The 63,605-nt window shown below is 65.7% G+C and overlaps 3 protein-coding genes and 1 long non-coding RNA gene across 10 annotated transcripts; 1 reads left to right on the top strand and 3 right to left on the bottom strand.

Annotated features, from left to right (window-relative positions):
- Positions 1-3,008: 3,008 nt before the first annotated feature.
- On the bottom strand, positions 3,009-5,514 carry LOC135173837 (uncharacterized). The gene is made up of 5 exons (XR_010301448.1): positions 5,425-5,514; positions 4,744-4,776; positions 4,221-4,341; positions 3,580-3,601; positions 3,009-3,216 (listed from the first exon to the last, which is right to left on the bottom strand). It is a non-coding gene; the product is annotated as an uncharacterized LOC135173837 (long non-coding RNA).
- A 10,447-nt stretch (positions 5,515-15,961) lies between these two features.
- NEUROD4 (neuronal differentiation 4) lies at positions 15,962-19,605 on the top strand. The gene is given in 3 exon segments (XM_064140974.1): positions 15,962-16,028; positions 18,509-19,288; positions 19,290-19,605. Coding segments are annotated over 2 exon segments (1,002 nt in total). The 5' UTR covers positions 15,962-16,028; positions 18,509-18,517; the 3' UTR covers positions 19,521-19,605.
- A 14,645-nt stretch (positions 19,606-34,250) lies between these two features.
- Positions 34,251-41,685, bottom strand: ENDOU (endonuclease, poly(U) specific). Of its 2 annotated transcripts, none has more exons than XM_064140973.1 (9): positions 41,596-41,685; positions 39,186-39,320; positions 38,829-38,867; positions 37,916-38,121; positions 37,137-37,336; positions 36,544-36,657; positions 35,461-35,567; positions 34,904-35,046; positions 34,251-34,661 (listed from the first exon to the last, which is right to left on the bottom strand). In XM_064140973.1, exons 2-9 carry the CDS (start codon positions 39,258-39,260, stop codon positions 34,547-34,549), a joined length of 999 nt encoding a protein of 332 aa, XP_063997043.1. In that variant the 5' UTR covers positions 39,261-39,320; positions 41,596-41,685; the 3' UTR covers positions 34,251-34,546. The 2 variants fall into 2 exon arrangements, with proteins under 2 accessions (XP_063997043.1, XP_063997042.1); XM_064140972.1 differs by having other exon boundaries at positions 37,916-38,087; positions 41,596-41,679.
- A 3,982-nt stretch (positions 41,686-45,667) lies between these two features.
- RAPGEF3 (Rap guanine nucleotide exchange factor 3) lies at positions 45,668-57,988 on the bottom strand. 6 transcript variants are annotated; one of them, XM_064140965.1, is made up of 27 exons: positions 57,529-57,983; positions 54,863-54,916; positions 54,369-54,475; positions 54,129-54,250; positions 53,654-53,840; positions 53,161-53,245; positions 52,833-52,923; positions 52,521-52,597; positions 52,065-52,211; positions 51,820-51,929; positions 51,550-51,638; positions 50,944-51,022; positions 50,187-50,337; positions 49,954-50,042; positions 49,640-49,679; positions 49,452-49,536; positions 49,210-49,356; positions 48,715-48,812; positions 48,151-48,297; positions 47,887-48,068; positions 47,713-47,803; positions 47,317-47,367; positions 47,101-47,188; positions 46,933-46,997; positions 46,601-46,655; positions 46,349-46,420; positions 45,668-45,976 (listed from the first exon to the last, which is right to left on the bottom strand). In XM_064140965.1, exons 1-27 carry the CDS (start codon positions 57,832-57,834, stop codon positions 45,858-45,860), a joined length of 2,934 nt encoding a protein of 977 aa, XP_063997035.1. In that variant the 5' UTR covers positions 57,835-57,983; the 3' UTR covers positions 45,668-45,857. The 6 variants fall into 6 exon arrangements, with proteins under 6 accessions (XP_063997035.1, XP_063997037.1, XP_063997036.1 ...); XM_064140967.1 differs by having other exon boundaries at positions 52,833-52,893; XM_064140966.1 differs by having other exon boundaries at positions 48,172-48,297; positions 57,529-57,982.
- Between the last annotated feature and the right edge of the window lie 5,617 nt (positions 57,989-63,605).

The following is a 63,605-nucleotide window of genomic DNA, read 5'->3' as shown; positions in this document are numbered from 1 at the left end:
CCCACTTCCCTCAGGTCCCCTCGGCTCCAGTGCGTGTCCGTGTCCCCCCCGCGGTGCTCGGTGTCCCCCCCCGCAGTGCTCGGTGTCCCCGCCGGTGCTCGGTGTCCCCCCCACGGCGCTCGGTATCCTCCGCCCGGTGCTCGGTGTCCCCCCACGGCGTTCGGTGTCCTCCCCCCCCCTACCTGCTCGGCCGCCTCCGGGTCCAGATGCGGCTCCAGCAGCGGCACCGTGAACTGGATCTTGCGAGGGCTGTTGGGCTCCATGGCGGCTCCGCTGGCTCCGGTGGCGGCTCCCGGCGGCTCCCGGCCCTGCCCGGGCCGGCCCCGCCCCGCCCTGGACACGCCCCGGCCCCGCCCAGTCCCGGCCCCGCCCTAGTCCCCGTGTCACACCCTCCCCACCGCGCCCCGGTCCTGGTCCTCCTCGCGGTCCCCTCCCGCGGTGCGGAGAGGTGAAAGAGGTTGGGGTGGACACAGGGACAGACAGACGGACACGGGGATGGGCACTGGGGTGAGGAGAGGGCACAGGGACAGACAGACGGACACGGGGATGGGCTCTGGGGTGGGTGAGAGGGCACAGGGACAGACACGGACACAGGGATGGGCATTGGGGTGGGTGAGAGGGCACAGGGACAGACAGACGGACACGGGGATGGGCTCTGGGGTGAGGAGAGGGCACAGGGACAGACAGACGGACACAGGGATGGGCTCTAGGGTGGGTGAGAGGGCACAGGGACAGATGGACACAGGGATGGGCACTGGGGTGAGGAGAGAGCACAGGGACAGATGGACACAGGGATGGGCACTGGGTGAGGAGAGGGCACAGGGACAGACAGACGGACGCAGGGACAGACAGACAGGCAGAGGGACAGACGCAGGGGCCCAAGGGCAGCCCGCGGGGGACAGAGAGGGGGACGCAGGGACAGACACACGGACAGGCCCCACCGGGACAGACGGACACGGGGAGGGGGGCACACCCGTGGGGGCAGAGCAGAGGGACAGAGGGACACAGGGGAGTGGCTGCGGGGACAGACCCCCACGGCTCGTGCCCCGCGGGCGGCAGCTGCGTGGGCGCTGGGCAGGAGCTGGCACCGATTTGCCCCCACGGGGGGGGCACAGGGGAGCGGAGCCCAGCGGCTGGGGGGGGCTGTGCCCACCCCGGGACGTGGCCTTGTGGCACTTTGTCTGTCCTGACCGGGCCGCGGGGGTGGTCCGGGGGGGGGGGGGGATGGGCGATGCTCTGAAGGGGGGGTGGGGGTCTGAGGGGGGGGTCCCAGCAGGGTTTGGCCCAGGGGAGGTGGAGGGGGGTGGAGGGGGGGTACATGAATTGGTTGTGCCCAGGTCGGTGCCCAGGATGGGCAGACAAAGGGACAAGGGTGGGCGTGGCGGGGGGGCGCTGTAGGGGGCGCCCCCACCTATGGCAGGAGCTCAACCCCCCCCAAAGGTTTCCTTCCTCCCCTCCACCCCCCCCCAGCTCCTCGGGTTTGGGGTAGGGAGGGGAGACCCCCAGGGGGGATGGAGAGAGGGGGAGGGGTACGGAGGGGACCCCCGCAGCCGCCGCAGTGTCCATCACTTATTCATGCGGGGGCTGCGGGGGGGCCCAGGCGCTGCCGCCGGGATCCGGCAGAGGGAATTCGCTAAAGTAGGTCAGGACGGGGGGGGGGCAGCGGCGGAGCCTGCCGGGGCCTGGGCGGGGCTGGGGGGGGTGGGGCGGGGGTGTGTCTCCGGGGGGGGTGGTCGTGGGGGAAGAACACGACCCTGAGGCCGGGGGGGGGCTGGGGAATGAGGAGTACCAGGGGGCGAAATAGCAGCGGGAGCGACCCCCCCCACTATCATCCCTATGATCCCAATCCCGCCCCCGCCCCTCCTCGACCCCCCCCGATCCACTTGGTGACCCCCCCCGCCCCCCCCCCTTGTCCCTGCTCCCAGGGTCTAATCCTGCCCCGTCCTGGTCTCTCCCTGCAGGGATCTTCCTTCGCCACCCCTTTGCCCTCGGGGGGGGCCAGGTCTGCCCACCCGAACCCCTCCTGGGGCGGCTGAACCATGCTGCGGGGGGGAGTGGGCAGGGGGTCCCCCCCCCGAGGGCCCCCCCTCCCGATGGCCTTCGCAGCAAAACCCTTCCCAGCTTCGCTCCAGGACCCTCCACGCCCGGACCCAGGTTGGCATCGCTTGGCCGTGCCCCCTGCCCTGCGGCGCTGTGCCCCCGGCCCCCCCTGCTGCCTTTGTGGCTCCTGGACCACCCCCGCGGGGCAGGGTCAGGCCCTGTGTGCCCCCCCCCCCCATTCCCCCTCCCCATTCCCACTCCCATTCCCAAGCTGCAGGAAGGGAGCTGCTGCTGAGCAAGATTGGTGCGGAGCAGGGACCTGGGAACGTTTTGGGGTGGGGGCGTGGGGGGAGTCGAGAGTCACTGCGACCCCTCCCAGCCCCCCCACCCTGCCCAGGCTGAAGAGAGATTTAACTCAGGGCTGAAAAGATCCCTGAGGATTGATGCTGCGCTCCCGGGAGCGGCGCCGGGGCCAGGACCGGGGCCAGGACCAGTCCCGGGAGCGGCGTCGGGGCCAGGACCGGGGCCAGGACCAGTCCCGGGAGCGGCGCTGGGGGCACCCTTTGGGCTTTGTGCACAGGACAGGCTCAAAGGCAGAGCTGGGCAGAGCTGGGCAGAGCTGGGCAGAGCTGCGCCCTGGCAGCTGCTGGGCTGCAGGAGGGGCTGGGAAGCACTGGGAGGGTCTCCAGGGCACGGAAGGTGCCAGCTGAGCCCCAGCAGCTGCAGGGTGCCAGCAGCGCTGGGAGGCGTTGGGGAGGACTCCAGGGGTCGAAGCGCCCCTGGGGGGGCATCCTGGCACCAGCAGCCAGCAGATGCAGGGCTCAGATGGCACCAGTGCCCCACCTCGGGCACCTGACCGAGCCGGGGGGGGCTGGGTTCATCTCCAGGCGCTTCCTGCCCCTGGCAGCAGGAGCAGAGCGCAGCGGGCACCGGCTGGAGGCAAGGGCAAGGCAGGCAGCGATTGGCATTGCTTTATTGGTGCCTTGGGGCAGCAGAGGCAGGCAGGAGGTGGCAGAGGAGCAGTGGCAGGAGGTGGCAGAGGAGCAGTGGCAGAAGCTGAAGCTCAGCCCCAGCCGCGGAGGGGGTCCAGGAGCCGCTGGGAGCCTGCGTGGTGCCAGGGATGCTGCCAGGGAGGAGGAGCAGGAGGAGGCCACATCCTGGTGCCCGGAGCCAGCCCTGCCAGGGAGCCCAAGGAGCAACATGGGAGGGGGCAGCTGACCCTGGCGGCTCTGCTGCCCCCTGGCCCTGCCAGCCCAGCGCTGGCACCAGCTGAGCTGCTGTGAGGCAGGGGCAGGGGCTGGGGTGGGCACGACAGGGGCCGGGGGGGGTGGGTGGCAGAGGAGAGGTTGGGTGGGCTGAGGGGGAGCTGTGGGTGCTGAGTGCTCAGGGCAGAGGCAGAGCAGGGGCTGGGCACAGACCTGGCAGCCGTGGGAGAGCCCTCAGGGTGCCAGGAGGGCATCCCCCCGCCTTGCCCCCTGCACCCAGCCCTGGCAGTGCCAGGCCACCTCATGCCCACCCCCAGGGCAGGGAGAGACTCACTGTGCTGGCTGCTCGCTGTCACCTGCGGGAGAGAGACCACGGCAGGGCTGGCGGCTGGCACGGTGCCACCAGCAGCGCCCAGGCAGTGCCAGCTCCCACCCCCACTGCACCCCCGCAGCAGCCAGCCCAGGGCTCAGCCTTCGCTGCTGGCAGAGCTGTGCAGCTCCTTCCTCATCCTCACAGCCTCCTCTGGGCTCTCCCCAGCACTTCCCTGCCCCTCTGCCCAGGGGGTGCCCAGAGCTGCCCCCAGGCCTCCAGCTATGCCCTCCCTGGGCAGGGCAGAGGGCAGCAGAACCTCCCTTGGCCCTGCTGCTTGCGCCCCCCCTCCCCGCCCCGGGCGCCCTCACCAGGGCTGGTTGCTGGTTCCTGGGCACTTCCTTGTGCCCAGCAGTGCCATTCCTGCTGCCCCCCCATGCTGCTGCAGGGGGCAGGGGAGGCTGTGCCCACCCCAGGGGCAGGATCCTGCCCTTGCCCGGGTCGAAGCTGGGCGAGTTTCTCCCTGCCCTGCTCACCCAATGGTGTTGGCACTCAGTGCCCACCAGCAGTGCCCACAGCCCAGCTGACAGCTCCCATGCCCCACTGATGCCACCCAGCGTGGCTAGGAGCCGGTGGTGGGCATGGGGCTGGCACCTGCTGCTCACCCAATGATATTGGCGCTCGCTGCCCTCAGCAGCTGGTCCAAAGCATCCACCAGCAGTGCCCACAGCCCAGTGTTCACCCTGGGCACTACAGCCACACCTGCCAGGGAGGGGACGAGGGGGGCTGTGCCACCCAGCCCCCCGAGGGGTCAGAGCGGCTGCTGCCCACCCTCACCGCGGTGCCACCCACCCAAGGCACTGCTCCTTGCTGTTGTGACCCCTCGGGGGCATCTCGGCCAAGGTCACCTCCTCTGTGCCCACCCCCAGGGGCTGCCCGCGGGGGTGAAAGGAGCTGCCTGGGGGGAGGGTCCGGACCCCAGGGGGTCCCAAGCAGCCCTGGAGGGAGGAGGAGGAGGCTGAAGGAGGATCCTGGCCCCCCCCTCACCACCCCGGGGCAGCCTCAGCAGCAGCAGAACCCAAAGGCTTTGATGTCTCCTGGGGGGTTCAGGGTGTGGGGAGGGGTCCCCAAAGCGCTGCCTTGCAGCCCCCCCCAGCCCCCCCCAGCCCCCCGAGACCCCCAACTCACGCGGGGGTGCAGGAGGGGTCCCGTTGGAAGGAGCTGCAGGAGGCAGAGAGGCAGCAGCAGCCCTCAGGGGCAGCGACCACACAGAGCCCCCCCGGGGCTGGCAGCTGCAGGGCACTGCCCCCTGCCCCCAGGGGCACCCACAGCACCCAGAGCAGCCCAGGGGCACCCAGCCCAGACCCAGGGGCACCCAGAGCAGCCCAGGGGCACCCAGCCCAGACCCAGGGGCACCCGGAGCAGCCCAGGGGCACCCAACCCAGACCCAGGAGCACCCAGCCCAGACCCAGGGGCACCCAGAGCAGCCCAGGGGCACCCAGCCCAGACCCAGGGGCACCCAGAGCAGCCCAGGGGCAGCCAGCCCAGACCCAGGGGCACCCAGAGCAGCCCAGGGGCACCCAACCCAGACCCAGGGGCACCCAGAGCAGCCCAGGTGCACCCAACCCAGACCCAGGGGCACCCAGAGCAGCCCAGGGGCACCCAACCCAGACCCAGGGGCACCCAGAGCAGCCCAGGGGCACCCAGACCAGCTCTAGGAGCACCCAACCCAGACCCAGGGGCACCCAAAGCAGCCCAGCAGGACCCCAAGCAGCCCCCCCGGGGGCAGCCAGCCCCACGCTGCAGCCCCCCCAGAGCTGCAGGCAGCCCCCGCAGGGCGCTGCCCGCCCCGGGCCGTGCCAGGCTCACCAGCAGCTGCCAGGCTGCAGAGCAGCAGTGCCAGCAGCAGCACAGCCCTGAGCTGCCTCATGGCAGAGGCCTCCGAGCACAGTCTCGGGCAGGAGCCCCCCGGGGTGGGCTGGGGCCGGGGGCTGCTGCTTATGAAGGCAGCGAGGGCCGGGGGGGGGCCGGGGGGGTGGGGACTTTCCAGGGCTGGGAACGTTGCGGTGCCAGGGCAGGTAGCCAGGGGCAGGGCTGGCACCGATTGGCATAGCAGCCCCTCGGGGCTGGAGCTGCTGCCACTGCCATCCCCACAGCACCCAGAGCAGCCCCAAGGGCACCCAAGGGCAGCCTGGGAGCACCCAGAGCAGCTCCAGCAGCACCCAGAGCAGCTCCAGAGCACCCAGAGCAGCACCAAAAGATCCAAGGGCACCCAAAGCAACCTGAGACCAAAAGCAGCCCCAGAAGCATCCAAAACAGCTCCAGGAGCACCCAAAGCAGCCCCAAGGGCCCAAGGACAGCCTGGGAGCACCCAAAGCAGCTCCAACAGCACCCAAAAGAGCTCCAGGAGCACCCAAACTGTCTCCAAGGGCACCCAGGGGAACCCAAAGCAACCTGAGAGCACCCAAAGCAAGTCCTGAGCTCCCAAACTGGGCCCAAAGCACCCAAACAATCTCCAGGGCACCCAAAGCAGCCTCAGGAGCACCCAAAAGACCTCCCAGAGCACCCAAAGCAGCTCCAAGGACACCCAAACCATCCCCTGCAGCACCCAAAAGCCCCAGGAGCACCCAAACCATTTCCAGGGCATCCAAAGCAGCTCCAAGGACACCCAAACCAACCCCTGCAGCACCCAAAGCAGTCCCAGGAGCACCCAAAGCAACTCCAAGGTCATCCAAGGGCAACCAAAGCAACCTGAGGGAGTCCAAACCAGGTCCTGAGCACCCAAAGCAGCTCCAGGAGCACCCAAACTGGCCCCAGAGCACCTAAAGCAGCCCAGGGGCACCCAAACCATCCCCAGGGGCACCCAAAATATCCCCAGGGGCACCCAGAGCAGCTGCCCTGGTGGAACCTTCCCACCTCAGGTGTGGGCATTGCCCTCAGCCGCCTGCTGGGCACCCCCTTGGTGCCCTCATGCCCAGCTCCAGTCCTGCCCCTGGCACAGGTCCCAGCACCCCACCCAGAGCCCCCTGAGCCCTGGGAGAGAGCCACCATGCTCCATGCCCCCTCCCTGGGGCCCTCGTGGTGCCCACCCTGCTTGCCCCAGCAGGGCACTCTGCTGCCAGTGAGGCTGGCACCAGCCCAGTGCGTTGGCACAGGAGTGGCTGGGCAGGAAGGGATGGGCACAGCAGCCCCAGGGCTTCCCCCTGGCGAGCAACCAAGGCTGGCATCAGCCTGGATTAGCCTCTTCTGTGGGTGCCAGGGGGGCACAGTGCCAAGGTGCCAGGTTTGAGCTGCCCAAGGCTGCCCGAGGTGCTGGAGATGCCAACCCTGGCGTGGCAGAGGTCTCTGGCTGAGGCTGCTCCCCCTGCCCACCTCCCCCCAGCATCTCTGAGGTCCCTCTGCAGCTCCTGGGCAGCCTTGGCACTGTCCGAGGAGAACCCATGCCAGGGGTGCCCCTGGGGCTGCTTTGGGTGCTCTGGGGGCAGTTTTGGGTGCCCCTGGGGCTGGGTTGGGTCCCCCCAAGCTGCTTTGGGTGCCCTTGGAGCTGCTTTGGGTGCTCAGGACCTGGTTTAGGCTCTCTCAGGTTGCTTTGGGTGCCCTTGGATTCCTTGGGGACAGTTTGGATGCTCCTGGGGTTGCTCTGGGTGCTCCCAGGCTGCCCTTGGGTGCCCTTGGTGCTGCTCTGGGTGCTGCTGGAGCTGCTCTGGGTGCTCCCAGGCTGCCCTTGGGTGCCCTTGGTGCTGCTCTGGGTGCTGCTGGAGCTGTTCTGGGTGCTCCCAGGCTGCCCTTGGGTGCCCTTGGGGCTGCTCTGGGTGCTGCTGGAGCTGTTCTGGGTGCTCCCAGGCTGCCCTTGGGTGCCCTTGGGGCTGCTCTGGGTGCTGCTGGAGCTGCTCTGGGTGCTCCCAGGCTGCCCTTGGGTGCCCTTGGTGCTGCTCTGGGTGCTGTGGGGATGGCAGTGGCAGCAGCTCCAGCCCCGAGGGGCTGCTGTGCCAATCGGTGCCAGCCCTGCCCCTGGCTACCTGCCCTGGCACCGCAACGTTCCCAGCCCTGGAAAGTCCCCCCCCCCCCGGCCCCCCCCCCGGCCCTCGCTGCCTTCATAAGCAGCAGCCCCGGCCCCAGCCCACCCCGGGGGGCTCCTGCCCGAGACTGTGCTCGGAGGCCTCTGCCATGAGGCAGCTCAGGGCTGTGCTGCTGCTGGCACTGCTGCTCTGCAGCCTGGCAGCTGCTGGTGAGCCTGGCACGGCCCGGGGCGGGCAGCGCCCTGCGGGGGCTGCCTGCAGCTCTGGGGGGGCTGCAGCGTGGGGCTGGCTGCCCCGGGGGGCTGCTTGGGGTCCTGCTGGGCTGCTCTGGGTGCCCCTGGGTCTGGGTCGGGTGCTCCTAGAGCTGGGCTGGGTGCCCCTGGGCTGGTCTGGGTGCCCCTGGGTCAGGGTTGGGTGCCCCTGGGCTGGTCTGGGTGCCCCTGGGCTGGTCTGGGTGCCCCTGGTCTGGGTTGGGTGCCCCTGGGTCTGGGCTGGTTGTCCCTGGGCTGCTCTGGGTGCCCCTGGGTCTGGGTTGGGTGCCCCTGGGCTGGTCTGGGTGCCCCTGGGTCTGGGCTGGGTGCCCCTGGGCTGGTCTGGGTGCCCCTGGGCTGCTTTGGATGCCCCTGGGTCTGGGTTGGGTGCCCCTGGGCTGGTCTGGGTGCCCCTGGGTCTGGGCTGGGTGCCCCTGGGTCTGGGCTGGGTGCCCCTGGGCTGCTCTGGGTGCCCCTGGGCTGGGCTGGGTGCCCCTGGGCTGCTCTGGGTGCTGTGGGTGTCCCTGGGGGCAGGGGCAGTGCCCTGCAGCTGCCAGCCCCGGGGGGGCTCTGTGTGGTCGCTGCCCCTGAGGGCTGCTGCTGCCTCTCTGCCTCCTACAGCTCCTTCCAACGGGACCCCTCCTGCACCCCCGCGTGAGTTGGGGGTCCCGGGGGGCTGTGGGGGGCTGTGGGGGGCTGCAAGGCAGCGCTTTGGGGACCCCTCCCCACGCCCTGAGCCCCCCAGGAGACATCAAAGCCTTTGGGTTCTGCTGCTGCTGAGGCTGCCCCGGGGTGGTGAGGGGGGGCCCAGGATCCTCCTTCAGCCTCCTCCTCCTCCCCCCAGGGCTGCTTGGGACCCCCTGGGGTCCGGACCCTCCCCCCAGGCAGCTCCTTTCACCCCCGCGGGCAGCCCCTGGGGGTGGGCACAGAGGAGGTGACCTTGGCCGAGATGCCCCCGAGGGGTCACAACAGCAAGGGGCAGTGCCTTGGGTGGGTGGCACCGCGGTGGGGGTGGGCAGCAGCCGCTCTGACCCCTCGGGGGGCTGGGTGGCACAGCCCCCCTCGGCCACTTCCTGCCAGGTTTCGAGGCCGAAGCCAGAGCTGCCAAGGGCCTGGTGACTCAGCTGGCGGACTCCTTGGAGAGGCTGGTGAAGGCTGTGGGTGCCAGCGTCCTTGGGTGAGCAGCAGGTGCCAGCCCCATGCCCAGCCCGGCCCCTGCCCACCTCACCCCCCTGGCAGAGGGGCAGGGAAGTGCTGGGGAGAGCCCAGAGGAGGCTGTGAGGATGAGGAAGTAGCTGCACAGCTCTGCCAGCAGCGAAGGCTGAGCCCTGGGCTGGCTGCTGCGGGGGTGCAGTGGGGGTGGGAGCTGGCACTGCCTGGGCGCTGCTGGTGGCACCGTGCCAGCCGCCAGCCCTGCCGTGGTCTCTCTCCCGCAGGTGACAGCGAGCAGCCAGCACAGTGAGTCCTTCCCTGCCCTGGGGGTGGGCATGAGGTGGCCTGGCACTGCCAGGGCTGGGTGCAGGGGGCAAGGGGGGGGATGCCCTCCTGGCACGCTGAGGGCTCTCCCACGGCTGCCAGGTCTGTGCCCAGCCCCTGCTCTGCCTCTGCCCTGAGCACTCAGCACCCACAGCTCCCCCTCTGCCCACTCAACCCCTCCTCTGCCACCCACCCACACCCCCTCCTCACCACCCCCTCCCAGCCCCTGCCGTGCCCACTCCAGCCCCTGCCTATTTCCCTTCCCCCTCCCCGAGCTGGAGGCCACCAGCCCTTGGCACCCAAGGGGTGCCCTTGCCACCCAAGGGGTGCCCTTGCCCTTGCCCATGGGCACCCTGCAGTGGCCCCTTCCACCCACGGTCTCCCCGCCCCCAGCTGTGGCCCCCCCGGGCACAGCTCTCCGGTGCCAGCTCCCTGCCCCTCCCCGCAGGCCCGGGGGGGCTGCTCTGGGGCTGCGCTGTTGGCTTTGGAGCTTTGACGCCCTCGGAGCTGCCTGGGGGGCGGGGGGCGGGGGGGCCGGGGGGCGCCAGGTTGCCTTGGCGATGAGGATGATGCTGGCAGCTCCGTGGGAAGCAGGAGATGGTCTGGGGGGGGCTGTGCAAGGAGCGGGGGGGGAGAGAAGCTTCTTCTCCTCTGGGAGTTTTGGGATGCTCCAGAGGAACACAGCTCCTGCAGGGGCTCCCCAGGTGGTGCCAGCCCCGGGGGGGGGGGCAACAGTTAGGGTCGACGCCCCCCCGGAGGGGCAGATCCTGGCGGCCTCTGCCCTGCCCCGGTGCTGCTCGTGGCACTTCCCACGGGAAGGGGTCGGGGCCGGAGCTGGGCACTGCCCGCGCTGGAGCTGGGCACTGCCCGCGCTGGAGCTGGGCACTGCCCGCGCTGGAGCAGCAGTCCTCAGCTCGGGAATTCTCCATCCCAGCTCGGGAACTTCCCCTCCGCGCTCAGGCTTTTCCCACCGGGATGGAGGAGCTCCCCCCCCCAGGGGGAAGGATTTTCCCTCTCAGGGCTTCCCCCCCCCGCCAAATTGGGCAATTTCCCCACCTCAGTTAAGGCTTTTCCCTCTGAAGTGAGGATGATTTCCCCCCCCCCAGCACTCCCCCCCCTAAATGAAGGACTTCTGCTACCGAATTAACTTCCCCCAAATCCAGGATTCCCCCCCCTAAGTGAAGGATTTTCCCCCCCATATGAAGGACTTTTACACCCCCCCCCCCCGCGTTGAGGCTCACCCCCCCAGCGGAGGATTCTCTGCCCCCGTTCAGCCTCTCCCTCCCCTCACTGATTTCTCCTAACCCACCCCCCCAGGGAAGCTTTTCCCTCACTAAGTTAACATTTCCCCCCCCCGGCCCCTCCCAGGGCTGCTCTCAGCTCTCAGCGCCTGGCACGGGCAGAAGCTTCCTCCCAGCGTCAAAGTCCTTCCTCCTCCTCCTCTCCCGTTCCTCAGCCAGAAGCTGCCTCAGCTCCTCACCACCTCCTCCCTCCTGGCACCTCTGGGTAGCTTTGCCCAGGCCAAAAAGCATCTTCTTGGCACCTCCTGGGCTGGAGGCGGGTGGGCGGTGGCAGCTGGCACTGCCAAGTCCACCTCAGAGCTGGCACAGGGGGCGGCAAAGTGGCTGTTGGTGCCCCCCGGCAGCGGCCACGGCCGCGGGCAGCGGAATCAGCTCCGGAACACCACTGGGGGTGGTTCCAGGTCCCTCCCCCACTTACTCCAGTCCAGAACCTCCTGGCAGGGAGCTGGGCAGAGGGAGGTGCCCCCAGGCAGCTGGCACAAGCTCCTCCTGCCAGCTCCTCGCCCCACGCCCCCGAGGTGGGCTCTGGGGAGGGGTTTGGTGATGGATCTGAGGTGTGGGGAGAACCTTGGGGGGAAAGCTCAACCCTGGTGGCTCCATCCTGCTCCTTGGGCTCCCTGGCAGGGCTGGCTCCGGGCACCAGGATGTGGCCTCTTCCTGCTCCTCCTCCCTGGCAGCATCCCTGGCACCACGCGGCTCCCAGCGGCTCCTGGACCCCCTCCGCGGCTGGGGCTGAGCTTCAGCTCCTGCCACTGCTCCTCTGCCACCTCCTGCCACTGCTCCTCTGCCACCTCCTGCCTGCCTCTGCTGCCCCAAGGCACCAATAAAGCAATGCCAATCGCTGCCTGTCTTGCCCTTGCCTTCAGCCGGTACCCGCCGCGGGCAGAGCCCTGCCCACCTCTGGGGGCACAGGATGGGGACCAGAGGTAACACTGGGGGAGGTCGCTGAGGGACACCCTGGGCACCTGTGCCACATCCAGCAGCCTCTGCCCTCTGGGGGCTCTCAGCTCTCTCCTATTTCCCTTCACTCCTCACTGATCTGGAGGCCACCAACCCTCAGAGGCTTCTCCCCACCAAGGGGTGCCCTTGCCGGTGCCAATGGGCCACCCTGCACTGGCTCCTTCACCCAGCTGTGGTGCACCCTTGGCCACCTCTCCAGCTCCCAAGCTGTTGGGTGGCTCTGCGGAGGGTTTTAGTGATGGATCTGTGGGAGAACCCTGGGGGGTGGGAAAGCTCAGTCCTGGTGCTCAGCACCAAAGGGAGGTCCCCAGAAAACCCCTCCCCAGTCCCAGCGTGGTGAGGGGAAAGAGACCTCTGGAGCTCATCAGTCCAGCCGGGGGTGGAGGTGGGAGGTGGGGATGGGGCTGGAGCTGGGGCTGGAGGTGGGAGCTGATGTGGAGGTGGGGCATGGGCTGGAGGAGGTCGCAGAGGGCAGCTGGCACAGCTCCTTGGCAGCGCACGGGCGGCAGCAGGGGACATCGCCGTGTCCCAGGATGTCGCCTCCCGCTCCGGTCCTCTCCGCGGCCGCAGCCTCCATGTGCGGTTTGCTGCGGAGCCCTCGGGGCCGCGGCTGCGCCTGGAGCCCGCCCAGCTGGCCGGGAGCCGCTCCCGGCCCGCTCCAGCGCCTGCTGCTCCTCTGGGCCGGCCCCGAGCAGCTTCAGAGATCCTCTGCTAATTAATTCTAGCTCAGAAATTAATTAACGGATTTGCTGCTTCCCTTCCCCTGCTGCCTCCTATCTGGCGCCGCTGCACCCCCCTAGGGATGCTCTGCCCTGCTGACCCTCCGCAGCAAAGCCTCCCCCCGGTGCCACAGAGGTGCCCGCAGAGGTGCCCGGATTCCCCCCCTCCCCAGGGATGTGGGCAATGCTCCACGCCTGGGTCAGGCCAAGCTGGACCAGGTGCCACTGAGGCAGCATCTTCATCCCGGGGGATGGTCCAGGGATGCTCCGGGGGGGAAGGGACAGCAGCCGGAGGAGGAGAGGGGCAGCAGCTGGGCGAGGAGGCTGCCAAACGGCAGAGCCCTGCTAGCAGCTCAACATCTGGGGCCCGCGGTCGCCGTCCAGGCAGCAGTGCCACTGCCTTGTGCCAAGCCTTCCTCCTCCTCCTCTGCAGTTCTGGGTCCTGAGGCCCCAGCCGTACCCTCTGGCCTGTCCCAGATCTGTTCTGTGTCCCCCCCGGGGCTGAGCTGTGTCCCCATCCTGGCCTTCAGCACCCTCAGGGCTCTGCTGCCTCCCAGACCTCCACCGCGGGAGGATGCTGAGCTCTGGCATCCCCCCCTGGCTTTCGTTGGCATCCCTGTCTGGGCCTGGGAGAGGGCATGGGGCACCAGGAGCAGGGCATGGGCACCCAGAGCAGGGCATGGGCACCCGGAGCAGGGCATGGGCACCCGGAGCAGGGCACGGGCACCCGGAGCAGGGCACGGGCACCCCTCGGGGCTGTTGGCTGCTGTTTCCTACCAGCAGATGTCAGCTCCCACCAAGGGATGCGCAAAGAACCTGCGCTGGTCCCGGCGCTGCCTCTGCTCCACCGCAAGCGCTGAGAGGAGGCTACAGCGCCGGGGGGTGGGGGGCGTGTGACAGTCCCCGGGGGCAGCGGTGCCACCCTAGGGCCGTGATGGCCTGAGACAGGCCCTGGCTGCTCATTCCGGAGCTGTGAGGCTCCCACTCGTGATTAGGAACCGCTCAGGATCCTGAGGGCAGAAGCAAAGGTCCCTGTGACAAATTGGGGGGGGGGGGGGGGGGGGGGGGAAGGGAGGGCTGGGGAGGGCATCCGGAGAGGTCTGGAGCAAGGGCAGAAGCTCCGTGGAGGGAGCCCAAGAGGGTGGGTGTGGGCCTGGCATCTGGGCCTGGCATCCCGGAGAGGTTTGGAGCTCCTTGGTGGTAGCCTGGGAGGGCAAATTGCTGCCCAGGGCTAAAGAGCCCCCCCAGGCTGTCAGGGAGTGGTGCAACAGGCCTGGAGCAGCCCTCCCAGCCCACGAGCAGCTGCCCCCCAGAGTCCCTGAGCTGAGCAGAGCAAAGGAGAGGCTGAAGACCAAATGCCAACTGCTGCCTGCCCCAGCGGGGAGTGGTTCGGCGGTGCCGGGCACGGAGCAGGGCGGGAGGCTCCCGGGACCCCTCCAGGACCCTCTCTGGCGCAGGGATCTGGGATGCGGTGGGCAGGGAGGACCCCAGAGGACAACATCCCTTTGTCACCCCCCCCGGTGCCACCATCGCTCAAACTGCCACTCGCTGGTCAGTGGCCGCAGCCCCTCCCCACCCCCCCCCGCCCCTGATTTCTCTTTAATTGCATTCCCCAGTGTTATGCAAATGAGGCATCCCGGGCGCAGCTGCCGGGGGTTAATTAGACCCCGTTAATAGGTGGTAATTAGCGCCCGGGAGCGCCGATCCCCGGTCCCGGGGTGCTGCGTCGGTGCCCAGCAAGTGGCTGCCACTCTGCAGACTCTGGCGATTAAGGCCGAGGGACGTGGGGCGGGAGAGGGTTACGGGGGGTGGGACACAGGGAGGGGGTGGGATGAGCTTCCCCCCTCCCCACTTCTTGCCACCCTCAAGCACGGGCAGGTTGTGCCCTGCCTGGGGCGCTGGCATCAGCTCCTCTCCTGGTGGAGCATCCGCAAGGTAGAGCATGCCAGGATGGGAGGAGGAGGAGGAGGAGGAGGAGGCTGCACTTCGGGCAGGAAAAGCCACCCCCGGGGCCGGGCTTCAGCGGGGGGAGGGGTCGTGTCCACGGGGTGATGGAGGGGCAGGCAAAGGGAGCTGGCAGTGCCCACCGTGGGGCTGCAGTACCCATCGCAGGGCGGTGGTGCCTATCAGGGCAGTGCCCGTCCCCAGGCTGCGGATGGGAAGCAGAAGCAGGAGCACGGAGCCAAAGGGGTCCCGGGGAGGGGGGCTCGGGGGGGGGGTGTGCGGGGGTGGTGCCCAGTGGCTGAGTGTTGCCCAGGGGCTGCAGTACCTCCCCCAGATGCCAAGCCCCAGCACAATGGCATTGGGCAAGTGGCACGTGGCAGGCAGACAATGTCGCTGTCACCGCTCCCGGGGGGTCGCCCCGCAGCACCCCGGGGCGGGGGGGGTCAGGGCACCGCCCTGTGTCGTCCCCCCGCGTGTCCCCCTCCCCGCGCCCCTCGCCCCTTTGTGCTGGCGCTGGGACCTGTTGGAGCCATCTGCCAGGGGAGGCTGAGCTGGCAACAGGCAGATTTATTGGCCCCAATCTGTCCCTGCTCGCCCGGCCCGGCCCGGCCTGGCCCTGCCAGATCAAACACGGAGCCGCTAATGAATTAATTAACTACTGCTTTCCCCCCCGCGTTAATCCCAAGGGTGCCCAAACTGGGAGCACTGGAGGGGAACTTGGAGGGTCCTTAAGGGTGTGGGGAGGGGTCCCAGTGCTGAGCTCAGTGTGGGGATGGATTTGGGGAAGGGGGCTGGGGAGGGTGAATTTGGGGGGGGTCCTCTCCTCACTTCCACCTCCGCCCCCCAAAGGACCCCAGTGCAGCCCAGTCCCCAAACTGGGAGGCTGAACCCTGCGAGCTTGGAGGTGCTCTGAGTTCGGGAGGTGAGCAGTGAGGCCCTTAATTAATTGGGGGGGGTCGTCTGCTCCCTCCTCCTCCCCCTCCCTCCCTCGCCCCCCCCCCCCCGGGGGCCCCTTCCCTTGTCCGTGCTGGGCCGAGGGCCCCTTCTGGCCTCAGCAGCCGCTAATTACTCCCAGTTTGCTCTCTCATTAAACTGGGAGGGCGTCCACGACCCCCTGCGCCCACACCCAGCACCTGGCCCTGCCCCACCCCTCCCTCGGGGGCACCCCTCCGGTGGCACCCCCCCCCCATCGCCACAGCGGTGCCCGGTCAAAGGGAGGGTGGCAGCCGCCTTGGAGCTGGCACATCGCAGCTGGGCTGTTGGGGACAGCCCTGAGACACTCCCCCCGGAGGGAGCTGCTGGCAGGGTCTGGTCGGGTGCTGGGCACGCAGGGTGCCCGTCCGAGGTGCCCATTCACCCACTTAGGGGGTGCCCAGTTCAGGGTGCCCATCCAAAGACGATGCTCCAAGGACGCTCACCCAAGGGTGCCCCCTCCCGGGTCCCCCTGCCAGCTCGCCCACGCGAGGATGCTGTCTTAGGGACACCCACCCAGGGGTGCCCTGTGACAGCGAGGGGGTTGCCCAGGGCGGCGGCGCCCATCCAGGTGATGCCCAGGGCTGCCCCGTGGGGGGGTCCCGGTGGGACGAGGGAGGGACCAGGATCGGTCACCTCCCTCCGTGGGAGGAGCCACTCGGGATCCGCTCCCGGGCAGCGCGGAGCTCTCAAAAACCGCCCGAAGCACGGAGCTGCCCGGTGCCCGTGCCACTTCGGGTGCCACCACCGCGGGACTGCCACGCCACCCCCGGGCTTACCGGGCATCATGAACGCGGGCAAGTGACAGCGGAGACTCGCTCCGGTGTGCAGGTAAGAGCGGACCGGGACCCCCCCACACCCGCGGGTCAACTTCTCCGGTGGGGTCCGCCGGTTCCACCGAGTTCTGCCCCCACGGCTGAGCCCTGGGACCCCCTCCCGGGCGATGCGGAGTGATGGATGGGATGGAGCAGGAGGCAACGAGACCCAGCGGAGCCACGGCCACACCGGCGCCGGAGTTTGGTTGGGATGGAGGTGATGGAAGTGATGGAAATGATGGAGGTGCTGAAGGACCTGTCCCAGCCCTGGGTTTTGTTCCTCCGCTGCCGGGAGGGAGCCCGGTTGGTGTCCTCGGTGCTCTGCAGCCCCTTCCCCAGTGAGTCCTGCCCGGAGCCGGCACCCAGCGTGTGTCCCCCCCCGACTTCTTCTCCCCCTTCCTACGGGCAGCTGAGTCCCATCCTGCTGTGTCCCGCAGGAGGTGGTGCAGGGGGCTCAAGGGGGTCCCAGTTTTCTTGGTCTGCTTGGCGATGCCCCCCTCCTGCCCCCCTCCTGCCCCCTCTTGCCCCTCTCCAGTGAGGAATTCCTGCTCCCAGCCAGCACTTTGCCTCTCTCCCGCAGCCTCTTCACCCCTTTGGGTTTCTGCTGCTGCTTTGTGGCCGCGTTTTAGGGTCAGGATCTTTGTCGGTGCGGGGCTGGGCTTGGGCACTCTTTGTCCTGCCCCGCTCCTGCCCCCCTCTCGCTGATGCAGTCCCAGTGAGGGGCTGAAAAAGTTCCTGCGGGTAAGGAGGAGCCGAAGCCACTTTTGGGATGGGGTCTCTGTGCCTGCAGGGGGTCTGCAGCCACTGCTCAGCCCCTTCCAGGTGCTCAGAGGGGTTCTGGAGCAGGTCTGCAGCCATTCTGGGCTGCTCTCACCACCCCAAGCCCTGTGGCCCCATCCTGCCCCAGCCAGTCCCATCCCTGCAGCCCGGAGCTGGACCCTGCGCTGTGTCACCACCACATTTCCCCCTGACTCCCACCAAAGAGCTACCTGGGGCCACATTGCCCTGGGGTGGGGGTCCCATGCTGACTCAGGCAGCACTCAGCAGCCTGACCCAGCCCTGCAGGTCCATCAGGAGCACTGAAAGTGAAAGTTTAATAACAGCAACAGGACCAAATGCAAGGTCCTGCAGCTGGGGGAAGGCAATGCCCAGCACTGGCATCGGCTGGGCAGTGCCAGGCTGGAGAGCAGCCCTGAGAGGGACTTGGGGGTGCTGGTGGAGGGGAAGCTCAATGTGAGGCACCAGTGAGCACCTGCAGCCCAGAGCGCAACCAGAGCCTGGGCTGCAGCCAGAGCAGTGTGGGCAGGGGGAGAGGGAAGCAAACCTCCTCCTCTGCTGAGACCCCAGGCTGGAGCACTGCACCCAGTTCTGGAGCCCCTGGCACAGGAGGGATCTGGAGGGGCTGGAAGGTGCCCAGAGAGGGTGCCCAGAGAGGGCTGGAGCTGCTCTGCTGTGGGGAGAGGCTGAGGCAGTTGTGGCTGTGCAGGCTGGAGGGGAGAAGGCTCCGAGGGGACCTCACAGTGGCCTTGCAGTGTCTGAAGGGGGCTGCAGGAAGGTTGGGAAGGGACCTTTTGGGGTGCCAGGGAGTGCCCCAGGGCTGGGGGCATGGATCCAAACTGGAAGTGGGGAGGTGCAGGTTGGATGCCAGGAAGAAGTTCCTCCCCATGAGGGTGGTGGGAGCCTGGCAGGGGCTGCCCAGGGAGGTGGTGGAAGCCTCATCCCTGGAGGTGGTTCAGGCCAGGCTGGCTGAGGCTGTGGGCAGCCTGCCCTGGTGTGAGGTGTCCCTGCCCGTGTCAGGGCTTGGCGCTGGATGGTCCTTGACTGGTTCTATGTTGTTTTTCCACGTGGGGTGGGCAGGGGCAGTGGTGCCCAGGCTGGGGCAGTGGTGCCCAGGCTGGGGCAGTGCTGCCAGCAAAGCTGCTTAGAGGCTAAGCTTTATTAAACGAGCTAAAGCCCAGAGGGGATTTGGGGGGGGGGGGGAGGGGGCTGCGGGCCATGAGACCCCAGCTGGCAGCGCTGCTCCTGCTGCTCGTGGCAGAGGTGCTGGAGGGCAGGAAGGGTCCAGAGGCAGCTCAGGAACCTTCTCCTTCAGGCTCCCTTTTGCAACCTGAAGCGTGGCCAAAGCCTGGAGCCGTTGGAGCATGAACCCATGGAGTCATTTTGGGTTGGGAAAGGCCTTTTTAAGGCCACTCAAGCCTCAGGCTCTGCCAGGATCCAGCCCTGAGCCCAGGTCCCTCAGCAGCAGGGCTGGAATCACCCCACGGGTGGGAATAACCTCAGCATTGAGTCCTTGCAGGCCCTGAGACCTGGCCAAGAGCTGCTGGGCCCCGGGGGAGAGGTCTGGTGGCTGCCCCGGGCCGTGCTGGTGGGTGGAGGGTGGGCAGAAGGCTCCTCTGGCACCGCCGGTGGGCAGGAGGCCGTTGGCATCACCGGGATGCCCTCAGCACCCTTGAGCAGCTGGGACCCGTTGGCATCTCCCTCATCCCTTCGTTGCAGAGCTCAGACATGCCCAAGACCTGTGCCAAGGGCAGGGAGATGGCAGAGCTGGCGAGCAGCCAGGCATGGCTGGGCGAGGCGCTGAGTGCCAAGGAGGAGCCGGCGGCGCAGGACGGCAGGCAGGGACCTTTCGGCTTGGTGCCAGGCTTGGCAGAAGGGCAGGAGAGCATCGAGGAGGAGGAGGAGGAGGAGGAGGAGGAGGAGGAGGGGGAGAAGCCCAGGAGGAGAGGCCCGAAGAGGAAGAGGATGACGAAGGCGCGGCTGGAGCGGTGCCGGGCGCGGCGGGTGAAGGCCAACGCCCGGGAGCGCTGCAGGATGCATGGCCTGAACGATGCCCTGGACACCCTGCGCAGGGTCATGCCCTGCTACTCCAAGACGCAGAAGCTCTCCAAGATCGAGACCCTGCGGCTGGCCAGGAACTACATCTGGGCTCTGTCGGAGGTGCTGGAGACAGGGCAGACCCCCGAGGGCAAGAGCTTCGTGGAGATGCTCTGCAAGGGCCTGTCCCAGCCCACCAGCAACCTGGTGGCAGGCTGCCTGCAGCTGGCGCCCCCGGCCCTGCTCCTGGAGAAGCAGGCGGAGAAGCCTCCTGCCTGCGAGCCCGCCCCCGGCCACCCCTTCAGCTACCAGTCGCCAGGGCTGCCCAGCCCCCCCTACGGCGCCGTGGAAGCTCACCTGCTGCAGCTGAAGCCCCCCCCGGCCTTCAAGAGCCTGGTGGAGGCTTCCTTCGGAGCCCACCCCTCTGACTGCACCTCGCCCCCCTACGAGGGGCCCCTGACCCCCCCCCCTCAGCATCAGTGGCAACTTCTCCCTGAAGCAGGAGGGGCCTCCGGACCCGGAGAAGTCCTCCTACCCCTTCCTGGCTCACTACCCCTCGGGCAGCCTGGCCGGGGGGCACAGCTCCCACTTCCAGAGCTGCCTGCCCCGCTACGAGGTGCCCATGGACATGGGCTACGAGCCCTACCCGGCCCCCGCGGCCGCGCCCCCGCTCAGCACCATCTTCAGCGAGTAGAGCTGCGCCCGGGGGTCCTGACCTGCAGAGCAGCGACCTGGCTGCGGGGAGAGGCTCCCGAGCGCCTCCGCCGCCCCTTGGGTCCTCTGCCAGCAGGTTGGTGCCAACTCCCTGACCTCCCAGCCGTGCCCAGCCGCCGCGGGAACCCTGCCCAGCGCCCGACCTCTGAGCAGCCACCCCCAGCTGAGCTGCTGCCTGCTGCTCCCCCACCCCCGGGAGGCGCTTGGGGGGGAGGCTTCGCCCCGCAGGACTTGCAGCTCCGATGCACTCTGAGCCCCCGGGGGCAGCCGCGGCCGAGACCTTTCATCTCCGCGGGCTGCTGGCACCGAGGCTGTGCCCATCGGGTGGAGACAAAGCGCCGCGGGCAGGGCCGGGTCGTGGCCATCCTGGTCCGGGCCGTGGCAGAGTGGCCTGGCAGAGGTTGGCACCAGCCTGGGCCACCTGCAGAGGAGCCAAAACCTCTGCTCCTCCTGCCCAGCCGCTGGAGAACCTCTCTGGGCTCTCCAGGCCGTGGCACAGCCCAGGCTGGCACAGCTTCCCTGTGGTGCTCCTGCTGCTGCCCCCCTGCTGCTCGCCTGCTGCCTGCCCTCTCCTGACCCTCCAGACCTCACCTGTGCCCTGCCCCAGGCATGAGCTGCGCACAGGACCCTGCCAGCCCCCCCCGGGGGAGCCACTTCGGGGAGCTCTCAGCGGCTTCCAGCTGAGCTTTCGCTCCTGGGGAGCTCAGAGAGGCTCTGCCTGGCCGAGGAGGCCTCGGGGAACTCTTTCTTGCTCCTCCTGGGACCAGGATGTTGCTGCTGCCTCGGGAGATGCTGCTCGGGAGCTGCGTCCTGGAGCCCTCCTGCCAGCAGGACCCTGGCTCAGAGTCCTCTGCTCATTGACTGTGGACCACGGGGGGGGCGTGGGGGGGTCCTAGCTGATACTCTGCCGTGGGGCACCTCCTCCCTTGCCAGCTGACTCCTTTGGTGAGACCCTCATGGGCTTCTCCTCCTCCTTTCTCCACTCTCTGGCTCCAGCAGCAGCCAGCAGCCATTATTTATTTAATTTATTGCCCTCCCTCCTTCCCTCCCTCCTTCCCTCCCTCCCTCCCTTCCTCCTTCCCTTCCTCCTTCCCTTCCTCCTTCCCTTCCTCCCTCCCTCCCTCCCTCCCTCCCTCCCTCCCTCCTCCATGGTTCATTTTCTGGGGCTGGAACCAAGTATTTAAACCCAGAGGTCTCCTACCCAACCCTGCAACGATTCCCCCATTGGATGTGGCCACTTCTGGGCCTGAATTCAGAGGCTGCTGGTGGCCACCATCTCACCTCTTGGGCTTGTGTTTGGGAGCTGGTGGCCACCATCAGCCTCCAACTCGCCTCTGGGGTTTGCATTCGGAGGCTGCTGGTGGCCACCAGCTCCCAGCTCATTGCTTTTGGAGGCTGCTGGTGGCCACCAGCTGCCCCCTTGGGCTTCCTGAGCAGAGACCTCTGCAGGCTGTGCAGAAGCTTTCTGCCTCCAAGCAGACTCAGGCAGCCTCTTTTTTGTTGTGGCCTCCCAGGGAGGCCAAACCTCTCCTGTGTTCCAGAGGTGGTTTTGCCTGGGGCAGCGTTGGCAGTTTGGAGGCTGTTTTGCTCCAGAGGCCCCTGCTCAGCCCCCGGGGGCTTGGAGCTCCTTCCCCTCTTGTCCCCAGAGCAGATCTTTGTCCTTCTCTTGTGACCAGAGCAGAGTTCTGGGGGCTCTGGCTCCAATAAAGTCCTGCTCTTGTTCCAAGCAGCATTGCCTCGGGGCTGTCGTCTCCTCCGCGGGTCTCGGCGAGCAGGAAGCTCCTGAGAGGGGGAGCCAAAGGCTGCAGTGGTTTGGGCTGGGGGAGGCCTCCAAAGGTCCTCTGCTCCAGGGACCCTCCTCAGGCTGCTCAGAGCCTGATGTGAGCCCCCTCCAGCTGCGCCCCTGCCCCTGGGACCATCCTTAGCTGTGGGGAGTCCCTGGGAGGTCATCCCCGGAGCCACGGGGGGAAGGGATGGAGGTGGAGGGGCAGGGGCAGAGGTGAGGGCTGAGGGTGGCTGCCTTGAACCTGGAGCTGCTGCTGGCTCTGCCCTTCTGAGCCTGCACTCCACAGGATGGAATGGATGGGGGCTGGGGGAGGCCTTGAAGATCACAAAGCAAAACCCCCCAGGTCACTGCCCAGAGAGGCTGGAGCTTTCCCCAGCCCTGGAACCCACCCAGCTCAGGTTGGTTTGGGCCCTGAGCAGCATCCCTGGACCCTGAGCAGCCTCCTTGGGGCCCTGAACAGCCTCCCTGGGCTCTGAGCAGCCTCCCTGGGGGTGTCTCTGCTTGGCTGCAGGGCTGGGGGAGGTCGCAATGGATCGACCTGGAGGGGGATCCCTTCCCACCCAGCCCCTTCCATCCTACCCACACAGAGCCCAGCTCTGCTCCAGGACCATCCAGAGGTTGTCCCAATCTGCCCCAGCAGCTTCATGAGGACAAGAGAGGGCGGGGGGGGGGGGGGGGGCTGGGGGGGGTCAACTTTTTCCTAGCTTCAACCCTCCCTTGTGGAGATTGGCGTGGGGCGGGGAGGGGGGTGGGGGGTGCGTGGGCATGACCCAGCCCTGGCAGCACCCCCTAGTCCTCCCTTCCCAGCTGCTCCCCGAAGCCAGAGCAGCCCCTGGCTGGGGGGGGGGTGTGTGTGCGGAGACCCCTCCCAGCTCCACTTTGCCCTCGCACAGCTCAGTGCCTCTCTGCCTCCCCCAGCCCCCTGCCGGCTGCTGCCAGGGGCTCCGCTGGGAGCTGCCAGGAAGCGTCAGCCCAGCAAGCTGTGCCCCGACCCGGGGGGAGGCTCTCGGGGGGGGCACCTTCAGCTGCAGCCAGGCTGCCCACGGGCCGGGGAGGTGCTGCAGCTCCGAGTGGGGGTGGGCAGGGGGAGGGAGACCTCCTGCGCCCCCCCCCCCCCCCCCCGTGGGAGGGGAGCAGAGGTTGGGTTGGGGCTGGGGAACGGGTTGGGGGGAAAAGAGCTGCTGGAGGCCAAGCCCAGCCCTGCCCCTGGGCACCACCACTGCCAGGGCATCACTACTGCCCCTGGGCACCACCTCCGCCAGGGCATCAGCCTCATGGCCAGGCTGAATCTGCCCTGGGGCACCCTGAGGCCATCTCCTCCTGCCCATCACTCAGGACAGGAGATCTCAGCCCCCTCTGGCTCCAGCCTCCTCCTGGGCACTTGCAGGGCCCCAGAAGCTCTCCCTCAGCCTCCTCTTCTTCCTCACCACCCTCAGCTTCCTCAGCTGCTCCTCCCCAGCCTCTGCTCCACACCCCCAGGGGTCAGTTGGATGCCCCTACCTGGGGCTGGGTCTGTCCCACGGGGGTGGGGTTGGCACAGCCTGGGGGAGACCCTGCCCAGCACTTCCAGGTGCCAAGGGTGGAGGTGGCACAGCCCTGAGAGCTGTGTGCCCATGGGGCAGATGTGCACAGCTGTGGGGGCAAAGCCTCTCTGTGCCCACAGACAGACCCCAGCCCTTGCAGAGCTCTGTGCTGGGGATCAGCTGCCCTGCACCCAAAGCCACCCCCACGATGGGCACTGTGCCCTCCTCCCCCCCCCCCCCCCCCCCATCAGTGCTCTGGAAGCACTGGGATCAAGCCAGTGTCTGCCCACTGGTGCCCAGGGTCCAGCTGTGCCCACAGTCCCCCCCCCCAGCTCCCCCCAGCCCTTGGTTATCTGGCTGGTGGCCAAAACCCATCTCGGTGCCAGGTCTCCTGGGCACTTGTGTGCCCAACAGCAGGGGAATGGCCCCTTCCAGCAGCTCCAGCCTATGCCAGGAGGGCAGGGAGCTCTGTGTGCATGCCAAGGCACAGCTGGACCCCACTCCGTGTGCCAGGGCTGAAGGAGGATCCTGGAGGAGCAATCCCGGAGGAGCTGTGGGGCCGTGGGCACTGCAGGACACGGTGGGGGTTGGCACTGCTGAGAACTGGCACCCTCACCGCCCATCTTCCTCAGGGCACCATGCCAGGGGAGGCTGAGGTTGGTTCCAGGGAGCTGTTTCCACACCGGAGGGGTGCCCAGCGAGGGGGGCACATTTGGGTCACCACCGTGGCAGTGCCGCGGGCGGCAGCAGCTCCTCCTGTGCCCGGGTGGCAGCGCGGGCAGGGAGCTCCCGGGGCCGTTCGATTGCTAAGCCCCTCCGGGCGCTGCCTCCGGGCTGCGGTGCCAGCGCCGGCTGTAATCCGACCCCCGCTGGGCTCCGGACGTGCCCAGCTCGGGATGCCAGCAGCATTTTCCCGCTGAGCCCGGGCCCGGCCGCTGGCTCCGCAGTTAATCTCCTTTCACCCCCTGCGATATCAGGATTTCGGCAGCTTCTCCTTCCAGCTGATCAGTGCCAGCCCCCGGCAGAGGGAACCACCAGCCCTGGTGCCAAGCAGGCTCCACCCTGGGCGAGCTGGGATGTGCCAGGCTGTGCCAGGCTGCAGCCGCCGAGGGGGGTCACAGCAGTGGGCATGGAATGGGTTGGGCTGGAAGAGACCCCCCCGAGGCTCATCCAGTGCCAACCCTCCCCTGGCACGGGCAGGGACAGCTCACACCAGAGCAGGCTGCCCAGAGCCACATCCAGCCTGGCCTTAGACACCTCCACCACCCCCCGGGCAACCTGTGCCAGGCTCTAATCACCCTCATGGGGAGGAGCTTCTTCCTGGCATCCAACCTGCATCTTCCCACTTTCAGTTTGGATCCATTCCCCCAGCCCTGGCACCCCAAAAAGTCCCTCCTCAGCTTCCCTGCAGCCCCCCTCAGCCCCTGGAAGGCCTCAGGAAGCTCTCCCTGGAGCCTTCTCCTCTCCAGACTGAACGACCTCAACTCTCAGCCTGTGCCCGCTGCAGGCCCTCCCCTGGGCACCTTCCAGCACCTCCAGAGCCTTCGGTTGACTGAGGCTCCAGAGCTGGGCACGGTGCCCCAGGTGGAGTCTCATCAGGGTGGCACAGAGGGGCACAGTCTCCTCCCTTGCCCTCTGCCCACACTACTCTGGCTGCAGCCCAGGCTCTGGTTGGCATCTGGGCAGCAGGTGCCCACTGCTGGCTCATGTTCAGCTTCTCACCCACCAGCACCTCAGAATCCCTTTTCCCAGGCATGCTCTCCAGCCTGGCACTGCCCAGCCTATGTCAGTGCTTGGCATTGCCCTGACCCCACTGCAGGACTGAGCTGGGCTTGTGCCAGGCTCTGACCCTCAGGCTCACATCGGCACAGCCTGGCAGGCAGCCTTCAGGACCTTCGCCAGGACTCCAAGCTCCTGGGTCCTGTGTCCTGCATCCCTGCATCCCTGTGTCCTGCATCCCTGTGTCCCCATTCCTGCACCACCAGCAGCCTCCAGCCTCTCCTCCCAGCACCCAAAGCAAGTCCTGAAGCAGCCTCTGCACAGCTCCCAGCACCCAGCTCCATGGAGCCTGGCACCAGGACTGATGCTGAGTGCAGCTCCCAGCACCCAGCTCCATGGAGCTTGGCACCATTCTGAGCTGCTGAGTGCCACGTCCTGAGCTGTGTTCTCCTGGGAGCTTTCCAGGTCACCTCTCACCCACTTGGAGCTCTCTGCCTTTGCCCCACTCCCCCTGTGCCCTTCCTGCACCCAACCGGGTGGGGATGGCACCATGCCCCCTCTCGCCCCCCCCCCCAGCCGAGCTCCCCAGCAGCCCGGGGCGGGTGTCACACAAATCCCCGCGCTGGCTGCGCAGCTCCTAAGCCCTTTGCTGCCCTCCAATCTGTTTGTAAAGCTGCCCTGAGCGTTGGCACAGCAGGGACCCGCCCGGGGATTAGGAGCGGATGTGCCCACCCAGCCCCCTGCCGCTGCGACCACCGCCGCGGGCATCCCGGAGCATCCCTCATGCCGGGGGGGGGGCATCCCAGCGCTTCCCACCTGCTCTCTCTGCCTCCAGAGGTGTCCTCCCTGGCACACGAAGCTGCCTTCAGGGGGACTTCAAGGCGTTGCCCAGGTGCCCAGGTCCTGGTGAGCTGGGCTGAGCCTCAGAAGGAGGGGGCAGGGTGCCCCAAAAGGGCACCAAGAGGAATTGTCACACAACTGGGACGGGCATCAGCACCTCCTTGCCCTGGCCTTTGAGGAGTCTCAGGACCCATGGGCACCCGTGGGCACCCGTGGGCACCCGAGGAACATCAGCCTCATGATAGCTTCCTCCTTGCAGGGTGCCCTCGTTTCTGAGCTACTCTTTGGTGCCCAGAGTGGTGCCCAGAGGGGGTGCAGATGCCACTACGAACAGAGGAGTGAGAGAGCTGCCCCTGAAGGATGCCACTGGCACCAGCTCAACCCTTTGCCCCTCTCCCACCACCTGCCCTGCTCGGGAAGCCTCAGAGATCACCTTGGGGTGGCAGCTGGGTTGGCAGAGTGGCACCAGAAGGCACTCGAAGGGCCATGGCTGCTCATAGAACCGTAGAACCAAGCAGGTTGGCAGAGAGCTCCAAGCTCACCCAGCCCAACTTAGCACCCAGCCCTGGCCAACCAACCAGAGCCTGGCACTGAGTGTCCCCACCCAGGCTTGGCTTCAGCACCCCCAGGCAGAGACTCCACCACCTCCCTGGGCAGCCCATTCCAATGCCAATCACTCTGCCAACAACTTCCTCCTCACACTCAGCCTGACCCTGCCCTGGCATAGCTTGTTCTGCCCCTGGCTGCCTGGCAGCAGAGCCCAACCCCAGCTGGGCACAACCTCCCTGCAGGCAGCTGCAGGCAGCAATCAGCTCTGCCCTCAGCCTGCTCTGGGCCAGGCTGCACCCCCCCAGCTCCCTCAGCCTCTCCTCACAGGGCTCTGCCCCCTCCCCAGCCTTGCTGCCCTGCTCTGGGCACCTTCCAGCACCTCAACCTCTCTCTGCAATGCAGGAGCCCAGAGCTGGGCACAGCACTCAAGGTGTGCCCTGAGCAGTGCCAGCACAGGGGCAGAAGAACCTCTTTGGAGCTGTTTCCCCCTCACTTTTCCTGCCTTTTTTGTGCCATTTTTAACCTTTTCTGCTCCATTTTCTACTCTTTTGGCAGTTTCCCTCCCCCAGTGCTGATTTCTGCCTCTCTGCTGCCATTTGCTGCCCTTTTGGGGCTGTTCTCTGCTTTTTGGTGCCATTCTCTGCTTCCCTGCTGCTGTTTTCTGCTTTGCTTTGGCTGTTTCCTGCTCTTCTGAAGCCATTTCTGCCTTTTTGGCTATTTTCTGCTTTTTTGTGTGCTGTTTGCTGCCTTTTTGGGGCTGTTTCCTGCTTTTCTGGTGTTATTTTATGTTTTTTTTGGGCTACTTTCTGCCTTTTTTTTTTTTCTCTTTCCTGCTTTTTCGGGGGCTGTTTTCTGCCTCTTTTTGCTGTTTTCTGTTCTTTTTTGGTATTTTCTTCTGTTCTTTTCTGACTTTTTTTGGCTATTTTCTGTTGTCTTTTGCTCTTTTCTGCCTTTTTGTTGCTGTTTTCTGATTTTTCTTTGATATTTTCTGTCTTTTTTTTCTCTTTTTTGGTCCTTTTTTCTATTTTCTGCCTTCTTTTGCTGTTTTCTGCATTTCTGGGGCTGTTTTCTGTCTTCTTTTGCTCTTTTCTGCCTTTTTTGCTATTTTCTGCCTTCTTTTACTGTTTTCTGCTTTTCTGGGGCTGTTCTCTGCCCTTTTTTGCTGTTTTCTCTTTTTTTCTTTGCTATTTTCTGTTTTTATTTGCTCTTTTTTGCCTTTTTTGCTATTTTCTGCCTTCTTTTGCTCTTTCCTGCCTTTTTTTTGCTATTTTCTGCCTTTTTTTGCTGTTTTCTGCCTTTCTTGGATATTTTCTGCCTTCTTTTGCCCTTCTCTGCCTTTTTTTGGGGCTGTTTTCTGCCTTCTTTTGCTCTTTTTGGGGTTTATTTTCTGCCTTTTTGGGCTACTTTCTGCCTTCTTTTGCTGTTTTCTGCTTTTCTGGGGCTGTTTTTTGCCTTTTTCTGCTGTTTTTTGTGGGTCTGGTTGGATTTTTGTTTTTTCTTGCTGTGGCAGTTCAGGCCCAGAGACCTTCCCAGCCTAATCCCCAGCAGATAAACCAACAGCAGAGAGCTTTGGGGCTATTGACGAGTTCTTGCTGCTGGGCTGAGATTAGAGCTGAGCTTAATCTTGCAGCAGGAGCTTTGGGGAGGTTTAATCAGAATTTGCCCAGGCATAATCCCATCTCTAAACTCCTTCCCAGCCCAATCCCCCCCCAAGTTGTAATCAGGCAGGAGCTGCTCGGATGAAGAGCCCTCAGGGGATGATTCCAGCCCCAGTGCTGCAGGGGAGGCACAGGAAGCCCTCGAGGGGCTTTGTGCCTCAGTTTCCCTGCCGAGGAAGGGCTGGGGATGGTGTCCTGGGTAGGGTCTGCAGCCTCCGCCTGGCTCTCTGCTCACATCTTCAGGACGTGGAGGCAGTGCAAGGGAGCTGCTGGGAAGCAGCTCCACAGAGAAGGAGCTGGCACTGCTGGGGCACAAGAAGGTGCCCAGGAGCCAGCAACCTGCCCTGTGGTGGCCAACAAGCCCCCTGGGGTGTCCTGGGGGCATGCAGCAGAGTGTGGGCAGCAGGGCAAGGGAGGTACTGCTGCACTCTGCTCTGCCCCAGGGAGGCCTGGGGCCAGCTCAGGGCTCCCCCCAGGGGCAGAGGGACAGGGAAGGGCTGGGGAGAGGCTGAGGGCCTGGAGCAGCTCTGTGAGGAGCAGAGGCTGAGCCCTGGGGCTGAGAGCCTGCAGCAGAGCAGCCCCAGAGGGCATCTGAGCCGTGCCCAGCAAGAGCTGAAGGAGCTGTGGGGGGCAAGCGCCTGGGGCCAGGCTGTGCTGAGTGGTGCCCAGGGGCAAGGGGCACAGAGTGGAGGGCAGCAGGAGGAGAAAGTTGTTTGTTGTGAGGGTGCCAAGGCCTGGGGCAGGCTGTCCAGAGAGGTTGTGGAGTCTCCTTGTGTGCAGAGCTGCCAACTGCCCCTGAGCACTGTGCCCCCGGGCAGGCTGCTGTGGTTGCCCTGCTGGGGCAGGGTGAGGTTGGCACTGGGTGAGCTCCCTGCTAACGACTGTGGGGAGGAGACTGGGCGAGAGCTGGGCGGGGGGAACCATTTCGCCCTCCAAACGCTGCCCTTCATCACGCTTCAGTCCCCCCCGACCCCGGCCTTTACCCCAGCTCCGAGGGGCTACTGCAGGCACCTCCGCAGCCTGGCTCCGCTTTTGTGCGGCTCTTTGGGAGGCTCTTTGAGGGCACACAAAAGCCTGGAGCCGGCAGCACAGATGGAGCCTTTCAGCGGGGAGCGAACTCCCTTCGCCGTCTGCCGCCGAGCGCTGCCCTCCGCCGCAGCCCCTCCGCTGCCTCCTCACTTTCATAGCTCATTACCCCCCTGATGGATTAGCCCAGCCCGCGGCTCGCCGGCCCCGCCGGGAGGCAGTTGGCTGCTCCGCGGCCCCCTCGGGATGCTGCTGCTGCTGCGGGGGAGTGAGGCTTGGAGGGGGGGCCCACAGGGCTCTCGGCCGTTAGTTGGAACCTGGGGGGGGAAGGCAACGGACGCGACCCCGAGCTTGGCTCGCTAACGGCTGGCCCCAGCTGGGGACGGGGGTGGGGGTGCCCGAGTGGGTAGCTCTATGCCAGCTTCGCCCTGCCAGGCTGTGCCCCTGCGTTGAGGGCCCTCGGTAGTTCCTGCCCCCAGCCGTGATCGATGTGTTTGGGGTCTTGGCTGGGGTTCTGTGGGGGTTGGTTGGTGCTAGGGATGGGAGGGAGGAGGAGGGACGCAGGAGTGATGCAGGGGGGATGCAGAGGGATGCAGAGGGGTGCAGGGCAATGCACGAGGGATACAAGAGGGATGCAGGAGGATGCTGAAGGGGTGCAGGAGGGATGTAGAGGGATGCTGGAGAGATGCAGAGTGATGCAGGAGGGATGCCAGGGGATACAGGAGGGATACAAGTGGATGCAAGAGGGATGAAGGGGCATGCAGGGGGAGATGAAAGGGATGCAAGAGGGATGCAGAGGGATGAAGGAGGGATGGAAGGGACTAGCTCCGGGTTACTGGGGTGCTGCTAAGCTAACCCTGGCCCTGGGGTGAGCCATGGCAGCCCAAGGCCGTGGCTGTGCCCCCAGGGACGGGGCAGGAGGCTGGCACGTGCGGTGCCCCTGCCGGCTGCCGCTCGCATGTCCCATATGGACCAACGGCTCCCGGCGCCGCTGCCTCATTAACCTCTGCTCCGGGGGCAGACCCCAGCCCAGCTGCCAGCGACGCTGCCCGACCCCTCCCGGGGCTCAGGGTGGGCGGGGGGGGGGTCTGTGGGGGTGTGTCTGTGCTGTGCTCTCCCTCACCCCTTCCATCTTCTGTCTGAGGAGGATTTGCTGTACCCAGACCCTGGCTGACCTCTGCCCCACGCTGCCAGGACTTGACCTTCCCCAACAGCACCCCCAGCGGGATGTGGGGGCAGGGGACACTGCCCGGGGGTCTCCTCCAGCAGGGGCTGGGTAGCTTTGGGGTTCTTTGCTCACCTCAAGACTGGGACTGGAAGGTTCTGAGCCACCTTGGAGTGTCCCAGGCTCAGGACAGAGTCTCCCTCACCTCCCAGCTGAGTGCTGGGGATGGGGCAGAGCATGAGGGTCCCCTCCGGGGGGGGTGGGGGTGGGATGGGGGGGATTTAGGCCATTCGGAAGAAATCCCTGCAGGGAGGGGCTGGAACACTGCGAGAGGTCGCCCAGGGAGGTGGTGGAAGCCTCATCCGCGGAGCCATTCCAGGTGAGCTTCTTTGGAGCTCGCAGCAGCCTGCCCTGGTCGCGAGTGTCGCTGCGTGGACTTGGGGACCTGCGGAGGTGACCTCTGAATATCTCTTCCCCCCCACTCCATGATTCTCGCCCCCTTTCTCCCCTGCCCAGGGAGGTGCCCACGATCACGCTGAGCTTTGCGTGCCGGAGCGATCCTCCCGCAGCGGCCAGCACCGAGGAGAGCAGCAGGAGCGAGGCAGAGGGGCTGGGGGTGCCCGTCCAGATGGAGCCCTCGGTCCTGCCAGCTCTGCCAGCTCTGCCAGCTCTGCCAGCTCTGCCAGCTCTGCCAGCTGAGAGGCTACAGCGGTGTCCGCAGCAGAAATCCTTCAGCGATTCCCCTCTTGGTCCTCATCCTCTTAGGCAGAGGCAGAGCTGGGCACCCCCCCCGCGGCTCCCCCGGCCCCGGGGCTGCCCGAGCAGATGTGGGCAGAGTCCCATCGGGGCAGTTAGTGCCATATCGCTTACGGCAGGGATTAGAGAGGCTCCTCTCAGAGTCGCTGTCCCCAAGCCCCCCCCCCATCCCTACCCCCTCCCCCCGGCCCGGATTAGGCTCTAATGCAGAAGGGCTTTGCCTCAGAGGGGGCTCAGATGGAGCTGCAACCTTCCTCATCCTCACTTTGCAGAGGTCTAAGGGCTGAGCTGCCGCGGGTGGTGCCGGTGGTGCTGGTGCCCAAGGCAGTAGCTGTCCAGAGCCCTCTGTTGGTGATGGTTTCGATGCCATGGGTCATGCCCGGAGAAATCCAGGAGGGATCTCTCCAGGAAGCTGAGCTGGCTCCAAGCTGAGACCCAGCGGCCCTTGGGCTGGCTCCGCGGTGCTGTGGGCATCGGGAGCGTGGCAGGGGCTGACCCTCCCCCTGGGCTGGGCACTGGGGAGGCCACAGCTGGAATGCTGGGGGCAGGGTTGGGCACCTGAGCGCCAGGAGGACATTGAGGAGCTGCAGCAGAGGCAGAGAAGGGAACGGAGCTGGGGAAGGGTCTGGAGGAGAGGCTAAGTGATGGGACAGGAGATGACCTCAGGCTGCCCTGGGGCAGGTTCAGGCTGGACCCGAGGATCAATTTGTGCCCTGCAAGAGTGGTCAGGGACTGGCACAGGCTGCCCAGGGAGCTGCTGGCACCTGAGGGAAGTCCTCCTCACCCCAGGCTCCTCCAGCTGAGGTCCAGTTTGGCTTTGCCTAAAACCTTGAGGCAGGAACCCCCAAACCAGGCTCCAGGGGTGGAGCACTGGGCCCTGGGCTTGGCAAAGCAGGCTCCAGACTCCCTTTCCCCTTCCCCTTCCCCTTCCCCTTCCCCTTCCCCTTCCCCTTCCCCTCCCCTTCCCCTTCCTCCCCGCTCCCAGCACAGGGAAAGTAAGGAGGGAGTGAGGGAGAGACCCCAACATTGCCTCTGTTCTCCTGAGCAGCCCCCCCCAAAGAGCTCAGCTGCAGCAAGGGCACCCAGCTCAGGGTGCCCTGCCCGCTCAGGCAGCTCCTGAGTGCCCCCTTGGAGGGAGATACACCACCCCCCCCCCAGCGCCCCCAGCCCCAACCCCCCGAGCGTGGCTGTGCTCAGGTGGGGGATGTGGCTCTGTCTGTGCCCCCCCCGAGAGCAGCCTTGTCCCCATCAGGCACAGAGCTGGGGGGTGCTGAGGGGGGGTCCCTGCAGTCCCCGAGCTGGCAACAGATGGCTGGAGGCAGCTTGCTGCCACCTGCCCCTCCCCTCCCCCCCTGCCCTTCCCTTTCTTCTCCTCTCGTTTTGTTCTGCCCTTGCCCGACGCTGGCGGGGGGGGGGGGGGAGGAGGCGATGGAGGGTCCCGCCCCGGGGAGGAAGGGAGCAGGTCCCAGAGGCTGGATCCTGGGGGGAGGAAGAGGAGGAGCAGGAGGAGGGGGGATGTGGTTGCAGCCCTGGCGGGGAGGTGGTGCAGAGGTGATGCGGCAGCAGCAGTAGGGATAGAGTTTGGGGGTGCGAGGGGCACCCAGTGGGGGCTGGGGTGGGGGGTGGGGGTTGGACTAGGAGCTGGAGCCTCCTGGCCTTGGCAGCCCAGCAGATGCCAGGCTCAGTGTCCACCTTGGCTCTCTCGGGTCGCCCACCTGGCTGGTGGCAGTCGGAGAGGCTCCTCCTGGGCACAGTCTGGAGCAGCTTCCTCAGCACCCTCTGAGCAGCTCCAAGCGCTGGGCACTGCCCCCTGGCAGCGGCCTGGGGGCTTGGGGTTGGACACCTTTCCTTGAGGGGTCTTTGTCTCCATTGCCCCCCAGAACAGAGGCTGGCAAAGCAGCTCTGGGCACGGGGCTGGCAGGGCACGGGACAAGGGGGCAGCAGAGTCCTTCTAGACAGGGAGGGTTGGCACTAATGAGGCTGGCAGCGACGCAGGCAAGGAATGGGAGTGGGCTGAGGGCTGCAGAAGCAGGAGGAGGTGCTGGGTCCTGTGCCAGTGCTGCCCTGCACCGAGCAGCCTGTGCCACCTGCTGCCAGCTGGAAAGCTGCAGGAGAGGCTCCCAGTGAGGGCAAAGGTTCCTGGAGCAGCCTCATGCCACTGCCAGGCCTGACCTGGCCCCTCCCAAACCAGCCACAAACCATCTTGGCAGTGCCCCTGAGCTGCCCTGTAGCTTCAGCCCACCCCATGCCTCCTGCAGCCATCCCCTGGTGCCCACCCTGAGCTGTGTGGCACAGGAAAGGAGCAGTGCCCAGGAAGGTGGCTGGGCTGGGGGGTGCCACAGAGGGCTGCTGCCAGGCAGGGTCCTGCTCCCTCCCTGCTTTCCCAGGGCATTTCTATAAATCAAGCTCTGGCATCTCCCCCCTTGCCCCCCCCCGCACCCTCCGCACTCCCCGCCCCCTGCTGCGGGCTTTGGGGGGCACCTGTGACCCCTGGCAGATGGTGCAGGGACTCCCAGCCCTGCCCCGGGAGCTGCTGCAGCTTTGCCATCTGTCAGGCAGCTTCCAGCTCCACCCTGGGACCCTGCCTGCTGCCAGCAAGCAGGAGGGCACTGGGGAGGGCACTGGGCAGAGTTGGTCCTTGTCCTGCCCACCCGAAGTGGGTTGGGGGTCGGCAGAGGTGGGCAGGGGGTGGGTGCGGATGAGCTCCCAGGACTGCAGGAAGGGTTTCTCCCACCGTGGGCATCGCTGCCCTGCTGCTGGGGGCAGTGAGGGGAGCTGGGGGTGGTGGGCATCGTCCCAGGGGTGTCCCACGAGCCAGCCGTGCTCCTGCCCGCGTGGGATCTGGCCCCTGGAGGGTGGTGCTGAGCCAAGCAGCTGGAGCTCTGAGCAGCCCCAGCGCCGGGGGGGCACTCTGGAGAGCTGCAGCCCCCTGAGAGGGCACAGCTGGGTGAGGATGGAGGCCTGAAGCAGCTCCTGAGGTCCTCGGGGTGGTGCCCAGGGGGAGGTCGCTCTGGGGATGGGCACCCAGGGGCCTTCAGCTCCTCGGTCCTCAGGTGGGGGCAATGTCCCTCGGGTGGGACCCCTGAGCAGCTGCTGGGGCTCAGAGAGGGGCAGAGTGGAAAGGGAGGGGGACAAACAGTGCCACATGGGAGGCAGAAGGTGGCACTGCCCCTGCCTGGCAGCAGCTTGCTTTGCCCAGCACCATCAGCACTCTGCTGTCCCACACCAGCAGGCAGATGAGGGAGATGAGGATGAAGGTCCTGGCTGCTGAGGATGAGGGTTCTGGCTGCTGAGGTGCACCTTCTGGCTCCTGGCATGGCCCAAAGAGCCAAGTGACCACTGGGATGCCCTTCTGTGGAGCCAGGTGGCAGCCCTGCCCCTCCCCGACCCCCCCCCCCCCAGCTCAACCAACCCTGGGCAGGGCTCCGGGAGAGGATGGAATGGGACAGAAAGAACAGCCCCAGAGGCTCTGCTCCAAAGCTCTCCCTGCAGGAGCTCCAGGAACGGGGAGGGGAAGGGAGAGAGCAGCAGGGAAAGGGAAGGAGCTGCAGGGGAAGGGGGGACTGCAGCCCACCCTGCTGCACCTCGCAGGCTGGCCCTGGCATCACCCAAGGGTGCCACCTTTCCACCTCGGGCTGGCACAGAAGCAGTGGGCAGCAGCTCTGGCACAGAGGAACTCAAGCCCTGCTCCAGGAGGAGGATTTATTGCTCCTGGGGCTCTGCTGCCCACAGCCCAGCTGCACCCGGGGGGCACAGCACTCGATGGCGCCTTGGGGGGTCGTGGGGGGCTGGTGCTGAGGCTGCTGCCTCCATCCCTCGTTGTCTTCATGCCAGGCAGGGGCACCACTATCCGGCCCAGCTCACCTGGCACTGGTCCTGCCACGCAGCCAGCATCTTCCCACAGCAGGAGCAGCCCTGCCCAGCGCTGTGGGCACCTGGTGTGGGTGTGGGGGGGGCTGTGGTCACCCCCACGTCCTGGCAGCCTCAGGGGGTGATGAGGTAGGCAGTGGCAATGTACCTCCTGCCGTCGCCATAGGTGGACTTGGTCCAGCTGTAGGTCTGGATGCTGACCCTGTGCCCACCAAGGCTCAGGTGGCACCTGAGGGGGAGGGATGCCAGGTCACAGCCTTGCCCCAGCCCTCAGCTCCCTCTTCTCTGGGCACCCCTCGATGCCCTCCTCCTCCTCCAGCCCTCCCCACTGACGATGCTCCTCCCTGGAGCCCTGCCCCTCGCAGGCCCTGCCCCGGCGGGCTGGGGGGGCGCAGGAGGTGCCTGCTGGCTGCCGGGCAGCAGGGTGGGCGGGGGGCTGGGCACGGGGTGCCAGGCAGCTGTGGTACTCACGCCCTGCCCGGCCGGGCCAGGAAGCAGAGGGTGTAGAGGCCAAACTCGAACTCGGGGCTGCAGCCCACGAAGGCAGATCCCACCTGCTTGTAGAAGCCTTCCCAGCTGAACTGCAGCCCCAGCACGTCCGGGAAGGAGTCCCACTGGGGAAGGGAGGCAGGGGTCAGGCCGCGGGTGGGCACCAAGGGGCAGCAGGGCAGCAGCGGCAGCGAAGCTCCTCGGCGTGCGGAGCCAAAGCATCCTCATGCGCTCCCCCGCAGGGGGCATCCAGAGCAGCTCTCGGCAGCCGCCAGAGCCCTCCGCCCGCAGCCCCCCCCGAGAGCCTGGGGGCGCCGCTGGGGCCGCTGCAGCTCCGCCGGGCACCCCCCAGGCAGCGCTCTCCACCCGCAGCCCTTTGTGGCCTGGGAGCCTCTCTTTGCCCACTGCAGCATCTTCTCTGCACTTCCCTCCCCCACTCCGTGCCAGACTGCACCCAGGCAGGCCGAGTGCAGCTGCCAGGGTTGTCTCCGACCCTTCTGACGCCAGCTGGGCAGAGGTGGCACCGCAGCCTCACTCACTGGCCCGTCGAAGTTGTGGCTGAAGTAGTTGACAGCTCCTTGCTTCTCCAGCAGGTAGAACCGGATCCAGTTGTGGAACCCTAAGACCTTCCCCTTCTTCACCTCCCCTGGGCACAGAGCACAGAGCCAGGCAGGCTGGCAGAGAGCTCCAAGCTCCCCCAGCCCAGCCCCCATCCCTACCCAATCAACCAGACCCTGGCACCAGGTGCCCCATCCAGGCCTGTCCTGGACACCCCCAGGGGCGGGCACTGCACTACCTCCCCGGGCAGCCCAGCCCAGTGCCAACCTCGGTGCAGAACTTCCTCCTCACACCCAGCCTGACCCTGCCCTGCCACAGCTTGAGGCCGTGCCCGCTTCTGGCCCTGGGGGCCTGGCAGCAGAGCCCAACCCCAGCTGGGCACAACCTCCCTGCAGGCAGCTGCAGGCAGCAATCAGCTCTGCCCTCAGCCTGCTCTGGGCCAGGCTGCACCCCCCCAGCTCCCTCAGCCTCTCCTCACAGGGCTCTGCTCCCTCCCCAGCCTTGCTGCCCTGCTCTGGGCACCTTCCAGCACCTCAATATCTCTGTTAACCTGAGATGCCCAGAGCTGGGCACAGCACTCCAGGGGTGCCCTGAGCAGTGCTGAGCACAGGGGCACAAGGACTGCCCTGCTCCTGCTGCCCACACTGCTCCTCAGCCAGCCCAGGATGCCATTGGCCTTCTGTGCCACCTGGGCACACTGCTGGCTCCTGTTCAGCTGCCAACCAGCACCCCCAGGGCCCTCTCTGCCCCTCAGCCACTCTGTGCCCAGCCTGTGCCATTGCTTGGGGTTGCTGTGGCCAAAGTGTAGAACTTGGCACTGGGACTGGTTCAATCTCATCCCCTTGGCCTCTGCCCACCCACCCAGCCTGTCCAGGTCCCTCTGCAGGGCTCTGCTACCCTCCAACACCTCCACCCCTGCTCCTAGCTCGGTGCCATCTGCAGACTCACTGCTGCTGGCCTCAGTGCCCAGGTCCAGGTCACCAATGAAGATATTGAAATGAGAGCTCCGGGGGAGCAGCCCTGGCAGTGCCCAGCACCCCCAGTGCCAGCAGGGAGGGCCCTACCTGAGAAGATGTGCTCGAAGCCGCTGGAGTCCTTCTGCCCATCCCCCCGGGAGTAGAGCCCAAACCACATCTCCCTCAGGTCGGCAACGAAGTCCTGCTCCGAGCTGTAGCGGCCTGGGGGCAAGGAGGTGGGCACGGGGGGGGCAGGGTGGTGGGACAAGGTCATAGGGCAAGGTAGGGGGTACAAGGTGGGGGGGGGCAGGGTGGTAGAGAGCAAAGAGGTGAGGGCAAGGTAGTAGGGAGCAGGGTGGGGGCAGTGTCCCTGGACCCCAAACCCTGACCCAATTTTCTCCCTCAGGACCAATTCTGCTTTGCACTGCTCGACCCTCCCAGGTCCTCCCAGCTCTGGAGGGTTCCTCTGCCCCTGCACTCTGCACCCTCCCAGCTCTGGAGGGTTCCTCTGCTCCTGCACTGCACCCTCCCAGCTCTGGAAGGTTCCTCTGCCCCTGCACTCTGCACCCTCCCAGCTCTGGAAGGTTCCTCTGCCCCTGCACTCTGCATCCCCCCAGGCTGAGCTCCCCTTTGGGTCCTCACCATCCAGACTCTCCCCAGCCCCATTCCTCCTGCTCAGCCCTGCCCTGCTCCCAGCTCACTTTTGGCATGGAGGAAGCCGAAGAGTTTCTTCATCAGCTCTGTTTTCATCACCTCCCTCAGGAAGGTGTCCTGCTCCCTCAGCTCCTCTGCTGTCACCTCCTCCTCCCTGCCCGTGGCCCTCTGGTAGTTGTCCAGCAGCCTGATGAAGCTGGCATAGGTGGGCTTGGAGAAGAGCTCCTCGTTGACCTGCTTGTAGAGCCTGGTAGAGAGCAGAGCCTGCCAGAGCAGCCCTGCCTCGTGCCAGCCTGGTCTCTGCTGCCCACCCTCTGCCTGCGGGCACAGCCAAGAGCTCTGGCAGGGAGGTGGGGGGCAAGGTGGGGAGGGGCGAGGTGGGGGGCCAAGGAGGTGGGGGCCAAAGTGGTGGGGCCAAGGAAGTGAGGGCAAAGAAAGAAGGGCAAGGAAAGAAGGGCAAGGAGGTGGTGACAAGGTGGTGGGGGGCAATGTGGGGGACAGGTTGGGGGCAGCAGGGTGGGAACAGTGACCCTGGACCCCAGTCGCTGACCCAATTTTCTCCCTTAGGACCAATTCAGCTTTGCCCTGCTCGACCCTCCCAGGTCCTCCCAGCTCTGGAGGGTTCCTCTGCTCCTGCACTCTGCACTCAGCTTGGAAGCAACCTCCAAGAGCTTATCCAGCTCCAACCCTCAACCCAACCCCACTGTGGCCACCCAAACCCTGGCCCCAAGGTGCCCACGGGCACAAGTTTCTTGAGCACCTCCAGGCGTGGGTACTCCACCCCCTGCCCGGGCTGGCTGTGCCCAGGTCTGCTGGTGCCACTCACGGCTGTGGGCAGCGATCCTGCTGGTCCCCTATCTCCTGAGGGGCTGCCTGGTACTGGGGGTTGAGGAGGATGTCTCTGGGCTGGGCTCTGTTGTGATCTGCCTCATAGAGCTGCTCCGAGAGCTGCAGGAGCTCCTGGTCCGTGATGGCATCTTGGCTCCTGGAGAAGCCCTCTGCAAGGAGAGGCAGCAGGAGGCTGGCAGGAGCCTGGCAGGAGAAGGCAGCAGCTGCTGGAGCTGCAGGAGTGTCCCATCCCCTCCCTGTCCCCACAGCCTGGGCACAAGAGCTGGCACAGGACCCTGCCACCGAGCCCTGAAGTTGGCTGGAGGAGCTTGGAGGGGCTGGGGCTGGGGTGGAAGGGGCATGGAGATGGCACTGGGGAGGGCACAGCTGGAGTGCTGGGGGCAGGGTTAGGCTCCTCGGTGCCAGGAGGACATCGAGGAGCTGGAGCAGGGGAAGAGAAGGGCAACAAAGCTGGGGAAGGGCCTGGAGAAGAGGCTGGGGAGGAGCAGCTGAGGCTGGAGGAGAGGAGGCTGAGGGGAGAGCTCCTGGGGCTGTGCCAGGGCCTGAGAGGAGGCTGGAGCCAGGGGGGGTTGGGCTCTGCTGCCAAGGGCCAGGAGGAGAGGAGGTGGCCCCAGGGTGCCCCAGGGCAGGTTCAGGTTGATCAGGAGGAACAATTTCTGCCCCTTGAGGGTTGCCCAGGCCTGTGCCAGGTTGCCCAGGGGCAGTGCTGCAGCCTCCATGCCTGGAGGGGTTGCCAAGCCTGCAGCTGTGGTGCTGAGGCCATGGTTGGTGCCAGGCTTGGACTCCATCTCAGAGGTCTCCTCCAGGCCAACCATTTCTGTGCCATTGTGCCCAGGAGCCACAGTGCCCTGAGGCTCAGTGACCCTGTCCTGGCAAGGGCACCTACTCACCACGGCTGCCAGCTGCTGCCTCCTCCTCTTCTTCTCCACCTGCATGCAGCCAATGGGAAGCAGAGCTCAGGGCTGCCCAGGCCCACCCAGACCACCTGAGAAGGGAGCTCAGGAGATCCTCATGAGTCCCATCCAGACCAGGGAAAGGTTCTTGGGTCAGGCCAGTCTCAGGCACAAATCCAGCCTGGAGAGGGGCCTGGGGGTGCAAAGCTGGGCACCAGCTGGCACCAAGCACTGCCAACCCAACTTGGGCTGGCCCCCAGCAAGTGGGCAGCAGGGGGTGGGGATTCTGTCCCTCTGCACCCACAGCCAGGCTCCAGCAGCCCCCTCCCCCTGCCCCACCAGGCTGGCACTCACCGGATTGGCAGTGCCTGTGGTAGTCCTCACAGCAGCTGTGTGCCCTCTGGCACCCTCTGTGGCAGTGGCACTCATCCTGCTCGCTGTAGGGCTCCCCACAGCGCCCCTCACAGGAGTCAGGAGCTGTGTACAGGTCTTTGGGAGAGAGAGAACAACAGCCTGGGGCTCAGGGTGGACCAGCCCAGCTGCCCCGTGCCAGCCCAGCGCCTGGCACCCCCCCTCGGCCTGGGGAAGGGCTCCTGGAGGGCGAGTCCAGAGCCTGGCACAGGAGGGAGGTTGTGGAGCCTCCTCCGGAGCCTTCCCAGCCCTGCCTGGGACTGTTCCTGTGCCACCCGAACTGGATCCTGGGGTCCTGCTCTGGCAGGGGTTGGACTTGGTGGGCTCAGGAGGTCTCTTCCAGCCCTAACATCTGTGGTCCTTTGATCTGTGATCTCTGCTCAGGCCAGCCAGGAAGGTGCCCATCCCCGCGGCCAGCCAGGAAGGTGCCCATCCCCGCGGCCACGTCCCGGTGATGAACAGGTCCCAGCCAGCCGCCAGCCTGCCGCGGGAGGGCTGCAGGGCAGGGCTGTGCCCTCTCCTCGCCCAGCTGCCAATCAGGTACCGTCTCAAGCACCTCTGGCTTGCCAGCCTGGACGGCTCCAGCCGCTGAAAGGTGTCCTCGGGGCAAGCCCTGGCACAGGCAGTGCCAAGGGTGACCTCGCCCTCGCTGGCTTCCCTCTCCACCCCTGCTGCTTGCTCTGCTCTCCTCCTCCTCCTCACCCCAACGATTTCTGCTCCTCACTCGAGGCTCCACTCGTGGTGGTGACGGAGGAAGAATCTCCACACCTTATCAGGCAGCCCTGCCCAGCCCTGCCCAGCCCAGGCTGGTTGACCACGGTGCCAATTTGGCTTCCCACCCTCAGGTCCCTCTCTGCAAGGAGGAAGTTTCTTGAAGAGGCTTGGGAAGAGGTTTCTTGGGGTGCCCCCGGAGATGCCAACCTCTTGGTGCTATCTGAGCCCTCACCAGCTGGGAAGGGCTGAGGAGGGGAAGTAGCATCCCTGGGCTTGGGTGGCTCCTGGTGCCCAGACCTCCTGCTCCCCCCACGATGGACTCCAGCCACATTTGGAGCTCTGCTGGGGCAGTTGGCAGCCAAGCTGCATCCACCTGGCACCTAGGATGGTATCCAGCTGGCATCCTCCCCGAGCACCCGCCCAGGGTTTGCTCATCCTGAATCCTCCATCCAAGCTCCTTCTCCAGCTGCAGTCCCACAGGGCTTGTGCAAGGCAGGAGCTGCCCACACACAGCTGAGCTGCTCCTGGTCCTGGGCACCTGCTGCTGGAGCCTGTGCCAGCTCAGCACTGGCACCGGGGCGGGAGGTGACTCAGCCTGGGCCGAGAGTCTGCGGCATCCTGGCAGCTCCTTGCACTTCCCATGGGATGCGTAAGGGTCAGGGCTGGAGAAGCTGCAGCTTCTGGGGAGAGGAAGGCTGCTGGGAGGGCTGGATGGGGGCCAGAGGGAGGAGGTGCCCAGAGCAGGAGGTGCCCAGAGGTGCTCAATGCAGCTCCTCAGCTGGGATCTGCTGCGGGGTCAGAGTGGGAGAGTTGGAATTGCTCAGCCTGGAGGAGAGAAGGCTCCAGGGGGACCTCCTGGTGGCCTTCTGTGCTCTCAGGAGGCCGCTCAGAAAGCTGAGGACAGACCTGAGCAGGGCCTGGGGGGCAGGGAGAAGGTTTGGGAGCTAAAAGGGAGGAGACTTAGAGAAGGGAGGAGGAGAGCAGCAGAAGTTCTTCTCCCGTGCTCAGCACCAATCCTCGAGGAGTCAACTGCTCTGAAACCTCAGATGTGATGAAGAGGTGATGGAGCAGAGCCAGAGGTGATGGAGCAGAGCCAGAGGTGACGAAGCCGAGCCAGAGGTGACGAAGCAGAGCCAGAGGTGATGAAGCAAACCCCCACAGTTTCAGCCACCCAGACACACTCAGCCAAGCAGGAGCCAAACCTGATGCCCATGAGCCAGGGCACCCCCAAGGCAGAGCCACTCCTGACCCCTCCCCAGCTCTGCCTCCTTTCCCAGCAGCCACAGACCCGTGATAATTCCACGCTGCAGCTTTCTCCTGCACCCATTTGGCTTCTCCACCCACCAGGAGCGAGGCTGTGGGCCAGGGGTGAGGCAAACCTCTCCCTTTGTCCTCTGCCAGCGTGGAGGAGCCAGGGGGAGAGGGCAGCAAGGTGCCCGCAGGACACAAGGGCTGGGGGCGAGGCTGAAGGCCACCCAAAGAGGGGGCATAAACCATCCTCATCATCAGCCGAGGAGCTGAAGGAAGCCCTGGGGCACACCAACACCTCTCAGCCTTCCCCGGCAAGGGAGCCCACGCCCTGCCCAGCTGGCACCGCCGTCCTGTGCCAGTCCCTGCGGAGCTCAGCTGCTTTACTCACGGCCAAGCGCACAGCCCAGCGCCAGTCCTGCCCCCGCCAGGACGATCCAGCTCCTCCTCATCATCCCTGTGGAAGCTCCGAGAGCAGGTCGGGAATGCGCCTGGCGCCTCCCAGCCCTCCCCTGCTATATGTGGGTCCCCCCCCGGGGGGAGGAGCTCGGTGCCACCGAGGACTCTCAGGGGCAAAGCTGCGCCCAAACTTGGCCAAAGCTCATTACGTGCAGCGCTAATTAGAGGCTGCCTGCGGTGGGAGGAGGGCTGGTAAATCCAGTATCCCAGTATGGGAAAACCCAGGATCCCGGGATTGCTCCACAGCCTCACCTGCATCGCCCCCACCCGCACCCCCTCCCGCAGCAGCGCGGGGGGACCTCCACTGGCACCTGCGCAGGCTCACAGCTGCCAGGGGCTGGGAGGGACCCGAAGAGCTCATCCACCCCAGCCCCTGCCAGGGCAGGACCATGCAGAGCTCAGGGCACGCAGGGACACATCCAGGCAGGGCTGGGAAGGCTCCGGGGAAGGAGGCTCCAGAGCCTCTCTGGGCAGCCTGGGCCAGGCTCTGGGACCCTCACAGCAAAGTTCCCCTTGGGCTGAGCTGGAACCTCCTGTGCTGTGCTGCAGCCTCCACCCACTGCTGCTTGGCCTGCCCCAGGGAGCAGTGAGCAGAGCCTGACCCCCCCTGCTGACCCCCAGAGCCTGTCCCCAGCCCTCAGATAGTCACAGACATTGATCTAATCCCCTCTCAGGCTTCTCCTCTCCAGACTCTCAGCCCCAGGGCCCTCAGCCTCTCAGCTCCAGTCCCCTCATCATCCTCACAGGCCTCCCTTGGACCCTCTCCAGCAGTCCCTGTCCCTCTTCAGCAGAGCTCAAGATGAGCTCTCAGCAGGGCAGAGCAGAGCAGAGGGGCAGGAGAACCTCCCTGCCTCTGCTGGGCACACTCTGCTGAATGTTCCCCACGACCCCACTGGCCTCTTGGCCCCCAGGGCACATTGCTGCCCCATGGATGCTCTTCCCCAGCACTCCAAGGCTCTCTCCCCAGGGCTGATCTCCAGCAGGCACCTCCCAGCCTCTGCTGGTGCAATTTTCATCCCTCTCCAGGTGCAAGACTCTGCACTTGGCTTTGTGGAACCTCATTTGGTTCCTCTGTGCCCAGCCCTCTGTCTGCTCAGCCCTCTGTGCCCAGCCCTCTGTGCCCAGCCCTCTGTGCCCAGCTCTCTGTGCCCAGTTCTCTGTGCCCAGCTCTGTTTGCCCAGCCCTCTGTGTCCAGTTCTCTGTGCCCAGCTCTCTGTCTGCCCAGCTCTCTGTGCCCAGCTCTCTCTGGATGCCCTCACAGCCTGCAGCTGTCTCAGCCAAGCCTCCCAGCTTGGTGCCATCAGCAAACCTGCTGAGCAGCCTCCGTCTGTCTGTGCCCTCATTAGTGGCATCGATGCAGATGTTGAACAGGACTGGACCCAGCACTGATCCCTGGGGCACTGCACTGGTCAGAGCTCTCCAGCTGGCCCTGGCACCATTGGGCACCACTCTCTGAGCTCTGTCTTGTACCCAGCTCCTAACCCACCTCACTGCCTGCTCTGCCATCCCACACCTCCTGCGCTGGCTCACCAGAGTGCCATGGGAGATGGTGCCAAAGGCCTTGCTAAGGGCAGGGCAGGCAGGGGCACAGGCAGGGGCACAGGCTGGGTTCTGCTTTCTTCTCCCCTGCTGACAGCAGCACCAAAGCCCAAATCCCTCCTTGGTGTGCACGGGAACTGCCCCGCGGGGCTGGACCTAACTCGGAGCAGGCTCCGAGGGGACCTCGCTATGACCTTGCAGTGTCTGCAGGAGCTGCAGGGAGGCTGGGGAGGGACTTCTTAGGCTGTCAGGGAGCGACAGGGCTGGGGGGGTGGAAGGAAGCTGGGGCCGGGGAAGGTCAGCCTGGGGGCGAGGAAGATGCTGTCCAGTAGGAGGGCGGTGGGAGCCTGGCAGGGGCTGCGCAGGGAGCTGGTGGAAGCCTCATCCCCGGAGGTGGTTCGGGCCAGGCTGGCTGAGGCTGTGGGCAGCCTGCCCTGGTGTGAGGTGTCCCTGACCGTGGCAGGGCTTGGCACTGGCTGAGCCTTGTGGTCCCTTCCAGCCCTGACTCGTTCTGTGACTCTATGCTTCTGGCTCCCTCCCTGCCCTCCACCTCCCCCTGGCTCGGCCCAAACATTCCCCATGTGTGGCTCGGAGGCTCCTGCAGCTTCCCCGCCCAGCCTCAGGCTCTCCCCGTCGCTGCCTGCCGGGGGGGGCTGCCAGCCCGGCCAAGCTGCTGAGGTGTTCACCCGCCCGGAGCAGCAGGTCCCAAAGGACTCCTCGACCCCTTCGTGGGTGCAGTCGAGCTGCAGGCGGCAGCTGGGCCAGGGGAGGTCATTTCTCGGCTGCCTGCAGCAGCTCTGCCCACGCAGCAGGGTTGTGCCCCCCCGGGGCTGCTTAGCTGGCACAGGAGGGCAGCGTTTGGTGCAATAAGGACCAGGTTTGGCTTCTTTCTCACCCTTCAGTCATTTCCTAGCCCCACCCTGGGCTGAGTGATCCCGGTGACCTTGTCCTGCCTAAAGTCAACCTTGAGCTGGGTTCCTCTTGCCTCCTGTGTCGCTTTTCTGCTGAGGATGCACTTTGGGCACAGCTTTTTACCAGCTCTGAGCTCTGCCTTGAGGTGAGAAGGAGTGAGGAGGGGCGAGGAGGAGGGAGGAAGGGTGAGGAGGAGTGAGGAAGGGTGAGGAGGGGCGAGGAAGGGTGAGAAGGAGTGAGGAGGGGCGAGGAAGGGTGAGGAAGGGTGAGGAGGAGTGAGGAAGGGTGAGGAGGGGCGAGGAAGAGTAGCTGCCGTGGGTGGGGGTGAAGGGGAGGCCGAAGCAGCCATCCTGCTCCCGAGGCGCTGGGGGGGCGCAGGAGCTCCTGCGGCAGGAGCAGGTCCTGCAGCGCAGGATGGAGGAGCTGGGGGGGTGGGGTGGGACCGAGGGGGGCCGGGAGGGGCCGCAGCAGCCCGGAGCTGGAGCTGATCTCTCCCAGCCTCCCCCGCGGGGTTGCTGCCCTCTGCCTCGGGCTCACACCGGGAGTGGCAGCAGCAGGGCACAGCCTCTGCGTGCCCATTTGCCAGCCACAACTCCCAGCTGCTGTGCCCGGCTGGCACCATCACTCCTGCCACCCTTACACTCCCCCTTCCCTCCACGGTCCGGCAGAGACCTTGTGCCCACCCTTAGCTACCAAAGCCCCCCCCGAGAGCTCCTGGGCATGACCTGTGCCTCCTTGCTCCTCACGGCTGGCAATGCCAGGAGCAGGAAGGGCCAGAGGCAGTCGGTGGTGACAGGAGGGCAGCCTGGTAGCAGGGTAGGCAGCCCTGTGCCCCTCCTGTGGGTGGCTCACCCATGAGGGGTGCTGAAGGAGGAGGGTGCCCGCACCTGGCTCTGGATGCCAAGGAGTCACCTCCACCTCCAGGGCACAGCCTGGCACAGCTGCAGGTGGTCTGAGCTGCCCACACCTGGCTCTGGATGCCAAGGAGGACCTCTCTGTTCCACCCTGGCTGGAGATAGCAGGTGCCCACGCTTGGTGCCCACTGAGCTTGGCACCTGCTGCCTTGCAGGGAAGCCAAGCCAGGGGCACTTTGGTGGTGCCAAGATGGGCTCAGAGATGTGCTGGGAGGTGCCAGGAAGTTTCCTCCTGGCTCCTGGGTCCTACTCGGGGGAGGTGGAGCCCAAGCAGGGCAGCAGTGCCCTGGCACCTTCCAGCCAGCTGCACCCCGGGGCAGAAGGCTCAGGGCAGGGCTGGGGTGGGGGTTGGTTTTCTGCTCCTGCAGCACCCAGAGGCTGGCACAGGGGAGGCAGCTGGCACAGGGGTACAGGGGACAGAGGTGTGCCCCACAGGATGCCCCCAGGGCACCACAAACCACTCTGGAGCTCAGCTTGGATCTCTTCACTCCCCGCGGAGGTGTTCCCTGCTGGGAACCCAAGGGGGTGCCCTGGCTGGGGCCTCTCCCACAGCCTGGCACCTCCAGGGTGGGCACAACCAGGACCCCATCCTGTCCTCCCCCTCAGGCTGCTGCAGAGCAAAGAAGAGGGAGGGCAGCCTGGAGTACAAAAATACCTCTATTGCTGCCCCCGTGCCCGCGGGCACCACCCGCTGCGCTGCCCTGCCCTGCCTGCTGCCCGCCGCAGCTGGCACGGCCAAGCAGGAGGCTGCTCCGGGCTGGCTCCAGGCGCAGCCCCCGGGAGGGGCTGGCACATCCCATCCCCCCCCGGCTCCGACTCGTTGGCCTGCTCAGGGCTCCAGGTCCCGGGAGAGCCGCAGCAGCCTCGCCTGGCAGTCGATGGCTGGCAGCTGCTGCAGGTAGGCACCGGCTGGCAGCTGGCACCGAACGCTCAGCGACTGCTCCGAGCCTGCCCCGGGGGGGGGGAGGAGGAGGAGGCTGCGGTCAGCACCGAGTGGCTTCGCCCCTGCCGTGCCACCCCCCCAAGATGGGCTTTGCCATCTCCTCCCTTGGCACAGCTGCAGGGCACCCCTCTGACAGCTCTGACACGGCTCAGGGATCCACTGCCTCTGCCCAGGGATCGCCTCGGACTGTGCAGCAACTGCAGCACCTCCTGGATCCCCTCCAGCACCCCACGGGGCCCCGGGGCAGGGTGGGCAGGGGTTGGTAGGGGAGGGCAGGGGTGGGCAGGACTCCCCCGGGGTAGGGTGGGCAGGGGTGGGCAGGACTCCCCCTGGGCAGGGTGGGCAGCGGTGGGCAGAGGCTGGCACCGCAGACGTACAGGTGGAGATCCTGACGGCCTTAGGGTCCTCGTGCCGGTGCGGGGAGCGGCTCCGGAGCGGGGAGAGAGGAGCTGCGGGGGGGGGGGAGGGGAAGCAGTTTGCAGCTTCGCTCCCCCCGGGCAGGGACCCCTCCCCCTCGCGCAGACCCTCCCCCACATACTCTCCTCCCCGCGCAGACCCTCCCTCACATACCTTCCCCCCCGCGCAGACCCTCCTCCCCCTTCTCCTGTGCCACTCCGGGCAGGACTCACCCTGCGAGTGGCCCTGGCAGCGCTGCAGGGCACGAAGGGTCTTTGCCATCATGTGCTGGGGGCAATGCACACAGAAAGGTCACCTGCTGGCACCTGGCACCTCTTCGCCCCCAGGATGGGTCAGGAGGCTCTGTGCCCACTCCCCTCCCCTCCGTGCCAGCTTCAGTGGAGGATGTAGCTGCCCCCTGCGCCCCCCTACCAGCTTCAGCAAGGCTGTAGCTGCCCCCTGTGCCCTTTGGCTGCCACGGGGATGCTGTGCACCTGCATGCCAGGGGACGATGGACTCCCCCGCCCCAAGGTGGGCATCCTGAGGGGCACCAATCCCCACTCACCATCTTCTCGAAGTTGATGAGGTTCTCTGCCAGGGTTCGATTGCCCTCGTGGATGAAGGTCATGTCTGGGGGGGAGGGGCAGGGAAGGGACCCAGGGATCAGCTTTGGGTGCCCACCACTGCCCGTGCCCACCAGCAAGCAGCCCCCAGGCTGTCCAGAGGTGCCCACCTTTGAGGAGAAGGGGCACGAAGGGGATGATTGGGGGGCTCAGCTTGGCCACTGCCAGGCGATAGACTCTGTGGTTCCACGAGGGGTCCTGGGGGGGCACAGAGAAGGACCCCTGGGGTAGTGGGAGGGGCTCAGCACCCCCAGAGTGCCCCCTGGGTGGCACTGGGGGGGAGGGGGCAGACACATGGGCGGCACTGGGAGGGGGCTGCTGCTCACCAGCATCCGCTCCAGCGCCGAGTGCAGCTTCCGGACCTTGTGGGGCAGCCTCTGGGGTGGGAACAGAGAGAGAGGAGAGGGCAGCAGTGTGGGCACCGCCCCCACGTCCTGCAGACCCCCCCACGCCCTGCCCTTGCAGACCCCTCCCCACATCAACCATCTCTGCTGACCCCTCCCCACATCTCTGACCCCTGCAGACCCCCCCCCCCCCAAGACCCGCCCACAAACCCCAACCCAACTCAGAGGTCAACCCCAAGCCCATCCCCAGCAGAGCGGAGCAGACCTGGAGGTAGCTCAGCCCCAAACCCTCCCCAGGTCAGGCCTTCAGGAGCTGCCTCCCCCCAGGCCAGGGGGGGCCGTGCAGGCGGCAGGGGCCGCGGCAGGGCCGGGCGGTACCTCCCAGGTCTTGGCCAGGCGGCTCACGGCTGTGTTGCTCACACCGAACATCACCGCGAAGAAGGAGTTGAGATTCTTCTGCTCCTTCAGGCTGGCGGGGGGGGGGGGGGGGGCAGGGGTCAAGGCCGGAGCTCAGCACCCTCAGCCCTCGGGGGGGGCGGGGGAGGGTCTCACTGTGCAGCCAGCTTGATGAACTTGCGGAGCAGCTGCGCCCGGCGCGGCAGCTGCGGGCAGAGGCAGAGCTCCGTGGCCACCCAGAACTGCAGCTCGTTGAAGCGCTTCATCACCCTCTGCAGGTTGGCCGTGGTCACCTCGTGGAACTTCTGCGGCCCCACGATGTAGTGGATCATTTCCACCTGGGGAAGGGCTCGGATGAAGGAGGCGGTCCCAAAAGCTTCCCCCCCCCGCCCAGCTGTGTCTCTCCCCCCCCCCCCACACCTGGCAGCCTGCTGCAGCTACCTGGTGGATGCTCTTGAAGAGGCTCCAGTCGTAGTCCGTGAGGTGTGTGGCCAGGTCCTTGGAGCTGATCAGCTCCAGGGTCTCTGAGGAGCCAATGTGGGGGCCCAGCTGCTCGGGGTGGGGACTCTGTGCACAGCAGAGGACAGCAGAGCCCCTCCCACGTCAGCCACCACGACCCCAGGCCCTTCGGAGGCAGGGGGAAGGAGCTGAGTGGGGGTGGGGACCCCCAGGCCTGAGCAGATCTGGAGGTGGCCTCAGCCTCAGTCCCCATTCAGAGGTCAACCCCAATCTCAGAGGAGCAGACCTGGAGGTACCTCAGCCCCAGACCCCTCCCAAGGTTCCTTCCAACCCAACTCAACTCAATCCAGAGGTCAACCTCAACCCCACTCAGAGATCAGCCCCAACCTCAGGCCCAGCAAAGAGCAGGCAGGGATGGGCACGACCAACCTTGAACTGCTACGGAGGGCACTGCAGCCCCAAACCCTTCTCAGGGAGCCACCCTGGTGCTGCCCACCCGTGGGTTCCCACCAGCCCCATGCTCACCAGGCTGCTCAGCTCCTCCACACTCACAGCAAAGAGCCTCTCATTGAGCCCCAGGGCTGTGAAGACCCCAACAGCCTCCAGCTGCAGCACAACCTTCTCTGCAGGACAGAAGATGTTTGCAATCAGGAGGAAGTTCTCCACTGCAAGTGAGGTGAAAGCTACAATGGGTTTGCCCAGGGAGGTCCTGGTGGAGTCATCCCTGGAGACATTCAAGGTCAGTGCTGATGGGCAGCTCTGAGCAACCTGATCTGGCTGGGGATGAGTTTGAAAGGTCCCTTCCAAGCCAACCCAAACCAATCCAACATAAGCCAAACCAACTCACTCAACCCCAAACCAACTCAACCCAAACCAAACCAACTCAACTCAGCCCAATTCAACCCACAGCTCTTTGACTCTCTGCTGGTCAATCGCAGGGATGCAGAAGGGGCCAATCCCTGCCCCTGAGGTGGGCAGGTGCTGCCCTGGCACGGTGGCACCCCCCAGGAGCTGCCTCACCTCCAGATGAGTTCACCTTCACCAGGATGTGGTCTCCCTCCGGGCCAAGCTGTGGGCCCAGGGCCCGCAGGATGTCCCTCACCGAGGCATTGACTGGCAGCACAGTGACCAGGCAGGAGTGGTCTGCTCTGTACACCTCATAGGGCACTTTGGGGGGTGGGGGAGTGGGAAAAGGACTCTTAGTGCCCAGTGAGTGCCCAGAAGCGAGGGAGGGTACAGTGCCCACCCTGGCAGCCCATTACCTTTGTCCTGGGCTCTCAAGGCACAGCTGCTGCTGCTGGAAGTGGCCTCCTCGTGGCTTGGCAGCCAGCTGGCTGAGCTCCTGGCCTGTGAGAGTGGGCAAAGATGCCAACCCCTCCTGCTGGGGAGGTCCCCAGAGGGCAGAGGGATGCCAAACTCTTCACCCATCCCAGCCCTGATGCCACTTTACCTTGGGCTGTGGCGAGTTGCTGCCATCTCCATTCTCCAGCCTGGGCAGGGAGGAGAAGTTTGGTGCCAGATGAGTGATGGTGCCAGAGCCCCACAGCCCCCACCCAGACACCCCTGCCCCACCAGGTCATGTGACATCTTCCCTGGGGGTGGGGCAAAGTGGCCCAGCAGCTGCTGGCATCCCCCCAGCTGTGCCAGTCACAGTTCTGCCATCCCAAAGCTGTGACCTCTTCGAGGGTGCAACCCCCTGGCAAGGCAGGGCTGCAAGGTCTGGTGCCCACTGGGCAGAACCAAGCCCCTTCCCTGGGCACTCACCCCCGGTGGGGGGGTGCTGGGCGCCGCCGCTCCTGCTCCTGGCTCAGCCCACCCAGGCGAGGGTCTCTGCTTGCCAGGTCTGCCAGGTTCTGCCAGGGAGGGGGAGAGAGGCGCCCAGAGGTCACCCCGGGGCGGTCACACCTCCACCCCCGTCTTGGCATGAAGGGCCCTGGGGGGGCATCCTCCGGAGGGGCGGGGGGAGGTCCCCCGCGGGCCCCTCCCCGCGCCCGTACCTGCAGCAGGGCCGTGGTGCTGCGGTCGCCCTGCAGCAGCCGCCCGTAGAGCAGCACCCACTGGCTGACGAGCCGCAGGATCTTCCTGCGCCGGTGCAGGGTGAAGCTCGCCCGGTCCTGCTCCGAGCCCTCCAGCGGCTCCGTGCGGAACCTGCTGCCAGCTAAGGGCACCCGCAGGGCAGGGACCCCGCCCCGGCCCGCACCCAAGGCAGGGTGGGCGCTGGGATGCAGGCGAGAGGGAGTCTGCGGCTCCCCAAGGCAGTGCCTGAGGTCCCAGTGAGGTGACTGGCACCAAGGTGAGCTGGCTGGCACCACAGTGAGGTGGTGACTGGCACTGGCATGGCAGGAACCCGCCCTAAACTGCACCCAGGACAGGTTGGGCACTGGGGATTTAGCCAAGAGGGCATTTGAGGCTGCTCAAGGCAATGCCTGAGGTCCTACTGAGGTGACTGGCACCACAGTGAGGTGACTGGCACCAAGTTAGGGTGCCAGAATGCCAGAGTCACTTAGGCTGGCAAAGGCCTCTGAGCTCATCGACTCCAGCCTGCGACCTAACCAGGCTAAACCATGCCCCCAGGTGCCCCCAGATGCCCCCAAGTGCCACCTCCAGTCTTTCCTCACATGCCTCCAGGGCCATCCCCAGCCACCCTCTGTGCCCACTCATCCAGCCACGGGCTGCCAGCTGTGCCCGGAGGATGCTGTGGGACGGCACAGGACAGTGCCCAGCCCCTGGCAGCTGCCAGCCTCGGAAGGATATTGGTGCAGCAGAGCCCTGCAGAGCTGCGAGGTCGACATGAAGGTGGTGTAGGTCAGCAGGAAGTCCCCCAGCAGGGTATCTGCGAGAGACCAGAGCCACCTGCCCTCAGCCTGGCATGCCATGGGGCTCTCTTGTGCCCTGTGTGGTGCCCTCCACCCAGAGCCATGTCCTGCTCTGGGAACACCACGGAAAGAGCTGCCAAGGTTGAGGGCCTGGGCGGGAGGTGGAAGGGCACCGAAGGGTCGTGCCGAGAGCTCCTCGTGGGAGTGTGCTCCGAGGCAGCCCTGCACACTCCAGCCCTGCAGTGCCCATTTGTGACCCGCTGGGGACACCTCCTGGTGCCATCTCGCCCTGGCTCTGCTCCCCTCTAAAGGCAGAAGGAGCCTGCAGCTGCCCGGAGCTGCCTCCCTGTGCCAGCCCCAACACCTGGCTCCATCTCACCCTGGTTTTGCTGCTGCCCTCCTGTGCCAGCTCCAGCGTGGGGCTGCTAGGGGGAGAGGAGCAGCTTTTGGGGTCCAGCACAAGCAGTGTGGCAGCTCCTTCGGTGCTCTGCCAGTGCCCTGTGCCCAGCCTCCTGCCCACCTTTGGGCTCCCCGCGCCACCTACCCACGGGGTCATAGAGTGTGGCATCAAGCCTCATGAACTCCAGGAGGTGCTCCAGGATCTTCTCCGGGGTGCCAGCCACCACGGAGTACCTGCAGGCACAGTAAGGAAGGAGCTGGCACCACGGGCAGGGGCAGGGCACTGGCCAGCTGGGCAGCACAGCCTGGCATCCCTCTGGCCCTTCCAGCAGGCTCCTCCAAGAGGAGCCAGAGAGCAGCAGAGGTGGCAGGGGACGGAGGCTGGAGGGAGGGATGGGGACAAGGCTGCTGTCACCTGCTGCTCCGTGCCATGGCTGCCTGGCAGCTGCCACCCTGCAGGTTCTTCTGCAGCACCAGCACCACCTTGCCATGCTCCTTCAGCCGCACGGTGTTGGCCTCCACGTCCTAGGGAGGGCAGCCAGGCAGGGTCCAAGCAGGGCTGGCACTCCCAAAGCCCCTCCCGTGCCCTGCCCCTGGAGGCACCACCCAAGGTGTGTGCTGCATCCTGGCGTTGTGCCAGCCCCGGTGCCCCCTGCCCACCTTCAGGATGTGGTTGAAGTCCTGCTTGTCCACGCGGAGGAAGTGGCAGTTGTCCTCCCGCAGGATGATGGTGGCTGCCCGGGGGGCATCGTTGACCAGTGCCAGCTGCCCGAAGTCATCCCCCTCGTGCAGGGTGGCAACCAAACCCTGGGGGTGGGCACGACCAAAGGGTGAGGCAGGAGCTGAGAGGGCACTGAGGGAAGGGTAGGAGGGCACTGAGGGACAGTGAGGAGTGGCTGCAGAGCTCTGCTGCAGGGTGGGCACCAGGATCTGGGGTGGGCAATGACAAAGGGAGAGGGACAGAGTGGGAGGGCACTGAGGGATGAGGCAGGAGGGCACTGAGGGATGAGGCAGGAGGGCACTGAGGGACAGGGCAGGAGGGCACTCAGGGACAGGGCAGGAGGGCACTGGAGGGCAGTGGTGAGTGCTGCAGAGCCCTGGTGCCCAGGGACCCACCTTGCCAAGGGTGACCACGTTGACTGAGCCCTTCCAGATGATGTACCAGGAGGTGCCCTTATCTCCCTGGCTGAACACTGTGGAGGGAACCACCACACCCAGGGGTCCCCACGCAGCCCTCTTCAGCCCAGCCCCCACCCCCCCAAGCCCATCTGCACGTGCCAAGCGCTCTGCCCCACCTCTGCTCCACCAAACCCTGCCAGGTGCACCCACACTGATGCCAAAGCTGTGCCAGATTTCCTCCCTCCAGACTGGGGACAGCTTCGTGGTGGCACTGCCCAGCCCTGGGCGGGGGCTCCGTGGGCTACTCACAGACAGTTCCTGCTCGCTGGTGGGACTCGAACATCAGCACAGATGCCAGCTCCCGCTTCACCTGTGCCAGGGGGCACCAGCGTCGGCCCAGCTGAGCCCGGAGGAGGGGGCACAGGTGGGAAAGGACCCTTCAGGGAGGTCCAGGAGAGGAGGGGGCACAGGGGGGGAGCCAGGAGAGCAGGGAAGCTCAGGGGCCCTCTGGGGAGGGCCGGGAGAGGCTGCCCGGGAGAGGCTGCCTGGGAGGGCTGCAGGAGGCTCTGGGGGGCAGGAGGAGCAGGTTGGGCACAGGACAAGGTGGGGCGGCCCGGGGGGGCTGTGCCGCACTGACCGAGTTGGAGAGGTGAGCAACAGCCTTGATGTGCAGCAGCTCCTCGAAGATCAGCTCCAGCTCATCCTCCGTGCGCTGCGCAGGCCTGGCAGGACCGCGGGGGTCAGCACTGCCCCCGGCGCCGGCTCCCCCCCACCCGCGCTGCGGACGCCAGGGGGGAGAGGGACGCCAGGGGGGAGAGGGACGCCAGGGGGGAGAGGGATGCAAGGGAGAAGGAGTCCAAGGGGGAGGGATCCAAGCTGTGGGGGTCCGCAGCGGGGAGGGTTGTGTGTGTGTGGCTGTGCCCCACCTTGGCAGGGCACAGAGGGCACGGGGGGCACAGCTGACCCTGCAAGGTGCCAACACACTCCAGGGCCTCCCCTCAGCAGCCACAGCCCCTCCCCATGCCAGGAAGCCTCTTTCCTCCCCGGGGCTGGAAGGGGCAATGTGGGCACCCCCCCCCCCCGGGGCACTGCTCCGCGACCCCCTCCCTGGGCACTGCCTGGGCACTCACGGCTTGCGCAGGGCCATGGTGAGCAGGGCATCAGGGCCCAGCTGTGCCAGGAAGGCCACAGCCTCCAGCAGCTCCTCTGCGTCGCGCAGCCCCGTGCCAGGCTCGGTGCCAGGCTCGGTGCCCAGCTCCAGCTCAGCGAAGCGATAGAACTGAGTGTCCTTGTCCTGGAAGTGCCACTCCTGCCTCACTGGGGGGGCACAGAGCTGTCAGCTCGGCCATGCACCCCTGGGATACCCACTGGGGTGCCAGATGCACCCATAGGACACCCATGATGGTGCCAGATGAAGCCACAGGGCACACATGGGGGTGGTGGGTGAAGCCATGGGATACCCACGGGCTGCCAGGTGAACCCATGGGCCACCCACAGAGATGCCAGGTGCACCCATAGGACACCCACGAGGTGCCAGCTGCACCCACGGTCCACCCCAGCGCCCCCAGCCCCATCTCTTGGTAGGCTGCCCCCACCCATCCTCACCGTGGGTCAGGACACCTCCGTCCACCAGCACCTGGCAGATGCCCACGGCCTGCCCTCGTGCCTGGATGCCCAGTCCGGTGCCCAGCAGCCAATCCACCAGCTCCTTGCCAGAGCAGCACTGCCTGCCAGGGGACGAGGGGGGGCGTCAGAAACACCCCCAAGAAGGGAGGGGTGGGCACAGACACTGCCCTGGCACCCAGCGCCCCTCTTGCGGGGCGTCAGGAGAGGTCGTGCCCGGACCTGTGGTGCCTCAGGTGGTGTTTGTGGTCACGGATGAGCCCGGGGCGGGTGGCACTGAGGTGGCACAGGAGCAGCTTCCCTGCCCTCCAGATCTTCTCCGAGGAGGCCTGCAGGTGGCAGCAGGGAGCAGAGGGCAGGGAGGTGTGGGAGGGAGGCCCTGGAGTGCGTTGGCACCTTGCAGGATCAGCTGTGCCCCCTGTGCCCTGCCCAGAGGGGGCACAGCCACAGCCCCCTCACGGATGCCCATACCTTGGATCCCTCCCCCTGGCACCCCTCACTCTTGCTCCCCTCCCCCCTGGCATCCCTCTCCCCCCACCCCCACGGTTGCACAAACTCAAGGGATCAACCAGCTCAGAGCCCACCAGAAGCCCCCCACGATCTGGGGGTGCTGCAGTCCCTCCCCCTGCTCCCTCCCCCCAGCCTCCAAAGCAGCTTTCTCCACCTCCCCCTCCCCAGCCCCATGCCCACAGGGGGGTCCCTCCCTGCCCACCCACCTGGGTCAGGCTGTGGCCATAGTCCAGGCTGCACTCAGTGTCCAGAAGAGGGGTCTGGAAAAGCCACAGAGGGAGTTGGGGCTGGGGGCTGGGAGGGGTCTCTGCCCTGCCCCCTTCCCCCCCCGCCCCGAGGAGGGTTCCTGCCTCTGTCTCCTCCCGAGGTCAGCTCCAGACCCTTCTCTGCCCCCAGCCTTGCTGGGACCAGAGGTGGGTGGGGGCACCAAACCCCCAGAGCCCAGCCCAGGTCCTACTTAACTACAGCAAGGGAAAGGAACAGCGAAAAGGGAGAGGAAAGAAGGAAGCTGGAGGCAAAATGCTGCAAGCAGGGATCAAAGCTGGACCCGAGACTGGGATCCTGTAGGGATCAAAGATGTTGGATCTGAGACTGGGATCTTGCCCACTGGAGGAGAAGGACTCCAGGAGATCCCTGTGAAGCTGGCACTGCCAGGCCCTGGAGGTTTCCCTCCAGCTTTGAAGCCAAATCCAGGGAAAGAGAATGTAAAAGATCCCAAACTGCAGCAGGGGACAGGAATGTTCCTCACTGCCAGGCCCTGGATGGGAGGCTCTGGCCTTGGGGCAGGCAGCCAGGATGTGCCTCGGTGCTGCTGCTGCCAGCTCAAGGGCAGGCTGCAGGAGAGTGCAGGGAGCACTGCTCGAGGATGAGCAGTGCAGGGAGAGGTCTGCTGCTGGGGATCAACTCCTGCTGCTGCTGGAGATCTGCTGCTGCTGGGGATCTGCTGCTGCTGCTGGGGATCTCCTCTTGGTGAGGATCTCTCACTGCCACAAACTATCACAGTTGGCCCCCAAAAACTCCTCCTGAGCTTCTCCTCCTGCTGAAGATCTCCTCCTTCTGGGGTTCTCCTCTCGCTCCTGGGACTCTCTCATCACCACAAACTCCCACAGCTGGCCCCCAAAAACTCTTCCTGCAGTTCTCTTCCTGCTGGGGATCTCCTGCTGGGCTTCTCCTCCTCTTGGAGTTCTCCTTCTGCTGGGGATCTCCTCCTGCTGGGTCTCTCCTCCTCCTGGGAAATCTCTCCTTGCCACCAACTCCCACGGCCAGCCCCCGCAAAACCAGCTCCTTCCTGAAGCATCCTCACTCCCCTCTGCCTCCAGGATACCTTCCCCACCCACAGCCTCGCTGTGGCAGCGCCGCGGCCGCCGCCGGCTCGCAGCAGCTTCCGAAGGAGTTGCCCTTTTCCACCTTTCCTGCTCGGGGGGGCAGATCCTGCCTGTCTCCAGGAACCCGACCGCGGTGGGCAGAGGGCCAAGGCCGGAGCAGCCTCCTCCAGGCTCCTGCTCCTGCTTTTGTTTGGGATCCCAAGGAAAACAACAGGAGTTATTTCAGGCTTCACAGCTCCGGAGAAAGTCCTCGCCCATCCGCAGCCTCCAAAGCCGTGGCAGGCAGCCAGGAGCTTGTTGTCCCCTCCTGGGAGCCTCCAGGGACCTGCTCTGTCCCCTCTGTCCTCCGCCAGAGCAGCCGTGGTGGCACTTGCACCCCTGGGGAGGGCGAAGGATGGAGCTGCTTGGGGACGCTGAGCGACGCCGATGCCAGGAAACAGGAGCCCTGGGCTGGAGCCCCGCGGCAAGGAGCAGAGGTGGAAGGGATTTGCTGGCACCGGGATCGGACAAACAGGTCCCCGGGAGGGATGTGACAGAGGCAGGACGTGAGGAGGAGCTTGTAAGAGATGTAGGCTGGCAGCGACGGGGACAAGATCGCTGCTCCCGGGGCAGGGCAGACACTTCCCAGCCTCTCGCCTCTCCCATTGCTGCCCTGAGGAGCGGCAGCGCCCCCCAAAAAGTGGGGAAAACCCCTCCGCAGCCCCTCCCCCCCCCCCCCCCCCCCCAAAGGGCCGGGCTGGAAAGAGGAAGGTTAACAAAGCTCAGCTGAGGCAGGCAAACAGGTCCCGAAGTCACCTCCCAGCCTAGAGCAGACAGCAGGAGCCCAAGGGCAGGGCCCCAGTGCCTTCTGCACCACCCCCAGGGACCCCCCCACCTCCAGCAGTTCCCAGCCAGGGGTCAGCCTGGATGGGGGGAGGAGGATGTGGCACTGAGAGCATCTCCCTGCTGCTAAGCAACAACTTTCTGCTGGAAGGAAGGGCCTGAGCTGGTGAGGAGGGCACCGGGGGGTGAGCCCCGCGTGTGCCGCAGGGCAACGCTGCCCTGGTCACACGCCCGGGGCTGGGCTGCTCTGCCCGGGCTGCACCATGGCACCGCGATCGTGCCCTGCCTGGTGAGGAGGGCACAGGGCAGGCGGCAGCAGAAATACGCCCTCCAGACCCCACTCACTTCGCCCCCTGCACCCCAATCCCCCTGCGCCCCCTTTCGCCCCTCGTTCTCGTCCCCTCGCGAACATCAACCACTCGGCGTGGGCAGGATTCGGGTCCCAGGACCTGCCCCGCGGAGCCGGGCGCGGGGAGCGGGGCTGGAGGCGGCTATGAGCCCGGAGAGGAGGCGCTCCACCGGCAGAGGCTCCACCGACCCCCTCCCCCGGATCCCAAAACCCTGCATTCCCCTCCGAGGATGCTGTGGGGGAAGCGGAGTGCTCCGCTCGGGGGGTCTCCGGTGGCGGTAGGGGCCTCCCTGGAGGGGAGTCCCCGCTGGAGGGGTGGTCTCCGGTGGGGGTAGGGGGAAGTAAGTGGTGTCCGGGGAAGGGGTCCCACACTCACCCATCGAATGCCCTGGATGCGGGGCAGGTTGCCCCCCTCGCCCTCCAGCCGGATTTCGTAGCTGGAGCTCCGGAACAAGTGCATCTTCCTGAGGAGCACCGAGAGTCGGTTCCCGTCAGCACCGGGACCCCCGGCAAGCGGCTGCGGAGGCGGCGGCGGCGGCCGTGGCCGTGTGGCGAGGTTGGAACGAGCAACGACGGCACCAGCCCCCAGCTCCAGCCCGGTTCTCCGCCGGGTTTCCCTGCTGGGTGCCGCCGGGCCCCGCCGCGCCGCCGCCGCCGCCTCTCCGGTTCCGCGCACCTTCATACGGCGGCGGCGGCGGCGGCGGGGGAGGAGGAGGCGCGGCGGGGCGAAGCCATCGGCGGAGCCTCAACCCGCTGCTGCCCCGGGACGGGACGGGACCGGTCAGGCCGGGCCAGGCTCGGTGCCGCCACCGCCGCAGCCGAGCCGGGGGCTGGGTGCGCCCCGCCCCCGAGCGGGCTGGGACCGGGAACGGGGCCGGGACACGGCGGGACCCGCCCGCAGCCCCTCCCTGGGATCCCGCGGGTAGAACACAAACCCCCTCCCCCCCCCCGGCATCTTCTGAGCCCTCACACTGCGGCCCTGATGGGGACTGGACTCCCTGCCCCGCCGGAGACCTCCCCCCCGACCATCCCGGAGGGCAGCTCAGGCACTCCGCCGTGGGACCCCTCGCCCAGCCTGGGCCCTTTCGGTGGCCCCAAAACCTGGGCTTTGGGGTGCACTGAGGCGCCTCTGAGCACCCCAGCAAGAACCCAGCGACTGGGGAACCCCAGGACGACCCCCCCCCGGCCCTTCCCTGTCCCGCAGGGCCCAGCCTGGTGGAGGACGAAGAAGGTCTAAGGGCGCTGGAGGGTGGGAGGCGATTTGCGCCTGGGAGGAGGTGGCCCCGAGCGGGGAGGACAGGAGCGGAGCTGGATCACGGCCGCAGCGGCCCTGGGAACGCTGCTGCTGGGGCCTTGGGCTGGGAAAAAGAAAGGGAAAGTTCCTGCCAAAAGGAGTTTGGACCTTGGGAAGAATTCCCAGGTTGGTTTGTTCGCTGGGACCGAAGCAGCCTCCGGGAGCCAGAGCTCGGGAGCGCAGCCTGGGCGCGGCGGAGTGCTCCTCGGGGGGGCATTCCCTGGACCCTCCTGGCTGTGCCTCTCCCCTGCCTGCGCCCCACAAGCTTCACACCGCCCAAGCCTGGGCTACCAGCCCTGCAGACCACCTCCCCCAGCCCCTTGAAGCCCACCAGGGATGAAACCTCCTTGCCTCAGCCCCAGCAATAAAGGATCATAGAAGGAGAGGTTGGCACCGGCGGCGGTGCCAGGTTCGAGCGAGCTCCCTCCTGCTCTGCTCCGTCCAGGAGGTGTCTGGAAGAGCTGCTCCTGCTCTCCAGGAGCTGCTGCCGGGGTGGAACTGCTGCGGCGGCAGCAGGCCAGGATCTGGCCCCACCGCGGCAGGATTCTGGCTCGGCTGCTGCGGGGAGGAACCGTTGGGAAGGTCCTGGGGCTGCTGGAAGTGCTCTGGGCTGCCTCTAGCTTGGCACACCGGAGAGGCTGCTCACCTTTGCCAGGCCTCTGGGGCTCTGCTGGCACTGGGAGGGGGGATCCCTGCCTTGTTAAATGTGCTCCCCCCCAGCCCTGCAAATGAGAACCAGCTGAGAGAAGGAGGAAGCGGCAGGGGAAAGCAGGAGGCTGCTGGAGCTGCTTCCCCTGGGGGGCCCCACCCGAGCTGCTGCAGCTCAACCTGCCAAGAAGCTGACACCTGCCTTGGCCCCACTGTGGGTGGGTCCCCCCTTCGTCCTCCTCCCTCCCCCCTCCCTCTCCTTCTCCCTCTCCATGCTTCCACCGCTCCCACCCCATCCCACCCAGCTCCGTGTCCTGTCTTTACTGGGCCAGGAAGATGTTTTAGACATGGGGGGGGGGGGGGGGTCGAGACCACCACAGGGCAGTGATGGAGAGGCTAAAACTCGTCTGAGAGGAGCTGGGAGCCAGGTGGGGGTTGGGCTCTGCTCTCAGGGAGCAGAACAAGAGGACAAAGTAGCCTCAAGTAGCCCCAGGGCAGGTTTAGGTTGACCATGAGGAACAATTCCTGTCCCTTGAAGGTTGTCCAAGCCTGGACCCAAGACTGCCCAGGGGCAGTGCTGAGTCCTCACCTCCACGGGAGTGCTTTCCAAGCCCTGCAGTGGTGGTGCTGAGGGCCAGGGCTTGGTGCTGCCCTGGCAGTGCAGGGTTAAGGATTGGATTTGATGATCTTAGAGCTCCTTTTCCAGCCTTATTAATTCAATTATTTCCTTCCCCCCCACCCCCCCTCCTCACCCCCGAGGCTGCAGCAGTTCCTTGAGCCTGGTTAGCTGGGAGCAGGCAGCTGCTGCCTGACCATGCAAAGCAAACAGAGCTACTGGGCTCTACCCACCCCTTCATGCTTGCTCCTTTACCTGCCCTGCATTAATCATTAATCAGCTGTGGAGCTGCCCTGCATGCCAGGCTGCTGCCAGGCTGCTGCCAGGCTCCTGCCGGGCTCCTGCCTCTGCAGGAGGGCACTTTGGGGCTGCTGCTCCCAGTTCCTTCCCAGTGGAACTGGTAGGGCTGGTGGTTGGTGCAGGCAATGCTTTGGATCTCATGGAATCACTGAGTGGATCTGCTTGGGAAAGGTCCTCTGAGATCATCAACTCCAAGCCTCAACATAGCACCACCCATGGGCATCAGACCTCACCCCCAGGTGCCAACCATGGCTAGCAGGAGAGAGATTTTCCCTCCCCCCCAACCCTTTGGATCTCATGGAATCACTGATTGGATCTGTTTGAGAAAGGTCCTCTGAGATCACTGACTCCAAGCCTCACCTTCTCACCACCCATGGACATCAAACCTTGCCCCCAGGTGCCACCCATGGCTGGCAGGAAGGAGATTTTCCTCCTCACCTCCAACCTAAACCTCCTCTGGCACAACCTGGGGTGGTTGGAGGATCCCAGACCCCCCCAGATTGCCATTTCCCACCCGCTGCAGTGTGGCTCTGGCACCTGCCTTCTGCCTGGCAGTGATGCCCCCAGCATGGGTACCTCCCCCGCCAGTGAGCAGACTGGCAAGGCTGGAGCCAGGTGCTGGTGGTTGCTGGTGGTTGCTGGGGGCCTCCTGGCTGCCCTCTGGCAGTTGAGCAGTTAATTGGCCCTTCAGTAATTAGCAGTGCAGGTGGTGATCTAATAATTAGCAGTTCAGTAATTAGTGATTTAATCACTGCCTCAAGACCTCCTCAGTGGCCTGGAGTTAGCCCCAGGTCTGCTTCAGTCCTAGCCAGAGCCAAAACTGGGTCAAATTGGGCCAAAGTGGGCCAAAATTGGGTCATATTTGGTCCATTTGGGCTAAACTGGGTCACATTGGGTCAAATTGTGCTAAATTGAGCCAAATTAGGTCCAAATTGTGTAAAAATTGGACTAAATTGGGTCAAACTGGGTCACACTGGGTCATGTTTGGTCTAATTGGGCTAAATTGGGTCATATCTGGGCCAATTGGGTTAAATTGGGCCAAAATTTGGTCATGTTGGGTTGAAATTTGGTCCAAATTGGGTCCAGTTGAGCTAAATTTGGTCAAATTGGGCCAAATTGTGCCAAAATTGGGTCAAAGTTTGACTAAATTGGGCCAAAATGGGTTATATTGGGTCAAAATTGAGTCATACTGGGTCCAGTTGGGCTAAATTGGGTGAAATTTGGTAGAATTGGGCCAAAATTGGGTCATATTGGGTCAAATGTGGGTCATATTTGGTCCAATTGGTCCAAATCAAGTCAACCTGGGTCAGACTGAGTCATATTGGGCCAAAATTGAGTACTGTTGGGTCAAATTTGTCTAAATTGGGTCTTATTGGGTTAAATTGGGCTAAATTGAGTCATATTGGGTCAAACTGGGCCAAAAATGGGTCAAAATCAGACTAAACTGGGCCAGACTGGGTCAAATTTGGCTGTGTTGTGTCATATTGGGTCAAAGTGGGCTGAAATTTGGCCCAACTGAGGTGTTCTTGGGGTGAGCAGGAGCAGGGGAAGGCTTTGCCTCTGCAGGCAGTTTGCTGCCTCCCATTCCTGCCCTCTGTGTCAGCTGCTCTCTAACTGCTGTGGGACTGAGTCCTGCTCTCCCTCTGTTCCCATGCCCACTTCCCAGGTTGGCATCTCTGCAGAGCTGGAAGCCTCCTCAAAGGGCTTCAGCAGGAGTCCTCCAGAAAGCAGCTGAGAGGTCTCCAGCCTTAGCACAACCAGTGCCAGGCTTGGGGGCTTCATGGGGTTGATTCAGGCAGTGGTGGGCACCAAGCTGCAGGGTGTGTGCCCAGCCCAGTGGGCAGGGGGGAGACTCAGAGTCACAGGATCATGGAACTGTGTTGGTGGGAAGAGAGCTTAGAGCTGATGGGGTCCAAGCCTCAGCCCAGCACTGCCCCAGGGCACCACCAAGCCATGGCCTCTCCCCCGGGGATGGAGGCTGCAGCACTGCCCTGGGCAGCCTGGCACAGGCCTGGGTAACCCTCAACAGGCAAAAAATATTCCTCATGGCCAAGATGAACCTGCCCTGGGGCACCTTGAGGCCATCTCCTCTTGGCCTGGCCCTTGGCAGCAGAGCCCAACCCCCACCTGGCTCCACATTCTGTGCTTCTGTGCTCCACAACCTCCCTGGGCAACCTGTGCCAGGCTCTCACCACCCTCAACCTGTGCCAGGCTCTCACCACACTCACTGTCAAGAGCCCTTTCCTCACATCCAGTTTCAGCCTCCCCTCTGCCACTCCAAACCCATTCCTTCTCTTCCTGTCACCACCAGCCCTTGTCAGTAGTCCCTCCCCAGCCCTCCTGCAGCCCCCTCCAGACCCTGCAAGGCCACTCCAAGGGCTCCTGGAAGCCTTCTCCTCTCCAGCCTGCACAGCCCCAACGGGCAGGATCCCCTCCCTTGCCCTATGCCCACACTGCTCCTGCTGCATCCCAGCACAGGGTTGCTCTTTGGGCTGCGCTCACACTGCAGGCTCAGATTGAGCTCTGCATCAGCCCAGACCCTCAGGCACTGAATCACCAGGACACACCTGGAGTCCCCAGGATGCCAAGGTGGCAGCACAGGGACAGCTCAGGAGGTGGTGCCTAGGTGGCACCTTGCAGGATGCCATGCCCGCTGCGGGTGGCAGGGCGAGCAGAGCTGGTGGCAGCCCTCGAGGTGCTGCCAGGCAGTTGATGGGGAGGAGGAGGCAAACCAAGGGAAGCATTTTCCACCCTGCCACATCTCAGCTCCCTCCACTTTTCCTTCTTCCTTTTGCCTCAGCATTTGAAATTCCTCTCCTGAGATTCCCACAAAGGTTTTTGTGGAGAGCGAAGGGAAAAAGCAAACAAAAAACAAACCCCAAAACAGCTCCAAGAGCCTCAAGGACAAATCCTCAGTGGGTGAGAGAGGAGAGGGAGGGAGGAAGAGAAGGAAGAGAAAGAGAGGCAGGAGGAGGAGAGAGAGGAGGAGGTGGAAGAGGAAGGCCACCCCTCCTCCGCTCAGCCCTGCTGGCTCCCAGCTGGTGCAGGCAGAGGGCACAGCTTGGGCAGCCTGGCAGCCAGGTGCTGCTGCAGGAGCAAAGGGTCAAGGTCCAAAGCTCTGCACCATTCAGATGCCAGCTGCTGGTGGGGGGTGGGGGGCAGTGCCAAGGAGCCAAGAAATCAATTTTGGGGCTAAGAGTTGGGGGAAGAAAACAGCAACAAAAAACAGCAACAAAAGCTGAGCCACAGCTCCGGGGCTGCTGAGCAGGAGTGTGGAGTTCGCAGCTCAGGCAGTTCCTCCTCTCCAAGATTGCTCATTTCTGTCTCAGCTGCTTCCTCCTGCCAGAGGTTTCCACCCCTTGGAGCAAGGCCACCCACAGCTGCTCAGCCTGGGCATGTGCCAGGCTGGAGATGTCCTGAGGTGGAAATGTGCCAGGGCAGAAGTGTCCTGAGGTGGAGATGTGCCAGGCTGGAGATGCCCTGTGGGGATGTTCCAGGCTGGAGATGTCCTGGAGTGGAGCTATGCCAGGCTGGAGATGATGCCCTGTGGTGGGGATGTGCCAGGCTGGGCAGCAGTCACTGCTCCAGGCTCTGC

The sequence above is a fragment of the Pogoniulus pusillus genome, unplaced genomic scaffold (genome assembly GCF_015220805.1).
Source record: "Pogoniulus pusillus isolate bPogPus1 unplaced genomic scaffold, bPogPus1.pri S76, whole genome shotgun sequence".
In the NCBI taxonomy this organism is placed as follows: Eukaryota; Metazoa; Chordata; class Aves; order Piciformes; family Lybiidae; genus Pogoniulus; species Pogoniulus pusillus.
Note: the sequence above shows the minus strand (reverse complement) of the source record. Positions and strands in the feature narration are given on the sequence as shown.

Coding starts and splice junctions, on each gene's coding strand:
- ENDOU (XM_064140972.1), bottom strand. CDS start 41,659: ATGATGAGGAGGAGCTGGATCGTCCTGGCGGGGGCAGGACTGGCGCTG. Junction 35,568..36,543: donor CTTCGAGCACATCTTCTCAG/GTAGGGCCCTCC, acceptor CTCTGTGCCCAG/GGGAGGTGAAGAAGGGGAAG. Junction 34,662..34,903: donor CTGGCCCGGCCGGGCAGGGC/GTGAGTACCACA, acceptor CCTCCCCCTCAG/GTGCCACCTGAGCCTTGGTG.
- RAPGEF3 (XM_064140965.1), bottom strand. CDS start 57,834: ATGAAGGTGCGCGGAACCGGAGAGGCGGCGGCGGCGGCGCGGCGGGGC. Junction 54,917..57,528: donor GCATCCAGGGCATTCGATGG/GTGAGTGTGGGA, acceptor TGGCTTTTCCAG/ACCCCTCTTCTGGACACTGA. Junction 53,246..53,653: donor ACCATGGCCCTGCGCAAGCC/GTGAGTGCCCAG, acceptor CGGTCCTGCCAG/GCCTGCGCAGCGCACGGAGG.